The sequence below is a fragment of the Amblyomma maculatum genome, chromosome 11, assembly GCF_055883805.1.
Source record: "Amblyomma maculatum isolate TAMU_Amacu chromosome 11, ASM5588380v1, whole genome shotgun sequence".
NCBI lineage: Eukaryota > Metazoa > Arthropoda > Arachnida > Ixodida > Ixodidae > Amblyomma > Amblyomma maculatum.
The window spans coordinates 3,919,075-3,980,022 of NC_139354.1; the positions used below are offsets into that span (position 1 = coordinate 3,919,075).

Below are 60,948 nucleotides of genomic sequence, written 5' to 3' on the forward strand. Positions count from 1 at the left end.
CGTGCCTTTCACTTCCTATAAATAAATCAGAGTAAGTGTGACAGATACTGCGCCTTTCCCTTCCTGGGAACCAACCAACCAACCAACATTGACCCGCTTAGTCGCGCGAACGCGGGACTCTGTCCAAGCGTTCGATGTGGACACGTCCCCACTGAGGCAGCCTGCGGTTGGCAGCACGCGAGGTGTGATTAGAATTAGAGAAAGCCTCACAATGGACTATATCATGGCACATCTGCGCTGCGAGACAGCTGAAATTACAGACATACGCATGCTCGGCAAGACAAACTTGCTACTTCTGACCTTCGCATCAGACACATTACCTTCTCGGCTAGTATTTGACTACGAGATTACACGAGTTCGTAAATACCGCCCGCGGTAAAATTCCTGGTTACTGCACTTACCAGACACCTACTATCCAACATAAAAACGGCGGTTGAGAGGAACAGGCGGCCTTCTTAACCCCAAACGATTGTCATTCTACTCAGCTCTCGCTTCAATCCCTTTGCTCTCCCACTCAGGAGATTGTTGCAGTAAAACTCTTCCCCCCTCCCTGGCCAAAAACCTTTCGTCGTGGCATCGGCCTATTTCCGGCCAGGTAACGTCATGGGAGAACCTGTACCTGGCTCCCTGACTTTGAAAACGCCGCACATCCTTATCCTATTCTTATCGGCGGAGATTTCAACGCACATCACGCACACTGGAGCTCATCCCAGCCTAATCAACGTGGTAAACACCTATATGACGCCCTTGATCAAACTCTTTTTACCCTGTGCAACGAACCTAACACGCCGACCCGTATCGGTCTCCATCCCTCTCAAGCGGACACTACACTGGACCTTACATTGTCATCACAGCATCTTGTTCGGCGCTGGGAAGTCCTTTCTAATTCTTGGGGTAGTGATCACTTGCCCATCTTGCTCACTCTCAATCGTAAATGTCTTTGCGTTCGGACAACACGTTCGTTTTTCAACTGGGACAAGTTTTGTGCTAATACTGCGACCCCCTTCACGGATATTGACTCCTTCCTGTCTGTACTCCGAGATGCCCGCACTCAAGCTCTCGAATATATCCCCTGTGACGATTCCACAATTGGCATGGACGCTCACCTGGCTAACCTTTGGCGTCGCGCAGATCACCTCACGCAACGTTTTCGGACACGCGGAAAACGTCACAAAGATCTCGTACTTCTTCGACGACAATTCAAGCTTATCCGGGCATACCAGCTTCGCCTGCAAAGTGAGGCTTGGCACTCTACATGCGACTGTCTTGGACAAGTACCGGGCCTATCATAACTATGGCGCATCTTTAGTGGCCTAAATTGCACAGCACGCGGGGCCCCACCTCTCGCCGAGCTCGTTCTCAATGGCGACCCGGCTGTTGTTGAAGATGAAGTTATACGCACCTTTTTCCCACACGCCAGCCTAACGCCTCCACCGGCAGTTTCCATTTTCCCGGTCAGAAACCCTGATCCAGACCTGGATCGCCCATTCTCTAAGGGAGAACTGCAAGCAGCCCTTGGAAGAGGCCGAGCTCGCGCCACACTCGGGCATGACCGAGTCAGTTGGCAGGAGCTTCGCAATCTCGACTCGGCAGCCCAGGATGCCCTTCTCGACATCATTATTTCTTAATGGGAGACCGGAACGGTACCGGATGATCTCAAGCTTTCTCTTATTCTTCCTAACACTAAACCTGGCTAAAACCCTTGACTTCCTAGTAATTTGCGTCCAATAGCCCTGACTTCACATCTCTGTAAACTCATCGAGCGCCTGCTGCATACCCGGATTAGTCACTACATTGAATACGTCAGTTCTGGATTTCATCCAGCTCAAACCGGCTTCCGCCCTAACCTCAGAACTCATGACTGCATTTGGCTTTTGCGAAGGGTTCTGAATAGAGCTCATTTTAAAGCGCTACCTGACTATCTCCTGGCTGTCGATATACACAAAGCCTTTGACAATGTTCGCCATGAGGTTATCCTGGAGGAACTCGCCAAACGCTTTCCTAGTACTCGTGCCCAAATCTGGATCTGCAATTTTTTGACATCTAGACCCATTCAGCTACATGGCAAAGCTCCGGGATGGGTGCCCAAAACCTATTACTTGGATAGGGGTGTATCTCAGGGCTCCATACTCGGACCATATTGTTCAACTTGGCCATGACACGCGTCGCCGAGAATCTGGAACTCGGCACAAGCGCAAGATTCGCTATATATGCCGATGATATTACCGTCTGAACTGAGGCAGCATATTACGTAGACCAATATTCTATGCAGACTGAACATCAGGCGGCCCTTTTTTGTCTTGAAGATGCACTAACCAAAATTGGCCTCGAACTCGCACCACATAAAACAGAATTGATATCAACGGAAAACATAAAACCAACCCCAGTATACAGATCCATCTTCACATCGGAGGTAACACCAACACCTTCTCAAATGGGCAAATCCGCATTCTTGGCCTGCCCATCTCAAGCTGCAACAGTCCCCAAAAATGGGTTCATCAGCTATAACGCCTTTGGCCAGCACTGCTACACACTATTCGTCGCCTGCCCAACCGGCACGGCGGTGCGCGACAACATTCCTGCCGTGCGATGGCCCGAGCAGCGGTGGTCGGAAAAAAATCCTCTATGGCACACCCGTCCTCCAACTGTCGAAGACTGACTTCGCTAAAGTCGAACGCCTTCATCGCGCAACACTACGCACTATTACCGGTCTACCTAAGCACACTCCTATAGCCGAACTTGAGCTTTTGGCCGCTCTTCCACCGCTCGCTACCATCGTTTCCGAGTCACAGACGCGTCATCGAATACGTCTAGAGAACACTGTCCAAGGGAGTCGCCTGCTGGCCTTTGATGAACAGCGTAACGACAAAACACCAGCCCTATATGCATCTCTTCCACCTTGGGAGATGCCAGTAGTCACACGCCTCCATCGCCGACATATAAACCGCAATTTTGTCATTCCCTGGAAGCTCCTAGCTGCCCATCACCGACAAGAGCGAACCCCGGATACGACTGACATATACACCGACGCATCGATTACAAGCGAGTTTGCATCTATGGGCTGGGTATGCGACGACAACCCTTCCCTTTCAGGCGCTTATGTCTACCACCTACCTCAAGGTACCCCTCTTCATGCTGAACTCCTCGCGATATGGAGAGCCTTGTCAGGAGTGCCTTGCACCGGAACTGGTTCAATACGTATTCTTACTGATTCCTATAAAGAGTACAAGGAAATCACTACTCCGGGTTCACAAGATGCAACTGCTACTGCCATACAGCGCCTCCTTAAACGCCACCAGCTCGCGACCAGAACTGTCGTTATTCAGTAAACCTCAGGTCACTCGGACGAATCAGGGGGCAATGCGGCGGCACACGCCGCGGCTGCTTTGGCAGATGGGATGTCCACATTTACTTCCCCACCACCCTTGCTTCATCCTTACTCGACCTAGGGCGGGCAACACACCCCTCTCTTGCCCTTATGCACTATACTCGGACCAGTCTTCGTAGCCTCAGTCAGCATCGCATGCAGGTGGCCACACCAGACACACCTTTTACGCGAGAAACCCACCTCACCCGAAGTCAAGAAATCTTTTTGAATAAACTCATCGCCCATGCGGCTTACACGCCACGTATAATGGCCCGCTGGCGTCAGTATACAGAGAAAATGATTACGTGCCCCCACTGTACGACTCTAACGCGCGGCGGCATATCTCAACTCTGGGATTGCCCTGCTTTTTCTACTGGACGCTCCGAGATCAAACCCTACCGCCTAAAATATCGTTCCCTTCTAGAAACTGATGCTAACACACAGATGATATTTGCCAAGTATGGCTCGCTTAGTGGCCTGGTTAGAGCAATTGATATGAGTGACGACCTAAACAATGAAGATTCTGTCTACTCCCCTTTACCCCCCTCCATGGCCATGAGCCTTCCCATTCAATAAAGGACATTCAATCAATCAATCTACCATTACACCAACGCGGCTGGACTCATATATTTTTTCTTTGGGTTAGGTTTTGGGAAAATGAATGCGACCTATACCTTTGAGTGGATACCGTTGAATCGTGGGCACCTACATCTGACCAGGTCAAGGTCACGTTTTCATATTTTTACTTTATATTGTAAATTGGTTTATAAGAAAGGATGGTTGGTTGGTTGGTTCATAGGAAAGGAAAGGCGCAGTATCTGTCACACTTGCTCTGTGGACACCTGAACCGCGCCGTAAGGGAAGGGATGAAGGTGGGAGTGAAAGTGGATAGAGAGAAAGGGGGGGGGGGGGGGGGGGGGGTCGTAGTGGAGGGCTACGGAGTAATTTCGACCACCTGGGGATCTTTAACGTGCGCTGACATCGCACAGCACACGGACGCCACTTCGTTTCGCCTCCATCGAAACGCAGCCGCCGAGGCCAGGATTCGATCCCGGGAACTCCGGCACAGTAGTCGGGCGTCTTACCACTGCACCACCCCGGCGGGGCATTATAAGAAAGGAAATGCGCAAAACATGTCAGGACCGAGGGAAGGGAAGGAGGTAGGAGTGAAAGCGGCTAGAGTGAAAGGAAGGCTGAGGAGTAATTTAGGCCACCCAGGGTCATTTAACGTGCACCGACATCGCAAAACAAAGGTCTGCCTCTCCGTTTAATAATAATAATAATAATAATAATAATAATAATAATAATAATAATAATAATAATAATAATAATAATAATAATAATAATAATAATAATAGTTGGTTGAAAGGAAATGAAAGGCGCAGTATCTGTCACGCTTGTTCTGTGGAGACCTAAACCGCGCCGTGAGGGAAGGGAGGAATGTGGGAGCGAAGCGTATTTGGGTTTGCTCGGTACGGTGGCTCCGCAAGGGACAAAGCAACAGAAGAGACGAAGAAAGCGTGCTGTTCCGACTAGCATCTACCACCCCCAGGAGCCGAGCAGCCTAGCGATAGCGGCGCATGCTTTTTCAGTGGGCGTCACGTTGGACGCGGCACTAGCTTGAGGGAGCCTATAACACTATTACTACTACTACTAAATAATAATAATAATATAATAATTAATAATACACTAATATTTCTCTGCTAATTATTATTATTAATATTATTATTATCATTAGTAGTAGTAGTAGTAGTAGTATAGAGGAAGGCTCGTTTCACGAAGTTGGCACTGAAATGTCTAGTTAACGGCCGAATTAACTGGCTAAATATTATCTTCACAGTTTTAATTAATAATATTATACAATAATAATGTTTGGTTCACAGGAAGGGAAAGGCGCTGTATCTGTCACAGTTGGGTCTGTGGACACCTTAACTACTCCGTAGCCCTGCGCTACGGCTCCTCTTTCTCTCTTCCTCCCTTGTGTCTGTGGACACCTTCATCCCTTGGTGTCCACAGACACAAGTGTGACAGATACTGCGCCTTTCCCTTCCTGTGAACCAATTAATATTATTATCATTAATAATTAAAACTGGGAAGATAGTATTTAGCCAGTTAATTTGGCCGTTACCTACAGACAATTCAGTGCCAACTTAGTGAAACGAGTCTTCCTCTATACTACAACTACTACTACTACTACTACTACTACTAGTACTAATAATAATAATAATAATAATAATAATAATAATAATAATAATAATAATAATAATAATAATAATAATAATAATAATAATAATAATAATAATAATAATACTCATAGTAGTAGTAGTAGTAGTAGTAGTAGTAGTAGTAGTAGTAGTAGTATAGGCTTTCTCAAGCTAGTGCCGCGTCCAACATGACGCCCATTGAAAAAGCATGCGCCGCTAATCGCTAGGCTGCTCGGAAATTATTCCGCAGCTCTTCCTAACTTTAGGACAAAAAGAAAACCTCGAAATGCCAAATGCCGGCAGGTGTGAAGTACGGTAGCGTTCACTAAAGAAGTTGCGTATGTATACTTCCTCACTGCCGCAAGAAGCTCAAAGTACCCGGGAAAAGATTTCGCTTAACGTAATTGGAACGAAAAAAGTTACTACAGTGAAGAAGCGAGTAAGCTAACTCATTTTACTTTTGTGCGCGAACCAGTGATACAAAACAAGCTAAACAGTTCTTCCTACGGAACTTACCTGCGAGAAATGAACAAGGTTTTTCATGGACGTTCCGGCAGGGAGGTGACAGAGGTACACAGGTATTCGTGACTGCAAATACGTCCGAGTAGAGAAGAAAGGAAGAAAAAGGAATTATAGTGTATCTTGCAGACGGAAACAGGCATTTGAGTAATCAGGAAGAAAACAGTAAAGGAGATAGCAAGAACGTCTACTGCAAATATCACAGTCGCGTGAAGAGTGGGTTATATAGATACCGATCGCTATTACTATCAAAATACTGATATGGGTCAGTTGGTTCGTCATAGATTCTGTGAAAGTAGCTTAAGAGAACAGAGCAGACAGATAGCATACAACCGCAAGGGACAAAACGACAGAAGAGACGAAGAAAGTGGGCTGTTCCGACTAGCATCTACCGCCCCCAGGAGCCGAGCAGCCTAGGGATTAGCGGCGCATGCTTTTTCAATGGGCGTCATGTTGGACGCGGCACTAGCTTGAGAGAGCCTATACTACTACTACTACTACTAAATAATAATAATAATAATAATAATAATAATAATAATAATAATAATAATAATAATAATAATAATAATAATAATAATAATAATAATAATAATAATACACTGTAAAGAAAGCCTATACTACTACTACTACTACTATTATTATTATTATTATTATTATTAGTTGTAGTAGTAGTAGTAGTAGTAGTAGTAGTAGTAGTAGTAGTAGTAGCAGTAGCAGTATAGAGGAAGACTCGTTTCACTAAGTTGGCACTGAATTGTCTGTAGGTAACGGCCAAATTAACTGGCTAAATATTATCTTCACAGTTTAAATTATTAATGATAATAATATTAATTGGTCCACAGGAAGGGAAAGGCGCAGTATCTGTCACACTTGTGTCTGTGGACACCAAGGGATGAAGGTGTCCACAGACACAAGGGAGGAAGAGAGAAAGAGGAGCCGTAGCGGAGGGCTACAGAGTAGTTCAGGTGTCCACAGACACAAGTGTGACAGACACTGCGCCTTTCCCTTCCTGTGAACCAATTATTATTATTATTATTAATTAAAACTGTGATAATATTTAGCCAGTTAATTCAGCCGTTAACTAGACAATTCAGTGCCGAACTTCGTGAAACGAGTCTTCCTCTATACTACTACTACTACTACTACTACTAATTATAATAATATTATTATTAATAACAATTAGCAGAGAAATATTACAGTGTATTATTATTATTATTATTATTATTATTATTATTATTATTATTATTATTATTATTATTATTATTATTATTATTATTATTATTATTTAGTAGTAGTAAAGCAGAGCGAGAGAGAGAGAGATATGCTGCAGGGAATGTCTATGGAGCAATTTTGACCACCTGGGGATATGACATCGCATATCCCACCAGTGTTCGTTAAAGGAAGTAAGGAAGGAAGGGAAAGCTGTTTGGCTCTATGCTATATTTCGGCGGTTTTGGGGCGTCTTCAGAGGTGTCTCCTTGTGGCATCCCCGGGAGTATTCTCCATCCACCTCGTCCACCTCCTACAAATGGTCGGTTGCCATTAGTCCAGGGCTCCACTTGCCACTGCCGCCCTTCGAGCACGCTATACCAGATCTTGCTGGTCTTCGCAGTGGTCGCTGGACAGCAGAGTCACCCATTTCTCCGCACTCGGGTGTCGTATTTTGGGGACCACGTCTAGGTTTTGATAGGTCGATGTGATGTGATATAGTGTGGTTTTTCGTCGCACCATGAACATCTATCGGCGTATATCTTACAGTGCATTTTGCTTAAATTTGTAAGTTTCGGTACGAATTTGCCTGTAATTGTCCACAAATGACTGCTTCCGCTTTGTTGAGAAAACTGTGCGGCGGGGTATACCGCATTCTTCTGCCTCTAGTTTTCTAGTATGGCCGAGTATTCCTTGGGTGATGGCGAAAGTTTTGTGGTCTCGTCGGATGATCAGAAAGTAGTATATACTGGAGCTATCCTCAGCCTCTTGGTTTTCTGCCACCCCCATGTGTCCCACGATAATTTTGTTTGTGAGCTTGTTGTTGTTGTTGTTGTTTTTTGTGGTTTATAATTTCGTCACTCGCTTCGAGGAGTGTACGGAACGCCTGCCATTCTTGTAATTTTGGACAGGCTGTTTGACAGTCCGTGAGTATCGTTATCGACCACCCGATTCTATAGCCCTGCGCCACAGCTAGAGCAACGGCTACTTCCTCGGCCTGTGCTATACCGTCAAGTGTCGCATGGACGCGCTGGTCACTTCGCGTAGAGACGAATAGACCACCGTGGCCATTGTGATTTTGGTGTCTCCTCCACTCGAGGACACGTCTGCATACACGTTCGTATCTTAAGGAGCGTGTGTTTTCTCAATGATTTCAGTCATTGTAGGTTTCGGGGAAAGTAAGGCACACTATACTTTTGGATTTACACCACCGAATCGAAAATGCCCACACTTAAGTCAAGGTAGCATGGAAGTCAATTTTAGTGCCACGCGATGACAGGTTCTATCTTTCGTAAAAAGCTTTCGCATCAACTGTAAATTGATTTATAAGAAACGAAAGGCGCTCCATCTGTCAAGGTCACTTGAAGGTGAAAGTATCAGAAAGGCGAAGCGCAGCTCTGCCAAGGCCTTCGCTTTAAGACTTCATATATAAATGTACAACTCATCGGTTACGCAACACTTGAACATTCTCACGAAGGTTTGTGAAACGAGACAAGTAGTACAAAAAAGTATAGGTAACGATTGTCACCCCGCAACCTTCATTACACTACATTGCTGAAGACCGCAGCATATGTATGAACAGCGCTAGAATAAGGTTGTACGAAACTCAATTTGAATAACTAGTTTCGACAGAAGTTTGCTTTTTAATTTCCCTTCACGCTAAGTCTAAGCTAAAAGATAACAAATTAGGCGTGTTTTTGCCCAAAACGCGTTCGTCCTTTACCTTGGTTTTTGAGAAACTAAGTAAAATGGGAAACATTCGTCTTCGTATTTAGCATATCCAGAAGTGTCCCTCCTGCCTAATTTAATTCAGCGCCGTCGTGGTGGTTCAATGCTCTCGGCGCTCGACTGCTGAAGAGAAAACGGAACGCCCGCCGCATTGGCCGCCATTGAATGGCGGCAAAAAGCAAGGCGCCCGTCTACAGTGAATTGTGAGAAACCTAGGAGGTCGGAATTTCTTGAACCTCTCACTATGGCTTCCCTTTTAACTCGATTCCATTTGAGGCGTCAACCTCCGTAAACGAAATCAAACCACCGTTAATGCATTTATAGGTACGGTTGACAAAGGTCCTCACCCGTATAATCACCCTGGTTGTGGTTGTGTAGCAGTACTACCTTCAGATTTGCAAGAAACAACGCACGCATCTCTTTGGTGCCTACAAATATAAAATACTAGCTCCAGATTTAAGGAAAGCAAAGTTTGTAGCTGCTCTCGCAATTATCAGTGAACATCCCAATGGCGAAGTCACGGAAAGGAATAAGGAGGGGGATAATGAATGAAGATCTGAGGTGGCGGTGTTGCGGATGGTTATTCAATATTTTAATGCGATGGCGTTAAATGCTCTGATCACCGAAAATTTGGCATTGGCGTCGGCGATGTGAGGGAGAAATCATAAGCATGGAGCTAGCAGCTGTTGCTGGCAGCTGACAAAGCCGTCCACTGATCGGTCTCACACTATAAAAATGTTTTGTTAAAAAATACAAAACTCTTCTGACAGCTGTCCTGCCAGAAGTTTTTTGCCCTACTACGTTTCCAGTCTTTCGCTTTTCTGTGATTTAATTTTTTTGCGCTTGCAAGATAAAATTTCTTCGGAGCAATAGCGCAAAAATACAAGGGACAAAGAACCAGTAGACACACACACACAAAATATTTACTAACTAACGGAAATTATTTGTTACACTACGTTCTCTGTTCTTTTTTTAACTTTTCTGTTATGTAACAGGATATTTCTGACGCGCCTAACAGAATGATACATGTGTATTAATTCTTTTGTCATTTAGAATTTTTTTATGCCTGTAAAACGAAAAAAAAATAGCTGTGGTTTAGCTATTCGAAGGTCCGGCAAACTTCTATCACCAAGCATCGCATCTTAACGTCTGACGAGTCCCGACCTATTTGACAGCAGCCGTACCGTATTTCGGCCAAAGAACGTGCGGCAATTCGGACACAAGTCCAGGAAATGCTTAATGATGATGTTATTCAGCCGTCTAAAAGTCCGTGGTTGTCGCCAGTCGTGTTGGTTAAGAAAAAAGGATGGCGCGCTGCGTTTTTTCGTTGACTACAGGAAACTGAATGACATCACACAAAAAAAAAAAGATGTATATCCTTTGCCCCGTATCGACGATTCGCTCGACCGACTTCGCAACGCCAAGTTCTTTTCCTCCATCGATTTAAAAAGTGGTTATCGGCAGATAGAAGTTGATGAGCGCGATCAGGAAAAGACTGCCTTTGTGACACCCGATGGCTTATATGAATTTAAAGTATTGCCTTTCGGTCTGTGTTCAGCGCCAGCGACGTTCCAGAGAATGATGGACACCGTACTTGCTGGTCTTAAATGGCAAACCTGTTTGGTTTATTTGGACGACGTCATCGTGTTTTCAGAAACGTTTGACCAACATCTTAAACGGCTGCGAACGGTATTTGACGCTCTTCGCTCAGCCGAATTGACACTCAAACCGGAAAAATGTCACTTTGGATATCAGCAGCTGAAATTTCTCGGTCATGTGGTTAGCGCTGGCGGTGCCCGGCCTGATCCTGACAAAAAAAAGCCGCTGTAGCCAACTTTCCCATTCCTACCACGAAGAAAGCAGTCCGACGTTTCGTGGGCCTGTGCGCATACTATCGCCGTTTCATTGCTGATTTTTCCAAGATTGCAGAACCTTTGACGCCCCTGACGCGCGATGACGTCCCGTATGTCTGGTCTTCCGAGCAGTAGGAGGCATTCACCGAGCTGCTCCAACGGCTGCACCCCCCCCCCCCCCCCCCCGTTCTTGCACACTTTGATGAGGATCGACGCTTTTACTTTTTTCAGGGCCTTGTTGCAAGCAAGCAAGGTTACGTCATCGGGGAAGCCTGCTGACCTCAATCTGATCTGATCTCTGAAGGTAAACTTGGTGGCATGGTCGCAAGATCTGACAATTGATGACCCTATGCATGACTCAGCTACGCCACACTTAACTAGTTTCGAATCGCCAGGTTTAAAATTGAGCAAAAGCTTCTTCGATTTTGGTGCAAACACCCAGCAGACGTTATTTTGCCCTAAATTCAACCTTAAATCAAGAAAGGAAAGAATATGACAAGACGGGGTTTTCAATGTAAAGTTCAGGCCATTTCCGCAGTCTTGACCATGGCTGACCATGGCTTCCATTTCTACAGTGTACCACAGTTTAGTACGGCTCACTGCAGCTCGCTACTTAGTGCAACATCCGGAAGGGTACGCGAGAAACGTTGTGCCTTTAGATTTGCTTTTTCACCGGCAGGCTACTCTGACGCCGTTCGTCAACATTTCGGTAGCTCTGCCACCTGCGCATTTATTTTTTGCTTTTTTGCATTGGTGTGCGGGTATCATGGCTATTGCAGACTTAGCGATTTCCGGCGCGGTCCTTGCAGTGGTGTTCCCTACGCGCTCCCGTAACTCCGTGGCCACTAAGGAGGGCACTGTAGCGCTGCTACATATGCTCGTTGTAAAGGAGCGAATTAGCCATCGGGAACGCCCAAATTTCTTCGTTGTATTAGCAAATTCGTTGTGCTGGTCTTCGTTGTAGAGGCGTTCACAATAGATATGAAAGATATGAATGCGGTCGGAACCTACAAAATCCTTCGTTATACAGGTCACTTCGCTGTAGAGACGTTCTTTGTAGAGGCGTTCGACTGCATTATAGCTTCGCCCCGCCGGGGTGGCGCAGTGGTTACGGCGCTCGACTGCTGTTCCCAAGGGCGCGGGATCGAATCCCGGCCTCGGCGGCCGCTTTTCGACAGAGGCGAAAAGCAAGGCGTCCGTATGCTGTGCGATGTCAGTGCACGTTAAAGATCCCCAGGTGGTCGAAATTTCCGGAGTCCTCCACTTCGGCGTCTCTAATAGCCTGAGTCGCTTTGGGACGTTAAACCCCCAACCGATCCAACCAACCAATGCATTATAGCTTAGTTATGAGTCATGGTCACTTTTGATGAGTCAGTCAGGTCGGAGATCCAATGTATATGACTTGCAGTTCATGACTTGCAGTTCATGACTTGTATAAGTCAAAGACACGATTATGACTAGTGTCTGGTCATGATTGTCAAAAGAGCGGAGTCGTGACACTGAAAAGGGCTGAGCCCGGACACTCTAGGAGCTGCTAAAGAGCAGCCAACGCAAATGCTTTCGCATTCCTCCAGTGCAGGTCTGCAGTGCTCTGTGTTTTGTTCTGACGGCGATGCAGCGAAATATAGTTCATGGCGCGACGTAGAGGAGCAGGCAGTTCGAACTTGGCGCTGTAACCACTGCAGATGTCATCACCGGACGTCGCTTTTGTACAGAGCTGTTCTACGCGTCTCTCGGTTTTGGTTTCTCAGTTTCGGTTTCGTGCAGAACATGCGCCTGATTTCTTCAAGCTGCATGGCTTTAGACAATGAGTTTGTCTTCGTTTCAGAACCTGATATGAGAATCTTGTGTATGACTTCGAACTCCTCATTAAAATTAACCACCCAAGGGTGATAATTTAAACTTAATTGGCGAGGTTTAATTAAGTTGTTGCAAAATGACGAGTTCCGAAGCAAAATGTGTCCGCCGCACTTGAATGCTTGCTCCTGCTAATATTTGTTTTGTTTTGTTTTTATTTCAGTTCACTATTTTTAGGATTGAACCTTCCCTGAAACACGCGGTATATTTAATGTTTTATTCAACACGAGTCGAACTCTCAATGAAAATATTTACGCTTAACGTTAGCAACTAGGCTGACTGACCCTTGACAAACCTAAATTATTTCCACCCTGCAACGCAGGATTCCGATGGGAACCGGTTTGTTTGGTTTCCACTGGTGGGCCTAATTTTTCCTTGCCACGCTTCGGCTCTCCTGGCATAGTGTCGTTACCTTACCTGGAATCTCTGGGGTGCAGTTCAGATGGTGGAGCGCCCGCTTAGCATGCGAGAGGTACTGAAATCGATACCCACAACCTCCACTTATTTTTTAATCTGGTTACTTTAGATTGAAATACATGCCTTAATAAACCCGGATTTCGTTGATTCCTACCATAAACATTTCCAGAAGGCTCTCTCTATAAACAAAAACATCGCTGTTGCTAGCTATATAGTAAGACGTCCAATCCCAGCCACGCCGGCCACTATTCCATGTAGGCGGAAATCAAGGCACCCATATGTTGTGCGCGTTAAAAAACTCCAGGTGGTCGAAATTTCTGGAGCCTTCCTCATCACAGTCTAAATGGCCTTAGTCCATTTGGGGCGTTAAAAAGCAAAACCAAGCCAAACCATACTTTTTACCTTAATTCCGCTGGTCGCAGTGGTTCGGGTTTAATCAGTGTTATCAGGTACGCGTGCTGATGTATAGCCTTAGTCCATTTGGGGCGTTAAAAAGCAAAACCAAGCCAAACCATACTTTTTACCTTAATTCCGCTGGTCGCAGTGGTTCGGGTTTAATCAGTGTTATCAGGTACGCGTGCTGATGTATAGCATAAGCTTGACTGTTCACACGTGCCGCATTCTTGCGTATCATGATCTGTAATCAGTGCGGTTCTGTTATAAAACCAAGCACACCTATCAATAAACGGGCAGTTCTTTGGCCTCCAGCCGCCGGCTACGTTCCGTTATTTCAGTGGTGACGAGGATGGGATAGTTGCTGCACGATGGCAGCCAGGCCACCCGAGTTCGACGACACGACTAGTAGCTGGGGCACTTACCGTGTTCGTTTGGAGGCCTTTTTTGAGGGCCACAGCATCACAGATCCAGGAAAACAGCGAGCGCTTCTGGTGTCGGCACTGAGTGACAACGCGGTGCGCGTGCTTCAAGGCCAGTGCCAGACGGAATCGGTGAACAGTCTGAGCTACGAGGCCGTCGTACAGCTCCTGAACAATCACTTTAATCCCCAAGCCAATGAGATAGCAGCTAGCTACGCTTTCTTTATGCGGAACCAAGCGGACGGCGAAAGGGTACGGGACTACATCACCGACCTGAGGCGTCTCGCCAAGGATTGCAGTTTTGATAAGTTTTTGGATCGCATGTTGCGGGATCGGATTGTCTGCGGAATCCGTGACGAACAAGCTCGACGGCATATGTTATCGCAAAAGAAGCTGAGCCTGGCAGAGGCAGAAGCTTTTGCTCTAGCCGCGGAAACCGCCGAGGTGAATGTCCGGGTGATGCAAGAAAGGAGCTTTAATGACAACGGGTCGGCTGCCAACGTCGTACGGAAGCACAGCCATTATCCGCAGAAGTCCGGACGCAAGCAAGGATCCACGACCGAGTCCTCGCAATGCGGGAGATGTGGCTCGAACCATGCTTCAAAAGTGTGTACACACAAGAAAGCGACGTGTCACAAGTGCGGCAGGAAAGGACACCTAGCACGGATGTGCTCCAGTGGTCGCGCTAACCCTTCAGGAACATACGCGGTGAAGGAGGCAGACGGCAGCGACGGCAGTGAAGAAGTTATGCTCTACGCTTTGGTGGCTCACAGCTACAGTACTAACGAGGCCGTACGGCCATTCGAAAGGGATTTCATCTGGGAAGGTCGGATCCTGCGCATGCTTGTGGATACAGGGTCTACTGTCAGCGTCATTCCAAGGAAGGTATTCGAGAACCACCGCGACTTTTGGCCGACACTGGAGAAGACTGCACTGCGCCTATCGTGCTTCCTGGGGCCGCTTCCGGTCCTTGGCCGAGTGGCCATGAAAGTCGAATGCGGTAACACGCAAGTGGACAGCTCGCTCGTGGTTGTGGATTGCGACGGGCCTTTGTTGTGTGGCCGGAGCACCATCCAAGCCTTCCAGAATGCGGGCATGGCACTACTGGAAGAATGTGCGCCGCAGAAAGTACATCTGGTTCAGGGTGACGCAGCGACAGTCGAACTTTTGGCGGAATTTCCGGAAATTTTCGAGGATAGTTTGGGTCGTTGTAAGGGGCCGCCCGTGAAACTACACAAAAAAGAGGCCGCGGTACCACACTTTCTCAAGGCTCGACCAGTGCCCTACGCGCTTCGGGAAAAGGTATCGGCAGAAATTGACCGCATGGTACAGGAAGGAGTGCTTTCACCAGTGAGAGTTGCCGAGTGGGCTACGCCTGTCGTGCCCGTAGTAAAACGGAACGGTGAAATTAGACTGTGCGGTGACTTCAAACTAACCGTGAATCAGGCGACACATTTGGAACAGTACCCATTACCAAAAATCGAGGACATCTTCGCATCTCTGTACGGAGGGGAGGTGTTCACCACTCTGGATTTACGGCACGCATATAATCAACTTCCACTGGACGACGAGGCACGAAAAATGGCCGTGTTAAACACCCACAAAGGGTTGTTTGCATACAACCGCCTCGCTTTCGGCATCGCATCGGCTCCAGCTTTGTTCCAGCGTCGCCTCGAGTCCGTTCTACAAGGCATCCCTCGCGTCAAGGTGTACTTAGATGACATCATTATTGCCGAAAAACAGAACGACAACTCAACTCTCCGGCAAGTCTTCGAGCGCGATAATGGGCTCAAGCTGAACCGTGACAAATGCAGGTTCCGCGAGAAGGAAGTTTCGTTCTTGGGCCACAAGATTGATGCAACTGGACTACACCCCCCTGATAATATGGAAGCCGCACCCAGACCGGAGACGGTGAGCCAGCTTAAATCCTTCTTGGGATTGATCACGCCAAGTTTTTGCCCAACCTTGCCACTACGCTGGTTCCCCTCTATAGGCTGTTGACTAAAGCAGCGCGATGGCAATGGGGATGCGAGCATGAGGAAGCATTCCAGGCAGCAAAGCAGGCTATGGCAAAAGCACAGCTTCTCGTACACTACGACCCCGAAAAGCCGTTGCGGCTTGAATGCGACGCTTCGCCAGTGGGGGTCGGCGCTGTGTTGTCACACCGAATTGGAAACCGGGACTATCCCATATCGTTCCGTTCAAGAGCGCTGACACCTGCGGAGCGGAATTATTCGCAACTGGAGAAAGAAGCGCTGGCTTTGGTTTTCGGGGTTACCAAGTTTCGAGATTATTTGTTGGCGAAACATTTTACTCTGGTGACGGATCACAAGCCACTGACAGGTCTGTTCCACCCGGAAAAGCCGATTCCGCAAATGGCAGCAGGAAGAATTCAGCGATGAGCGTTGTTACTGGCGGCTTACCATTATGATCTGGAGTATCGGCCAGGACAGCTAAATGCTAACGCAGACGCTCTCAGTCGCCTTCCACTGCCGTGCATGGAAGAGCGAGGAGGGCGAGAACCCATGGAATACGTACTTTATACGGAGAGCCTCAATTCCACCGCCCTTTCCGCTCAACAGCTAGTGGACCTAAGCGGCTCGAACGACACGCTTCATCAGATCAGGTGGTGGATCGCACATGGCTGGCCACGGTATTTATCAGCAGCACAGCAACACCTGATGCCATACTTTTCTCGCCGCAACGAGCTCGCGGCCAGTCACGACCTGATTTACTGGGGTCATCGAGTAGTGTTGCCGGAGGCGGCGCGACAAAGCATGCTAAAGGAACTGCACGACAGTCACCCCGGTATCAGTGCCATGAAGCGCACGGCTCGGGCGTTGTTTTGGTACCCTGGGTTAGATAGGGACATCGAAGTGTTGGTTCGAAGTTGCCCGCAATGTATACAATGCTGGCCTATGCCGGCTGCGGAAGTTCCCAGTCCCTGGCCGGTCAGCAACAAGCCCTGGTACAGGGTTCATATGGACTTTGCGGGCCCCATCAAGGGCTACCAAATTTTTGTGCTGGTTGATGCTGAGACAAAGTGGATTGCATCCATACCTTTGAAAACGACCACAGCGGAGGTCACCGTTCAAGTACTTCGAGGTATTTTCGCACGCTTTGGCTTGCCATTCTGTGTGGTATCGGATAATGGACCACAATTTTCAAGCTCCGCCATGTCCAGTTTCTTGCAGGAAAACCAAGTGAAACACATAAGAACCGCCCCATACCATCCCCAGTCAAATGGGTTGGCGGAACGGGCCGTGCGAACAATAAAGGAAGGTCTTCGGAAGAATCCAACAGGTACACTGCAAGAACGACTAATCAAGTTTTTCTTCCGTTATAGAACGACACCTTTGGAAGGAGGCAAATCGCGAGCGGAACGGCTGTTGGCCTTCCGTCCCCGAACCCGGCTGACAGCTTCTATCACGGATACCAAGGTGATAAGACACGACGGTTCGAGCGAAGCGGTTCCAGCAGCAGCAGAAGTACCGACCCGGTTTCAACCTGGCAGGCATATATGGTCGCGCCAGTTTCAGTCTGCCCGGAGATGGGTGCCGGCCACCGCACGCATGGTGACACTGGAAACACCTGAGGGACAGCAACGACGCCACGTAGACCAACTCCGGCTACGACTAGTCACAGGTTCATCACCTAACAAGCAGAGCCATGACCGGACCAACGACGCAGCTCAGCGTAGTTCCGGGGAGGCAGAAACTCGCCAAGGTACGGAGGCACCGGAAGTCAGCTCTCAAGCCGAGGACCAACAACCACCACGTCGTTCGACTCGCCTGCGGAAGCCCCCAGATCGTCTTACGTACTCCAGCTTAGGGGGAGGGGATGCAGTGTTATCAGGTACGCGTGCTGATGTATAGCATAAGCTTGACTGTTCACACGTGCCGCATTCTTGCGTATCATGATCTGTAATCAGTGCGGTTCTGTTATAAAACCAAGCACACCTATCTATAAACGGGCAGTTCTTTGGCCTCCAGCCGCCGGATACGTTCCGTTATTTCAGAAATTTCTGGAGCCTTCCTCATCACAGTCTAAATAGCCTTAGTCCATTTGGGGCGTTAAAAAGCAAAACCAAGCCAAACCATACTTTTTACCTTAATTCCGCTGGTCGCAGTGGTTCGGGTTTAATCACAATCGCGACGGTCGCTTTTCGGTGGAGGCGAAACGCAAGGTGTCCATCTGTTGTGCGATGTCAGTGCACATTAAGGATTTTCCAGGACCCTCAGTAAGGTGTCCTTGGCAGCTTCAGTCTCTTTCAGAAGCTACGCCCTACGAACCAAACCTAATACCTTAACACAAAGGGGGCGAAGGTGAGGCGAATAAAGCTGCAATATTCGACCACTCTTTCTGGAAGAATATCTTCCTTGCTTTTTTTTTTAGAAAGTGTAACAAAAAGTGGCGCAGTTTATAATAATCCACTAGTAGTAAAAGCGTGAATTAGTGCTACCAGATCAACCGACTGGCATGGTGAAGAAAAACAAAAATGAAAAAGAGACACCGGCGAGATTCGAACTCACGATCTCTTGTGTACTAGACAGGCGCTTTAACCAACTAAGCCACGGCGCTTGTATTTTTCTTTATTGCCTGTTTTGAGTTCACATCAATTCAATTCCAACCGACCGTCGGCGCCGTGGCTTAGTTCAAAAAAGTTGTGGATCTTTTTTGAACTAAGCCACGGCGCCGACGGTCGGTTGGAATAACGTCTACAATATTCAAGGACTAGATCTGAAAGAATATCTTTTTTTTTTGTATTTTTAGAAAGCGTAACGAAAACCTCGTCTCTTATCGATGCCGTCTTTGTCAACGCTGCAACTTAACGTAAGTACTGGATTTTTCAAGGTGACGAGGAAGGAACAGACGTGCGTTTGAGATTAAAGGCACGTATTCGGTGTATAAGAAAGGCGTTTATGGGTCACTGTAGTCGCACAGCCTTATTAGGCTGCTTGCTCCGTTTTGAGACAAAGAGGGCTGGTTGGTTCCCCTTCTCTTGCCGCGTTCACGGAAGCTGCCGGCACGTCTACGTTGTTTACAACACATGTTGGTGGCAAGCTAGGGAAGTACTGCTTAATGTTTCTCTAATCGTTTGTTGAAGTTAGGCTGGGCATAATACGGTCATGAATAATTATCAGGTTTCAACCGTACCGTGGCAACGGGGTGACCGCTGCTTCATTTCAAACAACGCGAAATACACAAGGCCCGCGAATAGTGCAGTTCTGAGCTTACAAAGTATATTAAGGAAAATTTGTGCGAACTACGGGTGTGGCATAGCACTTTCACAAAATCAAATTGAACCAGAGTAAATAATATTTGCTAGTATTTTATATAAGTAATTAACTTCAAAACCTAAATAAATGTAAATAAAATCGAATACAAATCGAACATTGCTGAGACAGCGGTTTAAGCGTTTCGTTCGGGTGTAAATATCGTGTCGCCATCGTGTACAGACAAAATTGATTGGTCGAGAGGGGCGTGACGCCAAAACCTAGCAATTTCGTTTTTTTAGAAAGAGGATAGGTCAAGCGCTCGAATCAAACCATCGTCAATAAGACACGAGCAAGAATCGCTACCACTACACCACCATGTGGCGCTGTGTCGTACCTCTTTCAAAGAAAACTTTAAAGAATGACTCTAGAGCTAAACACAACCAATGAACGCGACCAAGAAATTCGAAAGTTGTTATGGCCGTCATGGAATCTCAGCCGATTTCCTGTTTTGCGCTAACAAGGAATTTGCCCCCATATATAAATACATTTTCTTCAGAAAGGCTTTCAGGGACAACTCCGAAAATGGAATTTCTGACTAGACTTTCTGAATGGACTTTCGGAAAATAGACTTTCGGAAGTAAACCCTACTTTTGCCTCAAAGGGTAGGTGTCGGCGCTTCTTTGCAAAAGCATCTTCGATCAATGGCAGCTTAGTTCTCCTTTGTGATCCCAACACAAAAGACTTGGGCATCAGGCAAACGTCTATATTTTATTCACCGCTGTCTCCACTCCGCCCTAAAGGCGTGTCTCGACATTCATATTTTATCCGTTTTGCCATTTTGACAGACAGCACTAAAAGCTTGTGTTGCTTGCTTGCTTTTTGTTATCATTTAAGATGTTTATGATTTTGTCGGTGAGAGATATTTCTGTGATTTTCTTTACACAATGGTCGCTATGGCAACAGCTTGAGGACACTGTTAGCAGCGGTGTCTAAGGCACGTGAAAATATTTTCAACTGCGCGCGCCTTAGGGCGGTTATTGTCGTTTTCAGCAGTGCAAAATGAAGGCGCCATCTATAGATACCCTGTAAATATTATCCTTTAAATCTTAATTACATTGCTATCACTCTAAGCAAACATTTGGCTTCGTGGATGTTTAAGCAGGGGATTACGTGACTGATCGACTTACACAAATGCAATGTCGTCGCTTAGTATGCCCCGGTCTCTTCGGAGTACTTACCTCCAAAGTGTTCCTCAGACGCAAAAAAACTCTGCTCCATCGTCTCCCAGTTCTACTTCCGTGAATGCTGCATATCCTGGATACCGCATATTTCTCTTGACTTGTAAGTTGACCGGTTGCTGCTTTATCAACGGCTTCTGGACTAAACGACGATCCAGGGAGCTCACCGCTGCCGCCAAGCCATTATACGCATCGTACTGCATCGTCACGCTATTATTCTACCTGTGGTCCCTCACAGTCATCATAGCCGCACAAATGGGCCCCAGGACTGGCCTCTCCCGCACTGCTTCTACTATCTTCTACGGCTTTTACGTCCTCGTCTACGTGCAGGCCGCCGCCAACGCACTGATCATCGCCACCCGATCAAACAAGCTTCTGGAAATACTGAACTCGTGCGAGGCTCTTGAAGCGTCACTATGTCTCAAACGCAAAGACGTGCGTAGAAGGTTGACCAGGGTCTCACGCTGGTGTCTCGTCCTGGCGCTCCTGGACAGCATTAAGTACGTTGCTGCGGACAGGAAAGTGATCCCGGCAGCCTTAACGCTGATGAGTCCAGTGCACGACTGGATTAAGATAGTGGCTGTATGCTTGTACTGCGTGGGGGTATTCCTCGTTGGGCTGTGGTTTGGTCTGGCCTTTTGGATGATCGTCTACAACTCACACGTCATGCGGGAGTATTTTGCAGGAGCCAACGAGAGCCTCATTCAAGCCCTGATGACACCCCTGGGTTGCGCCGCGACTTTGCAGAGAGTGCGGCTACACCAGGCGGAGCTGCGAAGGGTGCTGGCCATGATGAACTCTGTTCTCGGCGCACCTGCCGTACTGTTTTACGGGCAGGGTGTCTTCTTCATGTGCGCTACAACTTTTGGCGTCTTGCTGGCTGGTGTCTCAGTGTTGGATAGAATCCTTAGTGCCTATTACACTGTAAGCATGGCCGTTATCCTAATAGTATCGGCTAGGTCAGCACACAGGATGACTTCAGAGGTATAGTATGTTTTACCAGTGTAGATTTCTCTCTAACTCAGGCAGAGGAAAATAAATTATTTCGCAAAAGCTAAGCGCAAGTACTCTCTGCAAAAACACCTGAAACGCTTCTGGTTTAGCTCGGCCTATTAAGCTTAACGAAGTCAAACGCTGCTAATTAGCCTTATAGAAGCGTAATTACGTCAGTGTGGATTTAGACATGTTCAGCGTTCATTTCCTATAGCCTGCCTTATTGGACATAATTCGTATTAATTATCCCTAATTAGTTTGTCTTTGTCCTTAGGATAACAGTCATGGTAGCCATGGTGTGGTCCTTGTCACTGGTAGTCATACATAACCATTTAGAGGGCGCGGTTCTTACCACACGGTGAAGGTGGACGGAATCCCAAAACCGGAGAAATTTATCACGGTAGGCTGGAAATACTTTTTCACTAAAATTTAAATTTGAAGCTCTGTGGCCCCTTGGCACTACTCTAAAATATTTGAAGACGATGACTACACAAAGAAAAAGAAACTCGGCGAAGTATGGAGGACAGATTTATTTACAATGGCAAAAAATAGGTGGACGCTCAAGCTCAGCCTTAAGAGTAGACGGCCTTAAAATTGCCTTTTACATTCGCAAATACTTTTACATTTTTATTCATGGTGCTACCGGGAAAAGAGAAAGCGCAATGTTTGCCTGAGCGCCTTTAACATCGCCTTTTCATTCAACAAATACTTTCGTAATTTCTCTTTCATTGCTTATTGTTTTGAGGATGCGGAGGAGTAAGGCGCAGTACCTCGCTTCTCAGTGGACACCAACACTTTTCTGACGTTCATATGTCGTCGGTTCAAACCCTATCGCAGACTAGCACATAACTTGACTGGAAGATGAGTGATGATAAATGGGAAGAAAATGGGTAAGACACCTCCCTGGACCCTGCACCTATTACAGTTGCACCACAATTTTGTTGCGAAATCACGGGCGTATTTTCTCCCACACCGCTTTTCCCAGTTTGCGTCACGGCGACGGTGAAGGCTTTTCGTCCGAATAAGCTGTGTAAGCTTCGGGTAAAAATTTCGTCTTTCCAGTCGCGCATTTAGGCGCTCATCCTTAGCCATGCTTTGGCCGTGAAAAGGTTTCTCAAGCTAGCTGCACCCACAAAAACATTTTGCTGACATATTCGAGAGCATTTTTCGCCACTGAATTATTTTTTCAGGCAAATTTATTCAACATAATACAAGACATAGCTAAAATATCTTGTGAAGAATAGTACTACTTTAAATGTTCCCGTGACGAAAATATGGTCGTAGTTACTGCTTGTCTTGGGTTACTTTCGTCAGGATCGTAGGGCGTTTTTACATGCAGTGCATTTTTCCCTCGGCTCCTGGACAGCGTCCTCAGTTTCGCTTGCATATTCCAGGCCAATCGTATCAAGGATGTTGTGCAAGATACAGACTACGGCACTTTATCGGATGCGGCAGCAAATCAGGTATGAATAAAATCACACTTTCTGGTTTGCACGAGCAAAAGCAAGGATCGGTTTCATTATCAGTGAGTTGTGACTGTAAACGAGTTTGATTTCACGAGTTCGGTGAGCGCGAGCGTGTGTGAGCCTGAGTTTGAGTGAGCCCTAAGGTTTAACAAAATTTTGTGAGTGAGCGATTTCACGAGTTCGGTGAGCGCGAGCGTGTGTGAGCCTGAGGTTGAGTGAGCCCTAAGGTTTAACAAAATTTTGTGAGTGAGCCTGAGAGAGCACTCCTGATTTTACCAATGTTTGTACAGGAAATGCAGAGAAACTCGACATATATACTCGGAAAAACGCCGTCTTGCAGCTGCATTTTATTGAGAAGCTTGTGGAAGTAACCACAAAACCACTATTTACGAGAACAGGCGAAAGAACAACTCATCTGACACAAATCCCCTAGATGAGGTTAATGACACTTTACTGTCTAGTTGCCTGAGATATCAGCTATTTTTTCGCAAGGAATATAGATAGCTTGCTAACGCACATACCATTCACTCGATATATCTCTGTTATCCAGTGCACTGTTCTCCAGCAACGAAATTTAGAAGATCCTCTGAGCTTTTCTTTCAAGCTGTGTTAAGTTTAGTAATTAGAAAATCAATTGATATTACTTAAGATGGTAACTTCTTGTTCTTTTTCGCAGTTGCACCTTGTTCTCCTCACATCGCACGCTGGGCAGACAGCTTTCACGGGCTGCGGTTTGTTCGAAATCAACCTCCCTCTTCTTGTCGCCGTAAGTTCCCTATCCTCAAGAGTGGCTGGGGGCGTGTTTTAGAAAATGTGCTACAATATACGAGTATCAGCCGGTCAACTATGATTACTAGGCCCTTTTCCTTTTGCCATTCCCCAGCCACGCCCAATTAGTTATACTGACGGTAACGAAGGCTCAACTTGGTTTTTACAGCGACGTGAAAAGGCATAGGACTGAAATATTTCATTATTCTGACCCTTGGAGGAATTATTGCTGCCGCCTGTACATAAACCGAGGGAGTTCTTCCGAAGTACCACAAGAAGGTCCAACATAAAACGTTGTAGTTCGTGCGACCAAACAAGGCGGCGAAACGGGGCCGTTTGTTTGACGTTCGTGTAGTACATTTAATGAACCGACCACATCAACCTTAATGTCAGATATTCAGGGCTTTACCAAGCTCCTTAACTGTAATAGTTCCCTGCCGGTACATGTGCACGACTAGTGAAAATTCTAAGCACAGATATAAAGGAAATAGCTTTATGACACATTACCAATTCGAAAAGTAAGATTTTGCTTGTGAGCATCAAGAAGATGAGATGAGAGAGACAGTACTTGTTAGTCCAGAGTAAGAGCTAACGTTTCTATGCATTATCGATAGTAATTGTTTTCGTTTTTTATTACTCCGACTGTCATCAAACTCGGCTTGTCAGTATAATCTTCTTTTTTTAATATATTACTCTTTCTCCTGCGCAGATATCCGGAGCCATTATCACCTACACGGTTGTTCTCGTGCAAACAGATGAAGGGACGGCAAGAAATTGCGTGTGACAAGTCGCTTATTTCTACTTCCATTCCCACTCTTTTTTCCCATTTTTTTTCTTCTAACATATTCCCAGCGTCCACGTCTAGGTAATGTTCATAGAGGTTAATAAAAATGACTGACATGGAACCTTTTGACCTTCCTTGGGTTTGTGGTTGTACGAAACGCAACGTTGAGCCAACGTTTCGACAAGAAGACGTGTCTTCGTCTGGGCAGCGCGATCATTACTGGCAGGGGTTAAATACGCTTTTTCTTCCGAAGAAGAAAAGCTAGGGAGGGGGGAGAAAGGAGGGTGGGGGAGAAGAAAGTAGGTCAAGGAGTGCAAAAATGTTTCTTCGGTGTGTATCTTTCAACCTGGAACTCGCGATCCTGTGGCTTGAAAAAGAAAATAAAAAGCGGCAGCAGCAGGAAAAACTCTAATGCGGGGGAGATGATTAGCCAGCGCCTAAAGCAGGTTTCAGAGTACGCATGCAGTCCGCCGAACCGTTGTGTTTGACATCGGGCATCTTTTTCCGAGTTCTTATACGTTAATGTACAACGTCGCCTTATAAAGACAGAAGTTAAAACAAGAAACAAAACCATGCAAATGTCTATTGACAATACGCAAGCAAAAGAACGAATTCGTATCTCACTTGGTTTCTATAGGAGAAGCTGACGAGAAGTCAAAAAAAAAATAAATGAAGAAAAGCAAAGTTTTCACAAAAGCAAGCATCAACAAGAAGGCATTCACATTTATTAATTATATTACTAATACATTTAAAACATTCTTTGCATGTTACAGGCTCTAGGAAAAAAATAGTAGAGAGGTCGAATCCCTGCAATCCAAAATTTCACGCTCTCGGAAAGAAGACAATGTTCTCTGATTTCCACAATACCCGTCTCAATAGCCAGTTTTAATGAAAGCAAAAAAAAAAGCATTTGGGAAAAACATTTATCACTTTCACATATCTCACCGAGGTCTTCATACAGTGGCACAAATCCGCGTTCTTTTTGTTGTTGTTGTTTTTTTGTGTCCTCGTATGATCCCTTTGGATTACGTGAGTCCTTATACATGCCATATCTAAGGCACATTCGCATTGCTTTGTAACACTCTTGGACAATGGATCACGAATATTCGCGAGCAAGTTGCTTGAATACTTTCTACCTGAGAAGCAGCACTGTCACGTTTTGCTGCGTGCCAATAGCCCTGAAGCCAGCGATATCACAAAGACTTCCATCCTGTATCAATCCCATTTACTCTCACCTTCTGTTAGAGCTAGGCTTAGGATAATTCTGCATAAAGCGGTTGAAATGCCTAACCAAACCATGCCAGCAATATTATCTCCTCTGGGATGCTATTTCTGCTATTACAAAGTGCCATTTCAGCTTAACCATACTTCAGCGACGTAGCGCTTTTCACATAATAGTGGAATTTTATAACCCCCCCCCTCCCCCCCCCCCCCCCCCTCTCCCTGCAGGGCACGTAAGGGTCTCCGTGTTTAATCGGACACTCAGGTTTCCGCGTTCGCATACGACAAGTTTTTCTGCACAAACTAAAAAGCTTCTTTGGTGCAGTAAACAGGACCTTTACGTCAGAACGTTGCCCCACCTTCTTTAGGTTATGAGAAACATTATGCAGGTAGGGAGATAATGGAAGCACCGGAGATAGCTCGGGCAGGGGATAAATGTGTGAGCAAGGCGTCTGTTGCACTGTCAAGCAAAGAGATTGAATTCTTGGCGTAGCACGTGGCTGTCTGATAGTAATTTTTTCGTTTTCTCATTCATTGCTGATCCCGAAATGTATATATGTGATCCTTTCTGCAATAAACCCTCAGTTGATAGTTAGCGCTTGTCCTGTCTTGTGATCGTCCTCGTTTCTGTTCCCGCACTATGCTCTTTGATTTACAATGTCTAACCAACAAGCCCGCTCTTTTCACTTCGCAAGGTGGCTTTTAAAGCTGAAGTTTGTAACTGCTATTTGAAGCAATTATAATCGATTAGACTTGCATAATCGATAGCCTTGGACAGCAGATGCAAGCTCAGAGAACCGGAGCGCTGTCGGCCGCTGTTGGCCTGGTTTTTCTTTCTTTTTTTTTTCTAAATCTAATATCGGTCTACGTCGAAAAGTGAGGTTCTGTATCCTTTTCGCACTTTAAAATTTACATCTAAAATTCACTGAGGCGACGAAATGTTTACAGAGACACAAATAGCCCTCTCTCGCAAATAATGTCATTAACGCCGTTTTCACCGGCCTTTGCAGTGTTGCTTACACATCAAAGTAAAAAAAAAAAAACTACAGAATTGTGTCCAAAATGCGACAAAATAATGTGTAGTTCTGTCGTAAACGTCAGAATTTTCTGCAGTTTTGCAGTACTTTTCCGTCGTAGCTACAGACATTTCTGACGTTACTACAGAAATGTCTGTTGTCACAACGCGTTAACTGTAAAACATCGCACAGAAATTCGGTTGTGAAAACTGAACCGACTTTGTTTCATTTTCATTTACAACGCAGCAGCTCTGAGGGCACCTAACAAACAAACACACATATACACACATTGGTCGACAAATTCTTATCTATAATAAGATGGCAATCATTATCACGTGGCACATACAAAGCTACTTTCTCTGCTACACATGAATTGAAGTCCCAGTCGAAAGAAACGAGTTCCTTCCTGAGCCCACTGGAGTATATGTCTTGAGCCCTCGTCGTAACGGCGAATTCTGTCGGATGGCACACAAGCGTGTTGTTACGGAAGAGAGGGTCCATACACAAATATGTAAAACTATGTCGTTACTTATTGGCGTGTGCAGAACTGAGTGCCGTCTGCTTCACAACACCGGAAAATCGCATCACGCGTAGGCAAAAAAACTGCGTCACCATTCGAAAAGCTACTAGCACACACACACCGCATCTCTACGAGGAGGACGCGTACTTATCGATGAATTCGAGTAGATCCTTATAGAGCACTTGAGGGTTGTTTAGCGCTACTGCGAAGCTTATGTGCGTGTAGTTGGGGTCGTCGATGTAGAAGTTCTTTTTCACATGTGGCCCTAAGTCCTTGATGAGTTCACGCACGTTCTCTGGTGGCACGAATTGATCGCCGCGGCTCCAAAAGATCCCCACGTCCGTCTTCACGTTACTTATCTTGTACTCCGGAGCTTTCTCCTGCATACATAGGAATAAGTTACTTAATGCAAAAGCATTTATTGGTTCACGAGTGGCGCGGACAGAGCATGTCATCAGAGAGCGTCCCCATGAACTGACACTTAAGGGAAAAAATCGCGGTCAGGAAACGAACCATTATCCGATTAGATCAGCTTTCTTGGCCTAGACATGACAGCACTATACTATTGCCGAACCCGATCACGCCTCGTGTAAACCTGCAGCACGTACACTCTTGCATTGTGCAGCGAACATGGTCGTCTTGATGAAGTTCCATCTGCGCCGCTCCTTCATTTATTCTAGGTAAATATGCCATCAAATACAACATCTGGCAGAGTGCGGCCAAGGTCCGCTAGCATGGTGTCGAGCGAATCCACCAGGCTGCGTGACAAAACTCCCAATGTTTTCGCATTACTTCACAAAAACAAATTTAAGGCCACCACTTCAGAGACTCCAATATCTCCTCACTCTCAAATATACAAAAGCGATTTGGTCGCATCAATGGATCATCAGGAAAGATTCTAATCAGTTTCTCAGATCTGCCAGCCGTCATACAGCGTCAACAAGACCCCTGTGAAGTGCGTTGCAGGTCAATGACCTCCCTTTGTCTGCGCACTGATTCGACCATTCTTACTTGAAAATTAGCAGCAAACAATATAGATAACACACCTGCAAGGCACTCGGGAAGCGCACAAATGTTTCAGAGAATGCTTCATTTGAGAAAACCGTCTTCAAAAAAATTTCACAATGCGCTGTTGACACAATGCCGAAAGTAAGGAGAATGTTTCAGTATCTTCGGACGGCTTACTAAATAGCAGACTTTCGTTTCCTCTTGGGTCTTCGATCCTGATTACTTTTAGCGGCACATTATAGTATGCTGGTAAAGCGGCAATTGGTAAGAAAGACATACCCCCTCCCCCAATCCCACTGTACAAAAAATATTTTCCTAAGCACTCACCTGACCATAATAAATGATGTTGTCTTCAGACCCGTAGTCAAACTTGGTTGCCTTCTTGGTAGTCACGAGCTGTTCCGAAAACAAAAATCGAAAGTACTGTTCATTCAGTTCAATATCAGTGTGCGCGATTTGCGCGCTAATAGATATCTGCTATACTATTGCTAATTTCTACCGCAGGCTTACTTAGCTGTGAAAATGTTAAAGGTATACTGAACAAATATCCAAGAATATTCAGAAAGCACCAAAATTGCATTCTTAATTCACGATTACACTAGTACAGACACATAATTCGGATTAGTTTTGGGCGGATGGCTGTATTTTTGACGTTTTCAGAGCGGCCGCCGGGTCAGAGGCAGCGCGCTCCTGACTGTGAGCCGGTAGGTGTGATGTCACAACTACCCTCAGCAACGTCATGGCCCCGCGATCTCGCCGCCCCCGCACATGAAATTGGTTGACCGGCTACACGCAGTGTTGGTTCCCCCGCGTCGCGCCGTGCACAATGTTGCGAAGTGTGCAATACTGCACACGAGGGAGGTCGAGGGGGACGCGCACGGAGGGCGCGTATTACGGACAGATGTTTGCGCGGTGGGAGGGAACGATGAATTGTGCGCAGGAACACGAGGAGCAAAAAAAAAAAAAAAAAAAAAAAAAGCATGTCCGTCCCTGCGCTTTGTGAGTGCCACGGGGAAAAAAAATGAGCAGGTGGGACCGGCCGCGATGGGGGTATTTGTGACGGGATATCCGGTTTTGTCAGAGCTTTCACAGGAGCCGATACGTGCGGCGATATGAGAAATATTCAATAAAATACTTATTTTCCGCTCATGTTTATTCATAAAGTGGATTGTTTTGGTCACTCCCAATGTGATAGCTACCATCTGCGCTGGAAATCTCGGCGGCAATTTTTTATATTCAGTATAGCTTTAACAACGCCGTCGTGAAGCGTGCTGTTACTGACAAAAACTTGAAATCATAACCAAAAAACAACTCAATACTATAGGAGTAAGAAAGAAAGAAGCAATCAGCAAGGTATGTTTAGACAACCAAATCTAACTAAATTCTCTATAAAAATAAAATAGCAAAAACATATATAAGCTTCATGGCTGAAAAAAGCGCGTCGTTAGCGCCTGTCCTCGTCCTTTCTCCGTCCTTGTTTACAGTTCGCGCTTTCTTCAGTCATGAATGGCAACCAACTTGCCCAGCTTTCTGCTCTTCTAGGCATATATAGGCTACACAACGGTGTTGTAATATGCGATGTATGCAGTGACTTTTTTTTTTTTCACCTCGGCGGCCGCTTTTCAATGGAGGCGAAAAGCAAGGCGCCCGTGTGCTGTGCGATGTCAGTGCACGTTAAAGAACCCCAGGTGGTCGAAATTTCCGGAGTCCTCCACTACGGCGTCTCTCATAGCCCGAGTCGCTTTGGGACGTTAAACCCCAAAACCCAACCTATTTTTTTTTTTTTTTCACAGGAAGGGAAAGGCGCAGTATCTGTCACACTTGCTCTGTGGACACCTGAACCGCGCCGTAAGGGAAGGGAGGAAGGTGGGAATGAAAGTGGAAAGAGAGAAAGGGGAGCCGTAGTTTGAGGGCTACGGAGTAATTTCGACCACTTGGGGATCTTTAACGTGCGCTGACATCGCACAGCACACGGACGCCACTTCGTTTCGCCTCCATCGAAACGCAGCCGCCGTGGTCGGGTTCGAACCCGGGTATACCGGACAGTAGTCCCTATTGCATTTCGAATACATTTGATCTTATGAAGATTATTATGGGCAGTTTTAAACGCGCGCACGTTGCAGAAAGAGTCGTATCGCTCGTATTGGTGCTGCTGATTGATTTCTTGGTATCGGACGCAATTTTTTTTATTTTGCTAGAAAACCAGTATAACTGGACTAGTTGGTTGGTTCACAGGAAGGGAAAGGCGCAGTATCTGTCACACTTGCTCTGTGGACACCTGAAACGCGCCGTAAGGGAAGGGAGGAAGGTGGGAGTGAAAGTGGAAAGAGAGAAAGGGGAGCCGTAGTGGAGGGCTACGGAGTAATTTCGACCACCTGGGGATCTTTAACGTGCGCTGACATCGCACAGCACACGGACGCCACTTCGTTTCGCCTCCATCGAAACGCAGCCGCCGATGAAGGCGAAAAGTGCAAAATATTTCCGCCGCGATGACTCAATTGGGGAGCCCGATGACACAGGTTCCATCCCGGCCGCGACGATAGCATTTCGCTGCAGGCGAAAGTAAAGGCTCCCGTGTGCAGTGCGATGTTAGTGCACGTCAAATAATTGCAGGTGGCTGAAATTATTCCGCAGCTCTTCCTAACTTTAGGACAAAAAGAAAACCTCGAAATGCCAAATGCCGGCAGGTGTGAAGTACGGTAGCGTTCACTAAAGAAGTTGCGTATGTATACTTCCTCACTGCCGCAAGAAGCTCGAAGTACCCGGGAAAAGATTTCGCTTAACGTAATTGGAACGAAAAAAGTTACTACAGTGAAGAAGCGAGTAAGCTAACTCATTTTACTTTTGTGCGCGAACCAGTGATACAAAACAAGCTAAACAGTTCTTCCTACGGAACTTACCTGCGAGAAATGAACAAGGTTTTTCATGGACGTTCCGGCAGGGAGGTGACAGAGGTACACAGGTATCCGTGACTGCAAATACGTCCGAGTAGAGAAGAAAGGAAGAAAAAGGAATTATAGTGTATCTTGCAGACGGAAACAGGCATTTGAGTAATCAGGAAGAAAACAGCAAAGGAGATAGCAAGAACGTCTACTGCAAATATCACAGTCGCGTGAAGAGTGGGTTATATAGATACCGATCGCTATTACTATCAAAATACTGATATGGGTCAGTTGGTTCGTCATAGATTCTGTGAAAGTAGCTTAAGAGAACAGAGCAGACAGATAGCATACAAGAGAAGCAAATGGTTCTGTTTCTTTGGAAAGGGCTTGAAAAATCGTTGACGCGCTTATGACAATTGTCAGCCGGGTACCGCAACATTAGTTGCTTATAACTTTTTCAGCTCTTTTACCAGCTGTGGGCCACTTTTCTGATATAAACTGTTAGAATTTTGTTTTTCGTAACACTGCCACGATATAAAAAAACTGAATCATAATTCCAATCATTTTCATCCGAATGTTCTCGGCCTCACTAGCTTCAATTCATCGAGCTTATCGAAACAGTCTATTGTGAGCGACAGGCCACGCAGTGAGGGAGCATTCCATTGCTACAACAACGCAGAGATCTTCGTATAGTGAGACAAATTTAATGGTTATCGCTGTCGTGGAGCACACAAGCGACTATATGAGCGCGCACGTCGAAGTCAACCCTGCTTTTCAGCACTTTAATTAGAGTAGCTGAACGCTGAAGAGATCATTTCCAAATCTCGTCAGACTTTGCACTGATCATGCGCAGCGATGACTTCCCTACAAAGAGTTTGAAGAACTTTAAGAATAAAAAAATTAGCTGGGGTTTAGCTTAATTTAAACCCGGTAGGTTGCGTAGGCAAAGCCGACGTAGCTCTTCTTCTTTCTCTTTTCCTTTTCCTTTTTCTTTTCTTCTTCTTTTTTCTTTTCCTTCTTCTTCTTCTTCTTCTTCTTCTTCTTCTTCTTCTTCTTCTTCTTCTTCTTCTTCTTCTTCTTCTTCTTCTTCTTCTTCTTCTTCTTCTTCTTCTTCTTTTTCTTCTTCTTCTGCGACGCGGCGTGGCTACCGACAGGGTTTATCCGACGACTTGAAGTGGGGCCCCATCTGCGGTCGCTCTAAAGGTCAAACGTGGCTACCGGCTCGATTTACGCGACGGGCTGAAACCTGGCGAAGCATTGCTTACGCAATAAAAAAAAAAAAAACTATCCTGACAATTTTCAATAAAGAATGAGTGAATGCTGGGCTTAGCGGCAGTTTAGCTTTAAAAAAAGACTTGAAAATGGCGCGAATTCACAAACGCTCGAAATGATTGCTACAGATGGAGTAGAAAGCTGTAACCCTGCCGGGCTACACTGCACATTTAAGAGTGTTTTGCTCGTAGCACTCGAGAATAAAGGAAAGCATAGCGCAGAAAGAAACATTCTCTATCGCTGAGTGGATACCACTGCACAATCAATGTTAATGAGGGTGCACACACATAGGTCATCACTAAATATCTTGAAAAAAACAATCTTCGATGATGAAATGATGGCCTTAGAGACTTACGACGCCACAAATAGGTACTGATCTCCTAGAAAAAACCCATTTTCTGTAATCGGAAGGCGCCCTATTTCGCCTTTATGTTGTTTAATATTCAGGTCTCAACGTCTTATGCTCTGAAATCCTTCTCGACAATTTATCATCCCGAAACTAGAGAGGAAATCGATGCCTTTGACGGTTTGGTATCAAGGAAATCGCAATTGTTTTGAAAGTTCAAAGCATCTAAAGCCCCATGACAGGGCGGACCGGCTAGCAGCCACAAAGCGCAGCTCGGTAGCTTTCCCGTGTCCAGGGGATGTAGGATACGAACCTTACACACGTACTGCACTCACCACGTTGACGTACTTGCTTCCCAGATTGCTGAAGGCGTCTCCGAAAAACGAGCAGATTGCTCGCGTGGGGAGGGCGCAGAAGGTTTGCGCCAGCGGCATCAAGGGATATCCCTTCGGCAAGAGCTCGTATTGGCCAGCCGCGTACATGAAACTCTGCACAAGGAACCGGAAAATCAGTTGCTTTGATGCACATAGTATTCCAATACACCCATAGAAGTATTGAGGAAAGCAGCCTATTGAGAGCATTCAGGATCGCGTAATGGATGGTTTTAATTCAGTAAAATCGATAGCGGATTACAAGATCCCAATTTAAGGCCTCTTCACACTTAAGAGTCGTGATGATCGCGCCACCTGCTGTCGCGGGCGACCAGGAAGCCGCTCAGCTCTACCGATGTTCCCACTTAGAAAGGCGACCCGCTGGTAACTTTCCCAAATTCGTTCGGAACGAGACTTGTCGATCTTAACAGATTGCCTGCACGAGAAGCCGGGTGTAAAGCTAAACTCCCCACACTTCAGCTGCGCCGCTGATTATTTAGCCGTCTGTGGCCAGCTGTCACGAGGCTGGAAAATCGAAAAGTGCTCGACTGACCTGCGACTTTCGCTTTTCGACCAATCAGACCATTTGCGACAGGCGTGTTTCGGTGAAAATGGTCGCAACAACATCTATGAGTCGCAAGTGTGAACGTGTCTTTAAAGCGCAGCAATTTTAGCCGCAATCACGGATTTCGTCGATGTTTGTCCCAGCCTCTCTCTCTCTCTTTCTCTCTCTCTCCCTCTCTGCGGACCTAACGCACGTAAGAAAAGGTGGCGACACACGCCTCACCCTCTTTTGCCAATGAGGAGCGCAGGTAATGAGTCAGTGGGGTGTATCACTGTAGCGGCCATTACGGCTGTCAGTGGGCACTGTTGTGCAAGCGTATGTTACTCTGGACAGAGCAGTTGTGTGCCGCTTGTGTGCCCTCCCCTTCGGCTCCTCCCCACTCACGTCAGTTATCCCTGAGTCTTTACAGACAGCAGACGTGTAAGCGCGGTGCGCCCCGACCTACCCGCAACGCATGGTGAAATAGCTTGCGCTCTCCTCCGCTCCTTAACGGGCATTCTCCTTCCAGCTCATTTCCTTGCTCTTCGACGTAGTGTAGAAAGGCATAGAAAAGTACAGCACAGCAAGGGTAAGCATTGCTAAAGCACCTACTTCGCGTTCGTAACTATACGTAAAGCAGCTGTCATTACTTTAATGCATGCCCCAACAAACACTACGTATAGGTTTTGTATGTGTACTTCAACGCCCCTCAGACGCACGTCGGCCATGAGGGAGTTAGTATAGGCCTGGAAATAATATTGAACTCTTCAAGTTCTTTAATGTCGCTTAGTACTGGGGTGCCTTTTAGGGCGAAAGCCCTTATTGCCTTATCGTTGTCGTCAGCAAGTGTCACGCTTTTGCGGCGGTTCTGATTGGTCGAGACGGGATGAAGTCATGGAGGTATCGACCAATCACAAAGCACCACCACAGTATGCGCGAACGCGTGCCTTATATGGCCATATGCCAATCAATTAGCAATTACTAATCAATGAGTAATTAGCAACCAATTATTACTAATCACTAATTAGTGGTTATTTTGGCAAGCATTAATTAATACCTGAATAATTGATTAATTACTGGTTTCTAATTGCTTACTAATTCGTACTCAATGACTAATAATTTATTATTACTAATTTGTGCCAGTTGCGTAATTAATTAATTACTATACAATGCCGCGCATCTGGTAAAATCAACCACACAATTCAGTAACGTAGAACAACTGCGAAGATACAAGGAGTGCGATCTCGTCTCTGCCAAGCAGAATTCACTGCATAAATGCACTTGCAGAATGTGAAAGAGTAGTCGCTCGCTTTACTCGTGGCAGTATTCATCGCCACATGCGCAACAGTCGTGTAGCATAATGCAGCACTCAGGCATTCGCCTTTCATCACTTTAGTCGTCAAAGTGTCCTCAAATTTTTTACATTTCGCGCCCGTGAACCTGCGAACGCTTCGACCATATTTTATCCTGTGAAATAGGACCCAGTACCCTAGTCTTAGCCAGTAAGCCACAGCGAAATTCTTCACAAACGCGTTATTTTAAAAGATGTTCCAAGATAAACAAACGTTACGAAAACTAGAGGAAAACTGATGCAATAGAACGACATTCGAGGCTTCTGCCGCCGACAAGTACAGTGGCCTTCGCGTCCGAAGTCTTGTCCATGCTTCCCACATGCACATATTTATTTCTTGAACCACGCATACAGCCATGGGTAGGCCACATTCTTCTCGATGTGGCATGATAATGGCGGAACCACAGTTCAACCCCTTGATTCCTATACGCTTCTCTCAGAAAACTTCTGCGGCTGGTTTGTCAGCTAAATGCCTCTCTTAGCTACAACCCTCCCAGTAATTATATCCGATGTCATCGAAAAGTCACTTATTGCACCCCTTCAGGTATATACTCCTGTATGACGTCCACCTAGTTGACGTTCAGAAGCCACTTATACTGCCGAAGCCGAGCCTCACGGCCAACAACGACCTGAGGTACGACTTTACGATCCACTTCATCATTCGCATGCTGTCGTTGTTACCGTGAGTTGAGAATGCAGAGGCGGACGTGACGGCAGCAGTGCCACCAGGCACTCGCCAAGGTTCACTCGAGTCAAGACGTTGGGAAAAGTGGCCTATTGCCATCATTCGGCTCCTCCTTCATCAATATAGGAACACTATCTACACATACGCTTCCGCTGTAACATGCAGCAACAATCTCGTTAGTGGTCAATCGTAACGAGCAGTCTAACGAGCGAAACATTCAAGTTACCCAGAAGCAGTAGCCGCAGGCTCGCAAGCAATGAGCTTCTCGCTAACGGCCTTTTGCGTTTGCCGTCCCAGCGAGTTCGCGCTGTGCGACTTCAGCTTCGGACCACCTTTGGCTCCGCTAGTAACCGCTGCTTGCGAGGCTTGCGATGTCGCTGACACTCACATGCCTAATGCGGAAATGAAAACTCATGAGACGCCTACCTCTTCGAAGCAGGGGGTATCCTTCGGCTCACCCGTCTTCTGCCGCTTCTCCTGCAGACACCTCTCCTGCTCCTGCAGACACAGCCAACATCCACTCTGCGCCTCAGTGCCGCCCTCCGGCAAACGTTTAGGAGTTAAACCCCCAGTGTTGCCATCAGCGCCGCCGTCTACGCTGCTCACTCAAATACATGTATAGCACTCCAGTCCTGTTGTACTACCTGTCCACACAAGGCTTCGCTGCGTCCGTCGCTTGTAGTGCTTGCAGACTTGAGTGCGACGGGAGCACCGGTCTTTTCTCCACCGATTAAAAATCCTCGGCTGCTATCTGCACCGCACGCTGCGAGGTGCTAACCTCAGTGCCCCAAGGTAATCGCCGGCCTTATCCAGTGATGGGCAGAAAAATAGGCCGCCATTTGACTGCCTTCCTGAACTTCAGCTGGCCCTTATTGCACGGTTATAAAGCAGTCCATGCTTGCACAGATAGATGAATAAAACATTATCGCACGTTAAATTAAGGTTGGGCTGCAAAGACATGAAGGGCTTGCTGTAAGTCCAAAAGTGATGACGGCAGCCATCAGGGTTAAAGTCCGGAGAAAGGGGTGTTAGCAGTAACAGGGGGAAGTTAGAGCAGTGTTGCCGTTGAAGATGAGATAATTAGTGTCTTTGATGAATGCAAGATAGTTAGGGTGGCAAGGTTAGTGGCATAAGTCAACACGCAAACTTGTTTCCCGAATATGACCATGTCCATCAGGAGAGATGTCGAGGCAGAGGAAGTATAGTACAAGGTCTTCTTGACGCTGGCGCAGCGTTCAGCATTATCTGCGTAGATCTGCGTCTTATTATTCCACTGAATTAGGCCAGCGAACTGATGAGCCACTTGCTGTCTCCGGTATCCTCGTGACGAGGTATCCAGTGGAGGACAGCCATGTGTTAAGCATTCTCTGTAACAAATAGTCTCTCGTCGGAGTCTGCCTTCGTCTTCAAAATTTTCTGGTGCCCTTCGATCCTGCAAACTTCCCATATACGGTAGATCGGATTACTGTAGCGACCCTAATTGCTGACTTCGTGGAAGATTACATAAACTGCTCATGTGCGAGCAAAACCCACTTGACGTCCAAGCAAAGGTCAAATATTGCGTTGAACTTTTCAGCGCCGGTGCAAATAACAGTGGCCGTGATCAGCTAGTTTTACGAGTTTTAGGGTGCCTAACGGCATATTTAGGGAGGCATTAGGCGTTGAAAACATTAATGGAGAAATGTTACAGCGTCCCTAACGGCATATTTAGGGATGCATTGGGCGTTGAAAACATTAACGGGGAAATGTTACAGCTGCAGTACAGAAAACGAACGATGTAAGAGTGAAAGAAAGAAATGATCTTCTGTCGAAGGCAACATCAGGCTGCATGGAAAAATGACAAACACACGAGGTATAAAACAAACGATGGCGCAGTGAAGAAGCCTTGGGACAAGACACGCTACTTCTTCAAAGAAGACTTTCCTTTCATGTTCTACTACTTGAAACAACATAGTAAAAGTACGACGATTTTGCGTGTTCGAGGCTTTCGTGGTTTGAATAAAATGGACAAACGAGTGACAAGGCATACACGTTTAGGCCTTACCATGTAGCTCTGCGCGAAGGGTGCAAGCATGGCCAGTACGTCGACGTCCATATGAGACAGTTTATTGAAAGGGGCCAGACCGATGAACGCCTTCACCTGTAAAAACACCACGCGTTATGAGATGTGGGAAACTTCTTTTACAAATGTCACTCTGAAAGGTGTAAGTTATTGCTACCTAGGAACCAGTAGGTCTGCTTCGTCATTTCAGAATTAAGCATGCAGTAGTTGTCATTCAGCAAGTGTTGTTGCGTCGGGCTAGTTGGCTTGAATCTTGTGATTCCATGAAAAGTTACGCGCAAAGGTTATGCGTGTCTACTTTCTCCATGTTGTCTTTTTTGCGCATAACCTTTCATGTCATTACAAGTGTCTGCCCTCAGGCATCGGCGGAGTGCAATAAAGCAATAATTCTATAAAAGCAGAAGACAAACGAAAAGTAACTTTTCTTCTGTTCGCTACACTGGCTGAATGGCTGATCGACTGACAGATTGATTGACACCGACTTCGTGAATGAATGAATGACCCATTAATCTACTGACTGACTGATTGACTGACTGACTGACTGACTGATTGATTGATTGATTGATTGATTGATTGATTGATTGATTGATTGATTGATTGATTGATTGATTGATTGATTGATTGATTGATTGATTGATTGATTGATTGATTGATTGATTGATTGATTGTGACTAAGATCAAGCCCTCCAGCACGTTCTCAATATCTGAACTTCACAGCACTCAGCCGCCGGGGCAATCAGGCATATAAGAATGATGACTTGAACTTAGATAGAGACACATAGGGCAGACTGGACTAGTTGAAAATGTTTGAGACCAAATCTTACTCTATTTCCACAATGAGAACTTCATTATCATCATCATCATCAGCCTGACTATACCCACTGCAGGGCGAAGGCCTCTCCCATATTTCTCCACTTAACCCGGTTCTGTGCTAGCTGCATCCACTTGACCCCTGCGAACTTCTTAATCTCATCCGCCCACCTAACTTTCTGCCGCCCCCTGCTACGCTTTCCTTCCCTTGCAATCCAGTTTGTTACCCTAAGCGACCATCGGTTATCCTCTCTTCGCACTACATGTCCTGCCCATGTCCATTTCTTCTTCTTAATTTCCACTAGAATGTCGGTAACTAGAGTTATTTCTCTGACCCACTCTGCACGTTTCCTATCTCTTAATGTTACCTCTAACATTTTTCGTTCCATAGCCGTCTGGGTTGTCCTCAACTTAAGTAGAACTCTCTTGGTTAGCCTCCACGTTTCAGCGCCATAGGTGAGTGCAGGTAAGATGCAACTGTTATATACATTCCTCTTTAGCGATACCGGTAAGCTGCTAGTCATAATCTGCGAGTGCTTGCCAAATGCGCTCCATCCCAATCTTATTCTTCTTGCTATTTCTTTTTCATGGTCCGGATCTGCGGTTACTACCTGTCCTAAGTAAACATATTCGCCTACTACTTCCAGTATTTCGCTACCTAATGTAAACTGCTGTTCCTTCCCGAGGCTGTTGAACATTACCTTAGTCTTCTGCATATTGATTTTCAAGCCTACCTTTCTACTTTTCCTGTCTAGGTCATCAATCATTATTTGCAGTTCATCCCCCGAGTTGCTTAGCAAGTCAATGTCATCAGTAAATCGCAGATTACTGAGGTATTCTCCATCTACCCTTATCCCTAACTGCTCCCATTCCAAGTCTCTGAATACTTCCTCTAAGCAAGCTGTGAATAGTACTGGGGAGATTGTGTCTCCTTGCCTAACACCTTTCTTTATGGGAATTTTGTTACTTTCTTTATGCAGAACTATGGTTGCTGTGCAGCCACTATATATATCTTCCAGCAGTTTCACGTACGGCTCGTCTACCCCCTGATTTCGCAATGCCTGCATGACCGTCGAGGTTTCAACTGAATCAAATGCTTTTTCGTAATCAATGAATGCTATGTATAAGGGCTGGTTATATTCCGAGCATTTTTCTATCACCTGATTGATGGTGTGGATATGATCGATAGTAGAGTACCGTTTCCGAAACCCTGCTTGATCCTTTGCTTGATTGAAGTCTAAGGTTGTCCTGATTCTATTAGCGATTACCTTAGTAAATACCTTATACGTAACAGACAGTAAGCTGATTGGTCTGTAATTTTTAAGGTCCTTAGAGTCCCCTTTCTTATGAATGAAGATAATGTTTGCATTCTTCCATGGTTCCGGTACCGTCGATGACACCAGGCACTGCGTATACAGGGTGGCCAGTTTTTCTAGCACGATATCCCCCCGTCCTTCAGCAAATCTGTAGTTATCTGATCTTCTCCAGCTGATTTCCCCCTTTTCATAGTTTCTAATACTTTCTTGACCTCGTCCTTTGTTACTGGTGGAACGTCTGACTGTTTTTCCCTACCGCCCATCTCATTACGGTCCTGGCTACTCTGGCTATTGTAGAGATCTGTATTGAACTCCTCGGCTACTTTGACTATCTTATCCATATTCGTGATGACGTTGCCCGCCTTGTCCCTTATCGCATACATCTGGTTTTTACCTATGCTCAATTTTTTCTTTGCCGCTTTAAGGCTTCCCCCGTTCTTTACAGCATGCTCAATTTTCTCCATGTTGCCCTTCCTTATATCGGCCACCTTGCGCTTATTGATTAGCTTTGATATTTCGGCCAATTCGATCCGGTCTGTTGGATTGGAAGCTTTCATACTCTGGCGTTTCTTAATCAAATCTTTCATCTCCTTAGACAGCTTACCGGTATCCTCTCTCACTATCCTACCGCTTACTTCTACCGCGCACTCAGTAACGATATCTCTGAAATTATTGTTCCTTGCTTCTAGGGTAATGTCGCCATCCTCGGTTAGAGCTGAATACCTATTCTGTAGCGAGATCCTGAACTCTTCTGCCCTCCCCCTCACCACTAATTCGTTGATGGGTTTCGTTCTTACTAATCTGTTGCGTTCCTTCTTCAGATTTAGGCTAATTCGGGACCTCACCATCCTGTGGTCACTGCATCGCACTTTCCCGATTACCTCTACATCTTGCATAATGGCGGGGGTTGAACACATTATGAAGTCGATTTCATTTTTAATCTCCCCGTTCGGACATTTACATGTCTATTTCCGGTCCTTCCGTTTGCTGAAGAAGGTATTCATGATTCGTAAGTTATTGCACTCTGCAAACTCAACTAGTAACTCCCCCCTGCTATTCCTAGTACCAATACCATAGTCACCTACTGCCTTGTCTCCTGCCTGCTTTTTCCCTACCTTGGCATTGAAGTCGCCCATTAGTATAGTATACTGCGTCTTTACTTTTAGCATTGCCGATTCTACATCTTCGTAAAAGCTTTCAACTGCCTAGTCATCATAACTACATGTAGGTGCATAGGCCTGCACAACCTTCAGTTTATACCGCTTATTAAGCCTAATTACGATTCATGCCACCCTCTCATTAATACTATAGAATTCTTCTATATTACCCGCTATATACTTATTGACAAGGAAACCTACTCCTAGTTGTCGCCTCTCTGGTAGATCTCGATAACACGGTACATGCCCATCCTGCAGTACAGTATATGCCTCATTCGGCGTCCTAACCTCACTAAGCCCTATGACATCCCATTTCATACCCTCTAGTTCCTGTAAGAGCACTGCTAAACTAGCTTCACTAGCTAGGGTTCTAACGTTAAACCTTGCCAGGGTCAGTTCCCAATGGCAGGCTGTCCAGCGGAGCCAGGCATTCTTAGCACCCCCTGCTGCGTCACAGGTCTGACCGCCGCCGTGGTCAGTTGTTCCGCAGCCGCTGGTGGCTGAGGACCGGGGTTTTGTGGAGCTTATCATGAGAGGTTGAGGCCAATTACTGCACCAGGGTGGCCAACTCCTGTTCTGGTGAGGGAGTGCGTTGCCGGAGGTGTTCACCGGCATCAGATCGCACCCCAAACCTGTTTATGCAATTCCATCGACACGCGGATTTTTTTTTCTTTAATCCGGTGGAGAATTGCGCGGCACCGGGATTTGAACCCCGGTCCTCTTGCATGCGAGGCGGATGTTATACCGTTACGCCACCGCTGCCGCTTATGCAACTCAGAAAGCAGAATTCTTTCTTTTTTCGCTTATTTGTACACAATACCGACAATTTTAGCTGATTCGGAGCACCCAACTTCCTTCCTAAAAATGCATACAAGATACAGCAACGCACAAGAGCACACTGAAATAACAACTACTTAAAGTGGCAGCTGGCAGCTTTGTATGAATGCCACAACAGCAAGTGATCTGTTTGTGCTGAGCAGCAGCTTGTTTTTTATGTACGCCTCACATACTAGTACCACCATCACCACAAGGTTATCGCAAAGTTGCCATAATAGCATTAACGATTCCATGGAAAAACATTTTGCTTTAAACCGCATCTGTCACCACACCAATCTTATAAGGCAGCTTTGCATAGGTTGATGCAGTTTGTCACGTCCCGATATTTGTTTACAGATATGTATATTTTCTCACGGTTGACGACCCATATGCGACCTTCAGCAGTAAACCAGCCCGCTCTTTCCCAGCAGCACAATGTTACAGCCATTGAGTGGCCACGGCAGGTCATAAATTAGTTGGTCAAAAAATTAAAAAACGCAATAAACACAAATAACAACGGGCCCCTTACCTTGTCGTTGTACTCCGGTTTCTCCGACACCATAATGAAGAACATGAGCGTCCCTTGAGACAGGCCCGCGTATATTAGATTCTTCCTACCAGTCGTTTTAAGGACGTAGTCAATCTGAGCCGGCAAGTCGTATTTGCCGTGTTCGTGAAACCTGTGGTAACGGAAGAATTGTTAAGCTGCAGCGTTATAGAAAGCAACGCAAGCAGTACACAGCCGTAGCATTAAGCACTCTCCTATAAAAAAAAAAGAAACATGCTCCCCATACGTGTGGAGCCTAAAAAGTTTTCATTGCACAAACTCATGAAATAAAAAGGCATTCAGTATTCTTAGGAACGAAGAGTTCCTGTTGGCAAGACAGTTAGAAATTACAAATTTATCTTGGACTCCTGCACTAAAAGTTGTACATGACAAATTTGACGGAGTTGTCGTGCCAGAGCATAAATACAGCACAACAAATAAGCCGACTTTCAAAGAGTAGATTTCTTTTATGTTTTTATATAAGCTAGACGTTTTAAATGTTTTGTTAACACTTTGAAAGTAATAAATGAGATATTCATTTTTATAACTTCGGAAGTTTTCCAGGCCCCTCAGACATTCATAACTTAAAGCGTCTTTTTACAATATCAGTAAGAGCTCGATCATAAAACTGAGAGTACCGCTTGGGGCATGAAGCGCATAGTAGCACAGACGGCACCGAAAGGTTCGTTTTTCGGTATCTAGCGTATTATTTCGACTCGAGAAATAATAAGAAAGGCACTTACGAGAAGTTCCAGAATCTCCGGGAACGTGTGTTGTACCTCTTGTGGCGTTTCCCGTAAGTGTTTCCGCGTACGTTTCCCATCCAGACGTCGTACCCTTTGTCAGCTAAAACGTAACCTGTAAGATCGAACGTGAAACATACGCATTAAATCAGTTCGGAAAAATTTTTTAATTTAAAGTCAATAAATTGACCACGCTCACCGAGTGACTGCTTGGGAAAATCTAGCACATAATTCGAGGAGTCGCCAAGCAGGCCGCTCATAAGTAGTATGGGCTGCTTGTGGCACGGATCCTTGCATTTTTCTCTCCCATGGGGTATCCTGTGCATCTCGATGATGTAGCCGTCGCCCGTGGTCACATCGTGCTTCTCGAAAGGGTAGCCTTTGCTCCGAATCAGCTGTTCCTGGATAAAACATGCACGAAACATTTGTTGGTGAATTGTTTTTTTTTTTTTTGTACACAATATTGTTTTTGCCGTTCTAAACTTTAGTCTGTCCGCATGCCGTGAGACAGTCTATTTTTGTCGGAAAGAAGACAACGCTTTCACAGGCTGAAGCCTGTGATGACAGCTGGGTCTGCAGGTAATATACGCCCCTTCGTGTGAAGAGCTGGATGCTTTTTTCTCTCCGCGTCGCTTACGAGCTCACTGCTGCTACACCTGTCGAACTATGAAGGAAAATAAGTGTTTATTCACACATTAAAAGTTTATCTGCCACTTGTTATACAAAATCAGGTCCTCTAGTAAGCACACTTTCGGACCTATTGTGTGGGTGCTGCTAGCAGAACAGATAACCACATATGGCACACAGCTTAAGCAAACGTAAAAAAAAAAAAAAAAAAAAAAAAAAAAAATCCGTAAGCACGCCGAGGGTACATGGTATGCAATATAAGATGCGCACATCACTAAATTCTATCCTTGAAGGAAGTAGACGTGGTAAAGAAAGAATTAATGCCAGGATATAGAGTTATTAACTCTCGGTGAATCATGTGTCACAGAGTTCCTTAGCTAAGGGGCAAAATAGTTATTGGTGTGACAATCGAAAAACACTTTCCAAGTCACCAAGAAAGAGATGCAGTTCTAATAGAGTACGGTGTAATTATGGCGGAGGGAATCAGGAGAAGCCTTACAGCGGCACTGTGTCCAGAGAAAACTGCACGCATTTCTAAATGACAGGAGGGTTTTCGAGAGCACAGCGAGGTTTCTGGAAGTTTGCTTGCAACGGATTCGGGGTTCGGGGGCAGTATAGACAATATAAGTAGATTTGCTGACAGGTCAAAGCAATTACGCAGAGCAGAAAATTTAAGATACCGCAAGGGCTCTGGTTATATATATATATATATATATATATATATATATATATATATATATATATATATATATATATATATATATATATATATATATATATATATAATGCATTGACAGTTCAACAAGAACATCCAGCATTCACGCCCCGCTTTTATTTTACTCTGTCAAAGAGGTTTCTGTATGTAATGAAGATAACAACAAGCGCTCAATACTAAATCCGAAGTTACAACGAATATTAAAAACAACCCCTTAGCATTGAGCAGAAATGTGTGCCGGCTTCCTGGCTGAAATATCCTCCTATTCCTTCGTATAAGTTGCACACACAGGGTGAAGTAATGCCCCCTCCAAAGCCACGCTTAATTCTCAAGTCAGCAATTCCTCAAGAGTGGAAACAAATCAGGCCAGTATTTCACGGCTTTCCAAGCTTTGGCTCAGTGTCCAAGCAGCATGCAAGGCTGGGTGAAAACATGACCTCAAATGCAACCAACCTTGCCTGCATTTTAATCATAACATATCAGATCGCAGTGTTCGATTTCCGCTTTTGTGTTGCCAAGCATCCCAGGTGCAGTTTATCCAAGGTATTCCAATGCCGAGAAGAGTTGTGATTTTTTTAGCAATGAAGCTGAATTAGAGAGTTTAAGGCATCCCAAATTGTTAATTTGGGATTCCTTAAACAACATAGGTTAACCAATGTTCGTCTGCTATAATTTTGAACGACGCATGCGGGTGTTTGTTCCGTACTGGGAATGTCCAATAGCGGAATTGCCGCATTACGGAAAGATCCCGAGCCAGTTAGTACATGACTTCAACGAAAACAATGCTCCTCAAACGAGGCAAAGGACCGACAACAGGCGCCCGCTCAGAGCGTTAACAAAAGAAGTTTGCAATGCGTCTTCTTCTCCCTCAATCAGAAGAAGAAAATAATAAAACGAAAAGACACACGAAGGATGAAAAAAACACAAGAAATAAAAAGAAAAATAAGTCTCCAGTAAACGAACACAAAAAGCAACCAATAAAATCACAAGAACATAGAGTAAGGACAGTAGCTCCTGCTACATTTTGCCGTCATAAGTCTCCGGATATACTTTCTTCGTCAGCGCCAACCACGGTGTGCTTGCGCATGTCGCACCTTTCTTTACGTAGGCCTGTAAAGCTCACGCTTGTGTTAATTGTATGCATGCGCAAACAAAAATGGCTGTAGTCCAAAAAGAATGAACCACATATTACTAGCTAGAGACCACGTTGTCTCGAAATTGCACACGTCAACATCGGAGCGATACGGCCTGGACCAAAACCAATAGTCAGTTGAATAATTATTTCTTCCCGTCTATGGAAAAACAAGGAAAACAAGGTGAGTGAGTGAGTGAGTGAGTGAGTGAGTGAGTGAGTGAGTGAGTGAGTGAGTGAGTGAGGGAGTGAGTGAGTGAGTGAGTGAGTGAGTGAGTGAGTGAGTGAGTGAGTGAGTGAGTGAGTGAGTGAGTGAGTGAGTGAGTGAGGGAGGGAGGGAGGGAGGGAGGGAGGGAGGGAGGGAGGGAGGGAGGGAGGGAGGGAGGGAGGGAGGGAGGGAGGGAGGGAGTGGTGGCGTGTAAGAAACCAAAAACGCGCGCAACTACTGCAGAATTGTAATAAGCTGTTAACAAGAGAAAGGGGCTGACTGTTTTAGTGTGAACACGACAAAACCGTTTTCTTTCCTTTTTCTTTCTTTGCATGCCTTAGATGGCGTTTTCTCAGTAATCGAACAGTATACACAAGCAACCCGATTCAGTCGACTGCCAGACGCTCGGCGACGCAAGCAGAAAGAAACCACAGTTCTGTTGACGCATATACAATGACGTCCATGTCTTTTCCACTCTCAATACGCAAGAGTAAACGAGGTGCACGTCAAGCTATTTTATTGACCTTTTTTCTTTCCGCCCCTGCGCTCCTTCCGCTATCGGTTCGCTGGCCCGGAAAATACAACTCTGCAGGTTTCCAAGCCGGCGTCCTTGAAAGCCACTGGCAACTTGCGCTTGTCAGGCACGAGTCTCTCGGCTTCTTACTCGCTCTCGCATCTCCTTTTCTTTTCTTATTTCTGTTCTCATTCACACAGCCAAGGTTCATTAAGGAGCTTATTCTTGAGAATGTATCCTTGTTCACTTTGTGTTTCTAATATATTTACATATATATAAAAGTCTCGCTTTTTCAGCACTGTTACAATGTTTAGCAGAAAACGCATCACTGAAAGACAAGCTAGCAAAAAGCGAAAGAAGTGTCGCCCGCCATTTGGCAAATTCAGATATGGTGTGAGACGATGGTTATCAAGGAATATTATTAATGCAAAATTTTAGTGCTGATTCTGAGTCCCGGCACCGAGTCAATTTCAAACTAGTAACACTTGAGAGAATGCTTTACCTCTACTTCATTTTCATGAATAGTAACTCATTCAGACTTAATTTTACTGCACTTAGGATAGATCTTTTAAGCTATCGCAATAAACTAATCATTCGGTGTGAAATACGTTTCGACTAGGCCAGAAAAAAAAAATCCAGGAAAAAAGCTGTGTATGCTATTTCGGTCAATACCTTTGACCAACTTGGCTGTGTTCAGAAACTGGGGCTTGAACGCTGTCTTTTAAATGTGTATAGCTATGAAGACGCTTCGGTAAACTGTTCGGCTTTAAAACGACGGTTTTTCGAGCAAGAACTCAACAGTGAGAGTAAACATATGGAGACACATTAACTTCCGCTTCTGGGAGTATGGCTCGAGATAGTTAAAAGCTCCCATCTGACAGCGCCACTGCAGACTCTCGTTTGTGTAGACCCACTCTTACACGCGCTGAAAAACCCGACTGGTCGCCGAATAGGAACAGGAGAAATACCGGCCATTTTTTTTTCCTGCCAATTTTCGAAAATAATGAAAGCCTAGAATGATCGGAATATTTAAGTAAAACTGGGCATCCGCAGCACCCTGTGCACGCAAGGTATCATTACATGGCGACTAAACCATGTTCTCCGGGTCCTCTTGGAAGATAAGACGAAGCAGAAGAGAAGAAGGATTAGATAAAGAAGAAAATTTTGACGCAATAAACGCTCGTGTGTGGAAAATCGGTGGGAAGAAATTCCATGGAGGCTTTCGCTGTGACATGCAACCGATTTTCCTTTTTTTTTTTCTTAGTCGTTGCCCAGACTTCTTCCATATATCGCAGGCAGAAATTTCCGGATTCCTCACTTCTCAAGGCAAGCAAATGGTAGGGAGAGAGAGAAAGAGAAGAGCTATCCTCCTTTCTTCTCTTTGAATGAGTGCTCACTGCAATGCGCACACTCTCGGTGCCGAATTCCAAGAATACGAAGGAAGTGTTACGTAGTGCTATCACACTAAAGTTAGGTTAACAGACGCAGTCTCGCTGGCAGCACACAGATAGTATGGATAAAAGTGTTCATTTAGCAAAAGTGCAGCTCTGGAGGTCACTACCCCGAGAAATTTTGTCCTGCTTGTGGAACAGCTGCGATATGTTAACAGCTACGTAGCAACGCGTTGCAAGCGAATAACAGTTGCATAGCAACTCATTGCCGAGGCCGCGGCAAGTCCCGCAAGATGTCGCTGCAGATGCAGTCAATAAATAAAAGTACATTTTTAGTTGGTGAGAAATGATTGTTCAAGAAGTGGGCTTTGTCGGGCTAGTTGGTTCATGTTCAACGAAATGAAGAAACAGCGCTAACAGACATTCCAGCCAATTGCACAAAGCTAGGCGATAAAAGGTCAATACCTGTGCAATGGAATTTTGGCACAATATTATAAATTAGTCAAACTTGCCTGCATTTATTTAGCTGCTGATTATCACAGCAGCGATGCCGAAGCCGTTTGCCTTGGAATAAGGTTTACACATGGCTACAATGCATTGCAAGAAAAATAGCAAAAGAACAGTACGAAAACCTTAGCTTTCATTATGAGACGGTTTCAGACGCTGACATCAATGTTTTCTAGTCCGCCAATCATCTATGACGCACATTTCACTGTTTTCTTTTAGGTTTGTTAGCTCTTTCCATAAACTGCCCTTGATGGTCTTACGAAAGGCATGAAGGCATGTGTCATCATCTACGTTTATCAATTCCACTTTCGTGTACCAGTGTATACACTGCATCAGCTGACCTTACGGCACTTGAAACATCCAAAAACATTTTTTCCGCGCTTGCAAAGGCCTTTACGTTTCGAGAAATCACACTGACATGGCCGGGGAGGTCGTTCTCGCAGGCGTTGGTGTCTTTCCAAGTCGCGGCCAGTCCGAAAGCATTAATTAAGGAAAACATCTCTCGACATTAGTCAGCGGCACCTTCGTCGAATAAAGGCCCAGAGGAAGCTCTCTCTCTACAAGCGCCTTCAGCCTGATACTACATTTCTAGCCAGGTGTGTGTGTGATGTGACGTAGATAAACGGCGCTGAAAAAGCCGCAATTCCGGTTTTCGTTTGCGGGCAGCTGCCTCACTGCTTGGTTCGGGGAATTTAAAATGGTTTTTTGAGGCTTCCCAATGGCCAGTGACAATGAAAATATTTATAAAAATACGATCGTTAGAAACGTTGGTACCTTCAAGGGCAGCTTCCTGCTACGATTGGTATTATTGAGCAAAACTTGGGGGGGGGGGAGCTGATGCAACACGGTACCATGAGGTGGCATTTTAAAACAAGCAGAAAAGCAGATGAAATGTGTGCAATAAGTGGACGCTTAAAACTATCAGGCACTCCTGAATGATTAGGTGTTTAGCATCATTTGCCTGGGAGTACTGATGTTGAACAGTTTAACGTGTTCGACTGCGTTGATCGTCCCCTCCGTAACATTTAAATGAGTGTTTAAATGCTTTCCTTTTTTAATTATATCATTATCAGCGATTTAATCATGAAACTTACTCGTAAAACGTGCAAATAGTGAGTACTAACATTTAAAACAGTGACGCAATCAGCGATTCCAGCTACGTTGCTTTAAGACTCCTCTTAATTGCGCCAGAGAGGTCATGAAAGCTCGCTGATGACGTCTTGTTGTACGAACTTAAGAATTTTCGCTGCATTCGCCCATGCCCTGCTGGGCGTTATCTGGCACCTCTGAACAACGATTGTTGAGTTTTACTTTCGGTGATGTCGGTCTTCTTCTGATAAGCAAATGGTTATTCGATGCAGGTGCAGATCCTCCGGCCTACATGAAGTCATCATTACGCTCCCTACACTGAAGACAAGCCTGAACTTCGACGTAGCTTTCTTCAGTGATTATGTCACCACTTCAAAACGCAGTCACAAGAAGATTTTTCATCTTTTACCTGAAAGCTTAAAATATTCTTCTTCTTTAATCTCGTCGAATTCTGAAAACTTTTCAGACGGCCTTTAACGTCTGGCTGTCCTCGTGTCGTTCTTTATTATTTCCTTTTTTTTCTTTTTTGTCAACCCAGGCCCAGGTCTGTACAGCGAGACAAGCTTGTCATCAGTTGAATACATGTAGTGGCTGCAGCGGTAAACATTCAATCCCCCGACCACAGAAGGGAGAGTCTAAGCACCAGCGCCATTATGATGTACAGGAATGACACATATATGATAGGGTTTCCGTGCAACTGATTCCCGGTGACCTTTTTTTTACCGCAAATTCACAAAGTTGGTGAGTTTGCAGTTTCGTTGGGTATCTACCTCGTCACACAGCATGTGAAGCTGCACCTCATATCAGCGTAAGTCATGCAAGACACATCAATCAAAGCATTGAATCAGTGCCGCCGCAGCCCAAGGATGCTATTCTCTCAATATTCGTTTCTCGTGCGACCCGTACACAGAAGTGTGACAGCAAATCTTAGAGTCAGGTAATTGCGAACCGAAGTAATGTTATTTGAGCAAACAGTTACAAGCAATCACACGAGGAAGCTTTGCTTATCTCGGCTAAAGTGTGAATTAAACATGGCTTTCATGCCTTCTAATGCAGCCTCTGTCACACACTCGTGTAAATATTCTTTAAAACAGCAACATATAAAAGACCGCCACATGAAAGCTTATTCAGGTACAAAAAATCAATACAGGAAAACATATTCGACGTCAGGTATCTAGATGAGTACATTCTTACTGGGACATCACATCAGGTTATGCTACTTTAATTACGTCAGAACTAAATATCATGGTGGAATGCAAAATCATTTAAACCTCCCCAATTTCATTTTCACTCCGTGTCGATTCGACGCCGGTAACCCCTCAGGCCTTGTTTTGTAATAGTCAGTCTCAGCTTTTTTTGCTGTTGTTGTTCGCAACCATTTTTCGCTCGCATGACGCATCTTTTAACGACACTGTTACCTTACGTAACGATTACGCAACGTCCACTGGTTGCTGTTATGATCAGGGGAAAAAAAAATAAGACCGTGCACCCACAAGGAAGTCGCGTGCGAGAGGCATTAAGCACGTGCACAAATCGCCGCACGCTTCGAATAATTCTGTTTTTTCCTCGAGAAAGCCTGCGAGGAAATGCTGTACAGCTATCCCTTTCATAGACTGCTATTTTGACAGGGAGGTGTTAGACTCACCTGATGCTGAAGTTTAGGTACTAGGTCGATTCAGTATCACTGAATCATTGAACAATGATTCTGACTCATGATCTTTCCGGTGGGGTCCACTTTTTCAAGCTCTTATCTCAGAAAACAGGACAGGGAAGGCACCAGGCTCCATTATTTCTAAATAAAATCAAGGGAGGTCATGATAAATGGGGTTCCACTTTCCTGGCTAAACAAAATTTGAAAGCCAGCCGACCAGCAATGAGAGTCGCTGTAATCTTACACCTAAAGAATGGTGTTACTCTTACACCATGATCTGAGGTCCCTTAAATAATGGCAAATGTAGTCATTGACGCGCAGAAGGCAGTATAGAGTTACAATTTCGCTTCCAGTGAATTTAAGAGCAGATTTCATGCGAGGGAAGCAACTAGAATTGAGATTCACAATGCGGTCAGTCGTTATTAGCGCTCATTTTCAATTTTTGTGTGTCCTTTGTTTTAAAACCACGAGTATAACATTTGGAAATAACTTTGGTTTATACCGCTACGAGTCAATATGTTTCTCGATGGAGATGTTAGTGCGCGCGAAAGGGTCGCTAGATTCCCGTAGTAACCGGTTTCATCCGGCTTCTTCACTTGCCGCTTATCGACCTAGATTTACGCTTCGCGCTTCCGCGCTTTTGACATTATCCCTTTAGAGGTGCGTACTTGTCCGGGGGTGCAGCTCAGATCGTTGGGTGCGGTTGTGGAAAGCGTTGTGACCACTGATAGCGGCCGTTGGATTATCTGTGACATCACATATGCTGATCTGAAGTGGCGCATTATCTCTAATTGCGCACACACTAATTCAGATGAGAGGCGAAAACTTTTTGAGAATATCGGCTATTACTGGGACACAGAACGTATGGTCGTTGTACTTGGTGATTTCAACTGCGTATGCACGGCCCGAGACAAGACTAGTACTACGCCTTTACGAGATGCGAGTACTGCCTGTTTGAGTGACATAATTGAGCAATGCCATCGATTGTGGCACCGATCATCAGCTTCTTGTTGCCAAGATTAAGCTTCGATTGAGAAAAACGCAGAAAACTAGAAGGCCTTTCAGGTATAATCTGGATCAAGTTCCATTAGAATATGCTGTGGAAGTGAGGAATCGATTTCAAGAATTAGATCTAGAAGACAAAGAGCCCGAAGAGATGTGGACTGATGTTCGTGATATAATACAAGAAGTTGCTACTAAGGTAGTTCCAAAGCAAAAGAAATGCAAGAAAGCAAAATGGTTATCTGAAGAGGCTTTGCAAATAGCTGAGGAAAGGAGGATGGCAAAAGTTATGGGGGAAAGAGAAAGATACAAGGTTCTCAATGCGGATTTTCAGAAAATAGCAAGGAGGGATAAGAATGCCTTCCTGAACATACAGTGCCAAGCAGTTGAGGACAACAGCCAATTAAGGAACACAGGAGTTCTGTATAAGACAATCAAAGATATCAAAGGAAGCTTCAGTGCTAAGATGGGCGTGATAAAGGACAAACGAGGCAAGGACCTCACTGAAGCCGCAGAAATAAAGAAGAGGTGGCAGGAATACACAGAAGAACTGTACAAGAAGGACCCGAATGTGCAAACCCAACATAAGACGGTTGTGGTCACTGATCTCGAGCCGGGCATCCTGAAGAGTGAAGTTGAATGGGCCTTAGCCAGCCTTGCTAAGAACAAAGCGAGCGGAATTGATACAATTCCAGCTGAGTTGCTTCAAAACCTCAACTATGAGGCTGTTAACATTCTGAATACATTATGTCAGAAGATTTGGACAACCCTGCAGTGGCCACAGGATTGGAGGAGGTCAGTTTACATCCCCATTCCAAAGAAAGGCAGTGCCAAAGATTGTTCCAACTACCGCACGATCGCGCTTATTTCGCATGCTAGCAAGGTGATGTTGAAAATCCTCCAAGGAAGGCTGCAGCAGTATGTGGATCGGGAGCTTCCGGACGTGCAAGCTGGGTTTCGCAAGGGCAGAGGAACTAGAGGCCAAATTGCCAACCTTCGCTGGATCATGGAAAAAGCAAGAGAGTTCCAGAAACCCATCTACTTCTGCTTTATTTATTATGCGAAAGCGTTTGACTGCGTAGATCACAGCAGATTGTGGCAAGCTCTCCAAGAGATGGGAGTTCCAATTCATCTCATCTGTCTCCTCAGGAACCTGTATGAAGGGCAAGAGGCCACAGTCAGAACTGGGCATGGTCTTACTGATTGGTTTCCGATTGAGAAAGGAGTGAGGCAAGGCTGCATACTGTCGCCCTGCCTATTTAACCTATATGCAGAGTGCATCATGAGGAAGGCTGGTCTGGACGAGCCTTCAGCTGGAGTGAAGATTGCTGGAAAACGTATCAACAACCTTAGATATGCGGATGATACCACTTTAATGGCAGAAAGTGAAGCGGAACTCAAGAGACTTCTGATGCGCGTACAAGAAGAGAGTGAGAAGTTTGGGCTTAAACTGAACATTAAAAAGACAAAGATCATGGCGTCTTGCGCTATCAAGTCCTGGAGCATCAAGGGACAAGAAGTGGAAGCTGTGACAGATTTTCTCTTCTTGGGCTCCAAGATTACCTCGGAAGGAGACTGCAGCCATGAAATTAGGAGACGCCTGCTTCTGGGAAAGAGAGCAATGGTTAGCCTTGACCGCCTAGTAAAGAGCAGAGACATTAGTCTGCCAACCAAGATCCGTATAACTCGTGCTATGGTCTTTCCAGTTGTGATGTATGGATGCGAGAGTTGGACTGTGAAAAAGGCTGACCGCCGAAGAATTGACGCGTTTGAATTGTGGTGCTGGCGAAGACTCTTGAGAGTTCCTTGGACTGCCAGAAGATCAAATCAGTCAATATTGTCGACCATAAACCCTGACTGCTCATTGGAGGGTCAAATTCTAAAGTTAAAGCTCAGCTACTTTGGTCATCTGATGAGAAGAGAGAAGTCGCTGGAGAAAGATTTGATGTTGGGAAAGGTTGAGGGTCGCCGGAGAAGGGGTAGGCAGCGAACGCGATGGTTAGATGGCATCCTCGAGGCACTGCAGATGAAATTATGTGATGTTAGGAAGATAGTGAGAGACCGGAAAGCGTGGCGTGACATGGTCAATAGGGTCACGAAGAGTCGGACACGACTGTACGACTGAACTGAACTGAATCTTCATGATGTGGGCGATTGCATCGGAAACGCTATTGAAGCGCTTTTCACTCTGTTTCCAGGAAGAAGCCACGCACGTTTGAACCGGGCATACGTATCTGCCGAACTAATACCATACTGCTGTAAACCCCGCCGGGGTGGCGCAGTGGTTATGGCGCTCGACTACTGTTCCCAAGGACGCGGGATCGAATCTCGGCCTCGGCGGTAGCTTTTCGATGGAGGCGAAAAGCAAGGCGCCCGTGTGCTGTGCAACGTCAGTACACGTTAAAGAACCCCAGGTGGTAGAAATTTCCGGAGTCCTCCACTACGGCGTCTCTCATAGCCTGAGTTGCTTTGGGACGTTAAGCCCAACAAACCAACCAACCATACTGCTGTGAATACCGCGTACAACCAGTGCCGTGTAGTGACCCTTGTCTTGTTGTCTTTGGGATTGGAAAAATAAATGGAAAATGAAACAAATTTGTATGGGAAAATTGGAAATTTAATGAGAATCTTCTGAAAAATTATAGTTTTCTGGAACAGGTAGTGTCAGCTTTAAATGAGATGCAAATTTCCAGTAATGAATATCAAGAGGGAAAATGGGAAAGATTTAAACGGAAAATAAAGATGAATGTCATTGAACGATCGTGTGCTATAAAACAGCAAGAAAAGGTAAAAGAAACGGTGCTTAGAAACGACCTCACTGCCGCAAGAGTTTCTACTGCCGCAAGAGTGCAATCAGCCGGGCTCGTACATGGAAGAAATCCACTGCGTCAAGCAGAAATTGGAGGCAATAGATACGGAGAGATATCAAGGAGCGATGGTGAGGGCGAGGGCACAGCGCCTGTTAGCGGCCGAAATGCCCACGAAACGTGTTCTTAGATTAGAAAAGAAGCACGCCAGCAAGAATGACATATCAAAGATAGAATGAAAAGGTGTAGTCTATTCAGATACATCGAATATAGAGAGGGCATTTTATGAATACTACAGCAGACTTTTTAGTCACACAGAAGGGAAAATCGGACAATTCAAGTCCAGTTTTCTTTCTCTTATGCCAAGGCTGGATGAAGAAACGAAAAAGCATTTAGAGCTGTCAATCTCCGAAGGAGAAGTAAATAAAGCCATAGAAGACCTCAAGGAATTCAAAGACGATTTCGCCCCAGTTTTGACTACATTATTTAATGAGGTCTATGACAAGGATATGTTTCCCCCGTCTTTTCTAACAGCCCATAAAATTTAGTACCAAAAAACGTTGACGAAGCCAAGCTTCAACAAGTTACCGCTTACAGACCAATAACCCTGACGAACACAGATTATAATATCTTCATAAAAAGTCTAGCTAAAAGGCTTCAAACTGTAATGGAAGATTTAGTAGGACCGCATCAGACCTGCCACATTAAAGGCCGAACCACACACACACACACACACACACACACACACACACACACACACACACACACACACACACACACACACACACACACACACACACACACACACACACACACACACACACACACACACACACACACACACACACACACACACGCACACGCACACGCACACGCACACGCACACACACACACACACACAGAATATTACGCGACAAATACACAACATGGGTTAAAACCACGCGATTTGGGCTACGTGATCCATTAAAAATCAGTTGTTTGCAGCAACACTTCCATTCTCGGAAGACACTCAGGCACATCGTCTTGTGTCTTGAGAACTTAATAACACTCGCAACGGCTTCGCAAAAATACTGCCGTATTTTCCTCGCATTAACGTCTGCATGCCTGAAAGCCATTCTGGATCGCCAGATAGGTGCAGGCCCAATAACATGATCATGTCCAGCTGTAGCCCATCATCATCTTCAATCGGTAAAAATCGAATTCCGAATGCATCCACGGGTAGGTCTTTTTTAATTGTTCGTTGTAAAATGTCCTAAAAGAAAAGGCTTTCCAACAGTTTAAGGAAACATGTTCGATAGTTTCCGGTTTGCGGCATATGAAACAGTAATTTCCCCAAGGTACAAAAAAAAACTTTAATTTCTAAATAAGTCTTAACTTTTAGTGTATTGCAATGGAGCTAAAGCTTTTACTCCCCCTGATGCAGCCATATTTTTTACTCGTTTAAGGACTGGCTTCCATGGACCTGCACAGCTACAACGATCTGTACAATGGGATCGGAAGACATCGCACAAGTCCTTGTAAAGTTTCTTTCGCGTCACCAGTTGATAAATATTTAAACGAGAAACGGGCTTGCAATACACGACATGACATGTACACTTCTTTAAGGATTCCGAAAGTCCTCCCTTGCATGCTCGCCGAACTTACAACAAAATTTGGTAGCACTTTGTTCAATCTAACCTGACACACAGTTCGTAAAAATGAGTCCTAAGTTGGTTTATTACTTGACTTGATTTTTAGCGCAGATCGACGGTACAGAAAGGAACGAAGTAGACAGGACAGACCGCGTGTCTGTTTTCTAAACATAACCGCAGATCATGAAGAATGATCCTTTAAGCTACAATGGACTCAGATCGGTTCAGGATTATGATGATGATGATAATGATGACGACGACGACGAAGACTACGATAATGGTCTCGAGGGTTGGTGATATGACGATAGAAAAACACACCATGCGTGCAATCGGCGGGCGGTCAGCGTTCCTTGACGAACATAAGTAGGCGTAGCTGCAATGGGAGACTCCATCCTTGTGCACGTACGTTGCCAACGTTTGATGTCAATATAGGAACGTACGCTCTTCAAAGACCTGCCTTATCTATCGCAGTACTGCATGCACTAAAGCATGCCATGAAGTTCCGCGAAATTTGCCATCACGTCCCCGGAGTAGGCATTTCGTAAGAAGTGAGCTGCATGCGTGCACGCACGTCTCGAAACGAAGAGCAACTCCGACGAGGCTTAAAAGCTTGGTTTCCTATGTTTGTTTGATCGGGTGACACGTTCTTCTTGCAGGCTGCGTGGTCAAACAATCGAACAAGGTTGCTGGCATCGATGCGGTTTTGCCTCGAAATATGTTTATGCGCTAAAAACGTAAACGGAGGCTTGTAGAACATTGTGATTAATAACGGCTTTTCTATCCCTTTTAGGCAATAGCTTGCCTTTGTTTGCATTTTGCCGCAGTAACAGGCAATATCTGCATGTTATAGCAAGAGTGCATCATTGCATACACATAGTGCATTAACATATGTGCGACCATCTGCAAAGATGCGCACGAGGTGAGAGCCATCGCGATTAAATGAATAAAGACTTGTGACATTCTGAACGGTGAACTTAGGAGTACGTGTATGAGGACAGGGTTTCGCAACGAAAATATTGAATGAAAGCGTTGGAACCAATACGATACCAACTACACCCGCACACAAGCCAGAGAATACACCATAATTATGCTTAAGAAAAGAAATCTGATGACGCTCGCACAAGAATGAGTTCTTTTTGTGAACTCATCAAGGCTTGAGCTGCCTTCAACAATTATAAAAACCCTCTTATCAAAGCTTAAATGAGATCTATGTGGAGTTTCAGAAGAGAGGTGGCAGATAGGGCCCTGTATTGTGTGCCTCTTCTGTATTCCGCAGACCATAACGGACCCTATACTTAACTATGCATGCTTAACTTACACAACTGCAGTTTTTACACTGTAGTATACACACAACTACCGCTCCGCACTGCACATGCGGAGCGGGAGCCTGCATACGCAGTGGCAGGAGTCGGGCCCACTGCGCATGAGGACGGGCCGTACGGTAAACCGATATGCGTCTATACGTTATGACGTCTCCGGCAAGTTAAATCTCCCTATTGTGTGCGTCAGCGGCCAGCTTGCGACTTACCAGACTGAGACATACACATTTCTTCTAGCGCTCGCACAGTCGTCCATGTACTTGCCTCCTATATGATCTCCTGCTTCACGTATACTCTCATAATGCCTTAATCGCTTGCCCTTTTCCCGCATGCTTCATCCGTATGCGCTGCGACACTCCCGGCTTGTACATTGTTTTTCCTCAATAAGGTGTGGACCTTGCTGCTTCAAGCTTGATGTTTCAAACGTGGGACCAGGCTTCCTCAATGAAGGCTTGGTTACGTATGAATACCTGCTAATGCCTTAAACCAGTTTAATACCGCAACCAGTCTACCTGTCAAAACAAGTCAAAGTACCGGCGACAAATGCCTAGGATAAAGACCTCACAAAAGCTGTCATTGCCTTGTTGGGGTTTCACCCAACATTTATTGGAGGATATCGTGGCAGAAATCGAAAAATGCAAACTTACGAAGGCCGCCAATTAAACAGAACATAAACCTGATCGGTAGAAGCTTTAATGAATCGTGGGCGATTGACGGCGAAACAAGGAGACGAAACAGTTTCAAGGATGACGTGAAAAAAATATTTCGAGGTGAAGGACATATTGTATGATCTCGTGTCAAACACTAGTAGAAAAAGAGAAAGCTGAGAAAGCCAAAATTCTGCTAGGCTGATGTGGTTTCATGTGGCGGCCAATCATTTAGAAAAGTTGCTTTATATTTTTCATGCAGGACAAGGATACTGCGGCGTTTCGCCTGCGCGGAAATTTCAGTCTATTTATTTATTTGTCGGCCCATCTATCGATCGATTGCTTGGCTTCTTACAGGAATAATTACTTTTGTTTTACTCTACACCGCACTGTGGAGTTATCATTTCAAATAAAGCAGAAGCAGTCGACGAATTGTAACCAGTGAGGCACAAAAAAAAAAAAAAAGAACAGTTCGAACATATATTAATGCATGCCCATGAATCTATGTGAGCACGAAGGGTGTTTCCGGCACGCAGCCCAGTTCGACTGACACGGTTCCATAGCCATGCCAACCCCTTCCACCACAGGAGGCCCTTCCAGGGCCGAAACAGAACGGAACACGCATCTCGGTGGCACATATGCATGTGCCTGACGCCGTGACGTGTGATGGCACACCTATAGCGAGAGATTGAGTGAATTCATTTCCGGATGATTTATATGTCTGCAGAAGGACGCAGCTACCGAAGTTGTCGCTATGCTGTTTCATCACGTACATGTCCTCATTGCTGATAAATAGAGAGGTGTGGGAGGGGTTGAGACGCAAACATAACTGCATTTCGATCTCATGTCGGATTTCAGCCTTGCTTTAGAGAATTTAAAGAAAGAACCCAGTAGACAAAGCGTCCCAAGAGATTCGACTACAAGTTGTTATTATTGTTTTTTTATGCGCCCAATCTTACTAAAGGAGTATTTTTGCCTTTCGTTAAAAGAGAAGTGTGATAGCTGTGCCGGGATCAAGAACTCGTTCTTAGTAGCCGAATGTCATAGCGGCTTTAACTATAGACAACGCGTTCTTTTTTTTTTTTTTTCAGGGTGCCTGCAAATGCACAAAAACTACGAAATGACAGCCACTCCCACTAGGTAACGAACTGTGAGGGAGACCTTCGAATGAATGATGATCAGCTTCGGGCCGCTGGCGCCTCATATCGCTTTCGGACAGCTGTGACGACCAAAGCCGACAGTTAACTAAAGCTTACGGTCACTGATTACCTGAAACTGATGAGCGGAAACACAGGAAGAGACAGGCTAGCTGAATCAACAACTAGTAGTCTATTTTGAGCACAGTCCATATTATTTTTATTTCTCGATTTCAGTCTACTTTTTTAGTTTCCCAATAATCCTCTTCCCAGTCACTTCGAAGCCTATCGCTCATTTACCATTCAGTCCAATCATGATTTTAGTATAACTCGTTGTGTCAGTGCGATCCCACTGCTGTGCCGAAATGATTACTATTGCTATTGAAGGGGACACTAACGGCACCGGCCGTGTTCAGTAGAAGAATTGTTAGATAAAGCATTTGGGCTTCTTCTGAACTAGTCGTTACGGGTCTTTTGTTGAGCAGGCAAAAGCAAGTCGCTCTTCCAGCGCCACACGAGCTAAAATTGAGGTGTCCTACTTCACTGCCCTACCCCTGTCTGTTTTAAAGAAATTGAATTTACTTCAGCTGCTCAAATAGAAAACTGGAGGCGCCTACTATAAGTTCCTTCAATTGAATACATAAGCGCATTTTCACAAATAAGGGTACAGTATCACTGTAGGAGCATGAACGTCTGATGGACCATTTCGCACTTTATTCAATCAAGAAACGAAGGTATAAATATAGAAGGCAACGAAAGCACATGGCAATATATGGTGTATCTATTGCGAACGGCACATATGTGACCAATGGAAACAAGGAAGATTAGAAACCGCCGTACTGGGCTATGCCACTGTAGATTCCCGATAAAGAAAAATTTATCAGTAATGAATAGCATTGATATCGACGATTTCCCACTAAACGATGTTCTGCTACATAAGAGAAACTGCACTAAGGGAGTGATAAATGAAGCAATTATTTTCTGCTAACAGCTTTCTGCCTATCTGCGCAACGGTATATTTGAACTATAAGGCGCCGATACTTCCTCTTTTTTTTTTTTCGGAACTAGTTCATCAGTTGGTTAACGCCAGAAATCACAACACCACTTACGATTCCGGTGCATCGGTCCGGATCGTCTCCTGTGTAAAGTTTGGAGAATTCAGCAGGGAAGTCCAACGCCGTTTTTAACGATCCTAGGAGGAGGCTCGGGATGAGACGAGTAAGGGCTGCAGACGGAGACACCATCTTTACGCGGAGACGCCGACAAGTAGCAGATTTCCTCTGTAGTAGCCCCTTCGAAGGCAACTCAATCCAACTGCTCACTCCTCAGGGCTTCGGTTCACTTTGAACGAGGAGACGAGAAGTGCAGTACGTCCAATGGATGCGCGGAGAATTCAGAAGAGGAGCAAGAACACGGCTATTCCTTTCTTGGCACTCTATCCTCGTCCGCTACCGTGAGTGAGAGTATA

General features: G+C 45.4%; 1 protein-coding gene across 1 annotated transcript; it reads right to left on the reverse strand.

Annotated features, from left to right (window-relative positions):
• Positions 1-27,322: 27,322 nt before the first annotated feature.
• Positions 27,323-60,724, reverse strand: LOC146172688 (lipase member J-like). The gene is made up of 9 exons (XM_084583496.1): positions 60,590-60,724; positions 43,304-43,505; positions 43,105-43,219; positions 42,344-42,494; positions 37,698-37,793; positions 33,038-33,190; positions 31,103-31,174; positions 28,530-28,598; positions 27,323-27,574 (listed from the first exon to the last, which is right to left on the reverse strand). The coding sequence occupies exons 1-9, from the start codon at positions 60,722-60,724 to the stop codon at positions 27,323-27,325; spliced, it is 1,245 nt and encodes a 414-aa protein (XP_084439622.1).
• Between the last annotated feature and the right edge of the window lie 224 nt (positions 60,725-60,948).

What these genes read in the sequence shown, in the direction of transcription:
- LOC146172688 (XM_084583496.1), bottom strand. Translation starts at nt 60,724, where the DNA reads ATGGTGTCTCCGTCTGCAGCCCTTACTCGTCTCATCCCGAGCCTCCTC. An exon ending in CGGACCGATGCACCGGAATC is followed by an intron (nt 43,506 to 60,589) that starts GTAAGTGGTGTT and finishes TGTTTTATCCAG; the next exon opens with GAACAGCTGATTCGGAGCAA. An exon ending in CGGAGATTCTGGAACTTCTC is followed by an intron (nt 42,495 to 43,104) that starts GTAAGTGCCTTT and finishes CCGTTACCACAG; the next exon opens with GTTTCACGAACACGGCAAAT.